This window comes from Glandiceps talaboti, chromosome 18, assembly GCF_964340395.1.
Source record: "Glandiceps talaboti chromosome 18, keGlaTala1.1, whole genome shotgun sequence".
NCBI classification, from domain to species: domain Eukaryota; kingdom Metazoa; phylum Hemichordata; class Enteropneusta; family Spengelidae; genus Glandiceps; species Glandiceps talaboti.
Window position 1 is genome coordinate 20,209,509 of NC_135566.1, and position 72,089 is coordinate 20,281,597.

Here is a 72,089-nt window from a genome sequence, read left to right on the forward strand (position 1 = left end):
CTTTATAATCCAAAGGGCTACAATTTTATCAATTTTTAATAAAAAGACAGTCCTTGTCAACTTTACAATGACTACTGATACCTGACTACATCTGTTGCTTTGCAAATATTCACACAAGTCAAGTACTGGATAAGCAGAACAACCTAAGACTTGAACAGTATGTATTCAGAATATACTCACTTAACACAAATTGGGTAAAATGTTTGAAACGGTAAAAGTGGATGTACACACACGTCACCATAGAAAATATGTACAGTCACGTGGTATCTAAATGTATTTCACATGGGATTCACGGATAAATATTGCCTAGCGATTGTGACGAAAGGCGCTCAGTAATAAGCAACAGTTTTTGCAAAAATAATCACTGATGCTCGAAAGGCATCATGTACTGGTATCAAGTGGTCTAGTGATCTGAGCTAGTACAGTTGTTAGTGCTGAAATATGATATAAATACGAACACAGCGAATACACCCACCCCAAGTTCAGACTCCATCCATGTTGAATATGGCTTAGTTACATTCATTTGTGAAAACTTTATTCCCATGGCAACCAGAAATTGGCATGGTGTACATTGTGGTCGGAACTTGAGATGGGAAAGAGCGCCTACACAATGGCCGTGGCGCAACAGATCGTGTTTGTTCCAACAAGTAAAGCGCTCTACCCGCATATGCGTATCGGATGACGATTTAACTTTAAATACCCAGTTTGGATTAGGATTAAAATGTATATGTGAAAATATTAGTACGTTGTCTGGCAGAGCTATAGAAAATGAGTCCACAGCAAAAGAATAATTCGTATGAGGGGCACAGGTAATACTGGCAAAAACCTATTACCAAATACTTATCTTGCAAATGTGTTCCTGACACATAACGTTTATGATGCTTGGCAAGCAAAAAGTGAATACTGCAATGGTATGTTAATGCACTCAATCAGTGGCTCTTATTTTCTGTACATAAAGTTTAAATACATTATGAACCCTTGTCGAGTCTATTTAGAACTCAGGTTAACTTTAAGTATCCTTCCACTTTATAAGTTTACAAAACCAGAAGTATATGACCTTTTTCAATTGACGTTGTTCCTTAAAGGTCAGACATGTCATCATTTACATTATTCATCGATTGTTTTCTTTGCAACCATTTACTTTCTGACTGTATTGAAGAAACCCTTTCATCAGACCGTGTCATCAAGCAAGCCATTTTGACGTGAATATTACCCTTCAGAATGTTTACGTTAAGACCTTTCATTCAACCCTTGGTTATTTGAGAATGTGTATCGATTTTGGTCATCTTATAAATAACACTATTGTGTTAATATCTTACTTACTGTACACATTGGTCACATTTCTTATATATACCGACTCACTTATTGACATTGTGTATGTGGGAGTAATTGTTCACAGAAGACGTCTTTGTTTATGATTCCATTACTGATGTAAATACAGATGTATATATCTATAACTTTTATAGACAGGCTGTCACTTTACAATGTTACTAGTCTACTATGTCGTATTTAAAGCAAATTCGTAATGTTGCGCTTGAAGGAGAATATTTGACGCAGTTTTTAAAAAGATCGGATACTCCAAATTATGCCTGCAGGATGTAAACTTAGTCAAAAAATGCACAACAAAGAGAAAAATGTTGCAAGATCGGAGAATGCGAGTCTTCTCGTGGTTTAACATGTAAACTCACTTTTAAATGATTAAAAGCTAAGTTCAGAGCAAGAATAATGTTTTTCATTTTGTGTACTTCAACTCGGAAATCATTACAATGGCAGCGAACAATAGGGTAGTGAAGTTAGTTTAACGTAAATTCCTGGCAATTAGTGTATAAATGAAACTGTTCCAAGTTTGTTTTTCGTTTGTCTCATTTATTAATATATCAGTTTCAGAATGGAAGATAAACTTTTTGAAATACACCCACTCATCATGGAAGTTATAATATCTTCTCTATAATAAAGTTATGAATTATTTTTCCAAATACATGTATATTAAAAAACTACAACAAAACAAAACGAAACAAAGGAATCTACAGTCCAATAATGGACAATTGCATATTGTAGTGTCTCGAAATAAACAGCTCAAGAGGTTACGTGATTCACATGGAAACTAATTTCAATGTCTAAACGTACGGTTTGATAAATACTGGGATCCGTCATTTCTTTAGCAGATCTTTTGAATGTTAGCTATGTAATGCTAATTAGATTTCTATGCGACTAACTCAATCAATAAGTTAAAGGAGTGTCATATACTTTCTTCAGTAAAGGTCACCGAGATAAAATAGGCATCATTTAATCGAAATAAATCTAGACTAGTACTCTTTTTCGATAATTTAATACGAAACGCGAGAAAATATAACCAATTCGATATTTTGCAAAGTAGAGATGTGTCATGATGTGATTACGCTTCGATTTGATTTTAATCGACTTGAAAACAAGGTGTGACACAAGACATGGCCACTTAAATGTCGTCAGTTTATATATAGATGAAGTGGGTCGTGTTAAAATTATCAGAACAAATCCAAAGATCTGTTACTTACACAAATCTAATTTGACAAACTAAGTTTAGATCTAATTTCCATTACATAGTTTGTACTCTCGTGTAAGATAGTCTCGTGTAATTCATTCTTACACAAATACGAGCCTTCAAAATAAACTTTGATTGATATACCAAATCGTCAACTTACTCTGTATATGCATAATCACTTTTTTCTATTGATTATCTCCCAAATGTATATTGGATTTAAATTTCTCCTTGCGTATTGTCGATCTCCGATAAACATTGACTGCCAGTTATGGAGCAAACAGAATAACAAGAAATCAGACACATATATACATGCACATATTTCATATGCTGTATATATGGAAAATAAGATGATAATAATAATAATACGTATTGATATAAAGAGAACTTTGATACAATCAGAGTTTACGCCATAGGGGTATGGATCTTCGTCAGAAAGTTACTAAACTAATCAAAACTTAAGATAAATTTTTGAAAAAAAACCCTGGAAGTAAACAAAACTTGTAGAACCAACCCCTGTAGTACTCCACATTCAATACCTTGGCTAGATGATTTAATACCATCTGCACATACGTATTGTGATCTGTCGTTTATGTAGTCAGTAAGCCATTGTAAGGGAATTCCTCTGATTTCATAATGTGCCATTTTAGCAAGAAGAATTTCACGGTTGATGGTATCAAAGGCTTTGGATAGGTCAAAGAATATGTCAAGTGTAATTCTACCTTCATCTAATTGAATTAATTATATGCAATCATTGAGAAGGAAGATCTCCTAGAAGATGTCTTTCCAATGGTGGAGGTTGTTGTCTACTTGATCCGAATTCGGTTAATAGTATGGATTGTGTTGGACATGTCTGATCAGAGTGTGACGGCAATTGGTCAATTCTGGCACCGTCGTACATATATTGAGATGATGAGTTATGGACTCCCCGTTGAAATCAGTGTCTGCTGTTGATGCGGCTGCATGCGATATTCCGAAGATTGTGAATTTGGTGGCATTTCTGGCAACTGTATAGTTGCCGACGGACGCACTAATAACAATTGTGTTGTGGAGGTGGTGGTGGTTGCACCAATCTAGATGACGGTTGTGGTGGTTGCACCAATCTAGACGATGGTGGTGGTGGTGCTATTTTCACCAATCTAGAAGATGATGATGATGTTGTTGTTGTTGTTGTTGTTGTTGTTGTTGTTGGTGGTGGTGGTGGTTGTTGCACCAATTTAGAAGATGATGGTGGTTGTGGTGGTTGCACCAATGTAGAATATGATGGTGGTGGTTGTGGTGGTGGTTGCACCAATGTAGAAGATGATGATGGTGGTGGTGGTGGTTTCACAAATTTATACGATGATGGTGGTGGTGGTGGTGGTTGCACCAATTTAGAAGATGACGATGGTGGTGGTTGCACCAATGCAGAAGATGATGATGGTGGTGGTGGTGGTGGAGGTGGTTGCACCAATGTAGAAGAAGATGATGGTGGTGGTGATGGTTGCACCAATTTAGACGATGATAGCAGTGGTGGTGGTGGTTGCACCAATTTAGACGATGATGATGGTGGTGGTGGTTGCATCAATCTAGAAGGCGGTGGTGGTGGTGATTGCACAATGTAGAAGATGATGATGGTGGTGGTTGCACCAATGTGGAAGATGGTGATGGTGGTGGTGGTGATTGCACCAATCTAGAAGATGATGATGGTGGTGGTGGTGGTGGTGGTGGTGGTGGTGATGGTGATTGCACCAATCTACAAGATGGTGATGGTGGTGGTGGTTGCACCAATCTGGAAGATGGTGATGATGGTGTTGGTGGTAGTGGCTGCATCAATCTAGACGATGGTGTTGGTTGCACCAATCTAGAAGAAGATGGTGGTGGTGGTGGTGATTTCACCAATCTAGAAAATGGTGGTGGTGGTGGTGGTGGTGATGGTTGCACCAGTCTAAAAGATGATGGTGATGGTGGTGGTGATTGCACCAATCTAGAAGATGGTGATGGTGGTGATTGTACCAATCTAGAAGATGATGATGATGGCGGTGGTGGTTGCACCAATTTAAAGATGACGGTGGTGCTGGTTGCCCCAATTTATTTGATTGTTGTGGAGGTGGTGGTGATGGTGGTGGCGGCACGAGTAGTCGTGATGGTAAGGATATAGTTAATATATTATTGATTGATTGATTGATTGATTGATTTTTATTACCTGTACAAGAAATAATTACAGATCACTTGGGAAGAAAATATTTATACACAATTTATACAGGCAATAGGAGTCAGAAAATAGCTTTGCTAATCAAGTCTGACCCCTTACATTAATGGTTAATGGTTAAACATTCACGGGTGTTACTAAACGCACTTGCCCCTCCCCCCAACCCCCATCCCAATCCAAGTCATTTTAAAAGTGATGAGAAGAAAATTCGGTAAAGAATGCCAACTATGCTATATATTCTTTTAGTAAATCTATTTTAAGTGACCGCTTGAAACTATGTCGTGTTGGTTCCTTCCTGATATTGTATTTGATGTCGTTCCATGTAGTTGCACCTGTATATGATATTGATTGTTGTCCAACTGATGTCTTCACTGGAGGAATACATAAATTGCCCTTAGCCTTCTGTCGTGTATTGTATTCATAAGTCAACAGTGTGCAATAATCGGTTATAGAGTGTGGTAAATTATTGTGTATTAAGTCGTAAACAAAAACCCCTACTAAATACTTGTGTAACTTAAAAACGTCGAGAATTTCTAACTGGTTGAAAAGAGGAGAAGAATGTTCCCGAAAATGGCTATGCGAAATAGCACGCATAGCCATTTTCTGGGATAATAAAATACAATCTAAATATGAATGAAAAGTATTTCCCCAGGCTTCTAACCCATAGGATATATGAGGTTGGATGAAAGTGGTGTAGAGAAAAGTAAGTACATGTTTCGGTACGAATTCCCTCAGTTTGAAAATGGCGCCTATTTTTCTTCTTATAATATTATTTACATGACAAATGTGTTCCTTCCAAAGCAGATGTTCATCAATGACAATACCAACAAACGACGCATAATTAACTTGCTCAATAGCATTCCTATTTACTTAAAGAGTTCCACTGACACTGGGTGAAAACCTACGACTTCTCATAAGAATGTACTTTGTTTTAGACTCATTTATTGTGAGCTTGTTTGCAGTACACCAAGCCGTCACATTATGAAACTCGTGGTTTACTATGGACAGGTCAATATTGTTGAACTTTATGGGAAAAGTGTGAAAAAGGTTCGAATCGTCTGCAAACAATCTGAAATCAAAATATGACGATGAAAGTGGCAGGTCATTGATATATAATAAAAATAGTGTTGGTCCCAAGACAGAACCCTGTGGGACTCCGCATGTTATTGGAGAATAGGTAGAGTTAACACCATTAGAACAAACATATTGCTGTCGATTTCGGAGGTAATCCCGAAACCACAAAAGGGGTAAACCTCGAATTCCATAATGTGCAAGTTTAGATAATAAAATATTGTGATTGATGGTATCAAAGGCCTTTGAGAAGTCAATGAAAATGCCAAGGGTAACCCTCCCTTCGTCTATCTGTTTAACAAGATGATTCACTAAGTTTATAACAGACAATTTTGTACTATATTTTTCTCGGAAACCATATTGATGCTCATATAGTATTGTGTTATGTGTGATGAATGATCGTAAACGGTTGTCGACTAGTCTTTCTAAAACTTTGCTTAAAATTGGAAGGATTGAAATTGGCCGATAATTGCCAGGAATTTGTTCTGATCCCTGTTTAAATAATGGTTTCACTTTTGCAATTTTGAGGGCATTGGGGACGTCACCACAGGAAAAAGAAAGGTTGAAGATGTACTGTAAGGGTTTAGCTATTACATTAGCAGCGTCGATTAGCAATCGAGCTGGGAGTTTGTCATAGCCACAGGACTTTTTAACATCTAGAGTATGTATGATATTTTTAACCTCATCTTGAGTAGTTGGACAAAGGTAGAAAGAGTTAACGTTTGGTGCATCGAGATATTCTCCAAAGTTTTTGTTGCAGCCTTCCATTTTTTCAGCTAACTTTGGGCCGATATGAACAAAAAAGTCATTGAAAGCTGACACAATATCCTGTGGTGAGGTATATTGGCTGTCATAGTTGTCAGAGGAAATTATAAGTTTATCAGGTAGGCCACCCTTGGCATTATCATTGCCCCTGTTAAGAATATCATTGATTATTCCCCACATTTTCTTAACATTACCCCTGTTCTCCAAAAACAGATTACTATAATACGTCTTTTTGGCATTTCTGAGGATAGATGTTAAAATATTCCTATAACGTTTATACTTGTTGACAACGTTTATATTAAAACCTGAATTGATGACATTAGAATACAATCTGTGCTTCTTATTGATGGATTTCTTAATTGCTCTTGTGATCCATGGCTTCTTACGTCCGGTTTTCTTTACATTGTGTTTTACAATTGGTGCATGCAAGTCACAAATGTCTGTGAACACCGAACAAAACCTATCATAGGCTAAATTTACATCAGTACATTCATATATATTATTCCAAGATACATTACCAAGGGTTCTCAAGAATAATTCTTTGTCGTAATTTCTATAACTTCTATATACTATCTGTTTATACTTTGGCTGAAAATTACATACATCAAATATTGCAAATACAGGGAGGTGATCCGTGACATCTGTTAAAATTGTACCGGTTTGGATTGTGTTGGAACATATATTGGTGTAAATATGATCAATCAACGTGCTTGATGTGTTGGTTATTCTAGTTGGAGATGAAATAAGCTGGTGTAAACTCAAACAATTCATACTAGAAAGGAACATTTCAGAATTGATATTGGAATTGTTGAGGTCGACATTAAAGTCTCCCATTAAAATACAGCCCGATCTGTTGAGTTTGAACGTGTCTAACACTTCAGTTAAATTAGTTTGAAATTCTTTAAGGTTTGTATTTGGACGCCTATAGATAACACCAATGATTACCTTGTGATTTTTAATATTCATTTCTAGCCAAAGTGACTCGGCATGAATTACTTTAGCTTGCAACAATTTGTACTTTATAGAGGTAGAAATATATGCACCAACACCTCCGCCCCTGGAATCGTCACGACAATTAATTTCCAGTGAATACCCATTTAAAGAAAAAAGATTTTGATCCGGAATACTCCACACCTCCGAAACCCCAATTATAGTGAAATCAAAATGTATAACATCTTCAAAAAGAAGCCGTAAGTTATCAAAGTTCTTATTCAGAGACCTTGCATTAATATGAACCATAGATAATGAATTGTTGAAATGGCCTGAAAAAGTGCCATTGAACATTTGCGGTGATAAAACAAAATTATTTACATCAAATAAACTTTCAGAAGTGTCATCATTCATTTAAGATTTAAACATGATTTAGTTTATCTTATAATATGTAGTTAGGTAGTCAATGGACTTTTTGAATATCACTTTCATTACTTATGAGAAGAGATCGAGCAGCTTTGTTTTTTCTTACATAAATGTTCCCGTTGTAAGTCCACAAGTAGTCGTACATTGCTTGTTTTCGAACATCGTTGACTTGACGCAGTAGGACTCGTTGTGATGGGCAGAGATTTTCATTTATAAATATGCTTCTTTCTTGATGGTATCCGATATTTCTCGTCGTCACTCCTTGGAGTTTTCTTCGTTTGTCGTATACCATGTTTCTAATCCTGCGCGTTGTAAATCTCACTATTATCGATCTTGTACGGCGACTTCCTTGGTGTGGATTGTGTGCGTTGTTTTCACCTGGTTGTACAGGGTTCTGTTTTGCGCCAATTCTATGGGAAATGTCTATGTCATCTGAAATTATAGTGGAATCGATTTTCTGTAGAACGGCAAGAGAGATGGCATCTGTGTTTTCCTGACCGTTGTCAGACTCAGGAATACCGGCTATTTCAAGATTGATTCTGCGGTTGTATTGGTCTAAAGAATGCAGTTCTGTTTCAAGTGTCGCGACTCTCTTGCATAACAATATGTTGTCTTTCTTCAAGGTGTTATTGCATTCCTGCATACTTTCAATCTGTTTCCTCATATTTTCGAATTGGTGGTTTATAAAATCCATTGATTTTACCATATTATTCTGGGTTTCTGTGAGAGATTTGATGTCTTCTTTCATCTCCATGATGGCTTGAAGGACTTTTGCGAGATCACTTGTTTCTGCTGTTGTCTCGGTAGTTGGTTTAGTATGGGTTGTGATTTCAAGGTCAAGTTCAGGTGTAATGCCTTCCATGTTGTTGCCTGTTGCCGACTTGGCTTTGAGCGGTTCTTTTCCAAATCTTCTGTTTTCACATTTTGAACATAAATGTAGGTCTCCCTGACAGAGTTTTACCTTCTTTCTGGTATCACAATCTTCACATTTCATGATTTAACGAAAACAGTACAAGTAAAACTGGAAAATCCGAACTGTTTTCAGGAGCGATATGAAGTGCGTGCGTATGTGTAACACCTCTATTATTCTCTATGGACGTTGATGGATTATTACACATTCGATTTAATTGCTGGCATGTCGTCTCTTCGCCAAGTTGAACGATGGTGCCAAGTCCTTCTTGGTTTTTCTCCACCTGAGTAATGTTACTGTAAAGGAGGGAATAAAAATATTCACATTGGACATGTCTTCAGGTTTGTGAACTTCAAATAGTACCAATATAATCATACACTCGTGTAATCGCAAATCATGTTCCAGCGTGAATATTGCAAAAAATGATTATCAATATGCATAAATTATGGAAATAAGATCGCGACATGCGAAATGCGAGCTGCGACTTGCACAACTGCGACATGCGAGCTGCGACTTGCACAACTGCGATCTACGACTAGCATTATTATAAACTGTGACCTGTCAGCCTCGATTTCTCAGACTAAACGCTGGTTGTAGCGTGATCAAGTCGCGGGTTGCAGTTGTGCAAGTCGCAACTCGCATGTCGCATGTCGCGATCGGATTTCCATAATAAATGTATCACATACATCCCTGCCACTCGATAAATATAGCAGCGTAGAGGGCGCTCTGCAATGCTGTTGTTTACAATGCACACATACCATGGATTTAACCCTCCTTCTTTGACTCACATACACTTTTAACTCTTAAGCTTTAAGCATTATGGAGAGGAGTGACACCCTCTTTGAATACACGTACGACTTGTAACCCCATAATTTGGACAACACCCTCTCCCCCACCTATGGGATTTTATTACACGAATCAACGGATCATGTAGTGACTTTTAATTCATACGTACCTTAAACCCACCTACCATAGCTGGGATTAAAACAAAACTTAAACCCAGTCTTGTAGATCTTGAAATGTGATTGCAGAAGATATACATGACATGACATGATATAGGAGGTGATGTGAGATGAGATGTGATATGATATGATATGATATGATATATAATATATAATATATATGATATGATATGATATGATATGACACTTTCTCTGTGGAGGAGAGCTATTACACCTGTGTTGGGGATACATGCATTGAGTATGTGTAGCCCCTTAAGTAGTGATTGGTTCATGTTCGTATTTTATTGTTTTATTACTAGGTAAGGCTAGATATTTTCTCGGTTGTCGTCGTTATCACTGTTTATAACGTTGCTGCTTTCTTTTTGGCGTCGTCGTCGTCGTCGTCGTCGTCGTCGTCGTCGTCGTTGTTGTTCCCACCTTCTTTTGAGATTTTTTCTTGCATCCTCTTCATTTCATCAATAATATTATTGATAGTGAAGCTGCTTGTCAGAGCTGGAACACCACCATCCGAAAGTGTGACATTCTTGCGACATACGGGGCATTCCAATCGTCCGTCATTTCTCTTAACCATGTCTATTAGACAATCTTGACAAAAACTGTGGTAACATGGCAATATCTTAGCGTTGTTGAATTCATAGAAACAGATAGGACACGACAACGAATCCTCAACTAGTTCATCTAGAATGTTTGACTCTGCCATAATGGCTGCTGTTCTCGTTAAATGTCCTCAAAGTTCACGTTCCTTTTATACATGTTGTTGCTTGGGGAGGGGGGGGGGGGTTTCGAGAAAAAAACATTTGTCACCGGCAAGAAAGCAGGGAAATAAATTGCTGACTAATTCATTCAATTTTATAATGGGTGGGGTATTTTGTATATATGTGTGTGTGATTGTCTAGTTCAGGTAGTTATGTTGTCTGTTGTTTTCCATATGGTCTCTCTGTGTCATTGTTTTCTTCCCATTAGATATAAAACCATCACAGATTTGAAGAGCAGTTTTTACCTCCCATAAGGAGGTTATGTTATGCTGTTGTCTGTCTGTCTGTCTGTCTGTCTGTCTGTCTGTCTGTCTGTCTGTCTGTGTGTGTGTGTGTGTATGTATGTATGTATGTATGTATGTATGTATGTATGTATGTATGTATGTATTTGTGTATGTATGTATGTATGTATGTGTGTGTACTGTGTATGTATGTATGTATGTATGTATGTATGTATGTATGTATGTATGTATGTATGTGTCTGTGTCTGTGTCTGTTTGTATGTCTGTCTGTGGACACAATATCTCAAAAACTACTGCATCGATTCTAATGAAACATCTTCCACGTGGTGATTGCAAGAACTGATTAGATTCTGGTAAACATCCAATGAACAATAATCATTTCCATATATATAATTAAAAGATTTTTTAGAAATTAGACTATATATTTGAAATGCACCCTTCAAATTCAATATTATTAAATGCATATGTTAACCATAACAGAGCACATATGTCCTATAAAGTTTGTTGATATAGCTTATATTTTTAATGAATAATTTGTATAATTAATGGGTTTCGGTAATTCAGCTACAAATTAAGAATGCATATTTAGATTTCAATATAATTTAGTACATACAATAACCATAGCAAAATGCATATGCCCTATAAAGTTTGTTGGTGTAGCTTACAGTTTTAATGAATAATTTGCATAATTAATGATTTTCGGTAATTAGGCTTTATCTTAAGAATGCACGCTTCAAATTTAATTCAATTTCATATAATTACTTTTCCAATTAAGTGGTACATCATGTATAATAGCCATAGTTCAGAATTTTGCATTCCTACAATGTGTGTAGGCCAAAAGGTATGTGATTCTACCCTTGTGAGAGGCACCATTCAGTTTAACTCTGGTGAGTTGTACCATGTGTTACGAGTCACATATCTAAAATATATCCATTCAGGACATTTTGGTAAATTTTCATTATGAACTCTAAGTTGAAGTCAAAAAGCATTTAAACTTTGTACATACAGTGACATTCCGTTGCGTAACAACATAGGTCCTTGACATCTCAGCATCGCTATTTCGTACCAGGTACGATTGAACTGTCAACAAGTTTTATTATGACATGACTATTTTATGGTCTTTGAGATATGAACTTGTATTACTAATCTAGGGAAGGTGATTGGATATTAGATCTCAGATGGTGTCTTTCATAAGACTTAAGAATACGTCATACTCTAAGAATAGAGAATTTGAGTAAACTTGGAAATGTATTTAAGTTGGGTTTTTAGCCCATCTCAGGAGGAGAGGCGGAGACGGAGATTGGTCATGTAATAAAATCAACCAAGTGGTTAGCTTGGCGTTCGTTGAACCAGATACGTATGTTTCGTTGTGAGTTCTACTCAACACAATCCAAGTCGGTACGGTACCTCGTAGAAGAGATGGTTTGAGAAGAAACTAGTTGGTCGGCAAATTCAACGTTATAGTCTTAAATGGAACAGACTGACGATTGGAACAGCAGTGCGAGTGAGTACTTCCCCGTTTGAACATTTCAATATCGATAAACTGCAAAGTAAGCCGATCAACAGCGTTTCACATGTATCACATAAACCGTAACATCACAGTACAGAAACCACTATCATTCGTGTTTATAATGATATACTTCATGCTATTGATGGACACCAAGATGTTATAGCATTTGACATGATTGACCATCACATTTTAATAGACAGAATGCATAAGCGGTTTGGAATAGGCGGCACAGCACTCTCCTGGTTTAAGTCATACCTCCAGCATCGAACACAACTTGTTACAGTAAACAATGCAAAGTCTGCCTACAATAGCTTAAACTTCGGAGTTCCACAGGGATCAGTTCTAGGCCCAATACTCATTTCTAGTATGATGTATGCTGACGACTCTCAACTTTACCAGATAATGAAACAATCACAACACATGAACACAGTCTCAAGCATTGAAGCATGCATTGCTGATATACGAACAAATTAAAGCTCATTGACAGTAAGACAGATATAGTCCACTTCTCATCTCGTTTTAGTAAAACCAATCCTGTACCATGTATCACAATTTGGGATAGTACTGTCAACACATCATCCACAACATGTGACCTTTGGGTTATACTTGACTCGGAACTTAGAATGACTTGTCATGTAAATAACATCTGCAGAGCAGCATCCCTAGCCATTCGAAAGATCGGCCAAATTCGGAAGTACCTCAGTAACATCAGTACCGAGAGACTAATCCATGCATTTGTTACCTCTAGGATGGATTATTGCAATTCCATCCTCTACGGATTACCAGACAAAGAGATCCACAAACTTTAACGGGTACAGAACACAGCTGCTAGACTTGTTGTCAAACTACGCAAATATGATCATGTCTCACCAGTATTACGTAACCTTCATTGGTTACCTGTACGTCAACGTATTGCATACAAAATCTTGCTCATCACCTACAAGGCTGTCAACAAACTATCACCATCCTACATCACCGAACTGTACATGTTACCCGTTCACAACCCAACGCATGCTTTACCTTCCGGCACTCAGTTTACACTTACCATCCCGCGTGTTGCAACTACTACGTACGGAGATCGCGCCTTCTCTGTTGTCGGTCTTAAGTTATGGAACTCTCTCCTAGTTCACATCAGGAGAGCTATTTTAATTGAAACATTCAAGTCACAACTAAAGATATACTTGTTCACAAATATTTAGGACATGTAATTGTTGTACTGTTAACAGTAATCACTTAGATTTTTAGTGAATTTCAAGGTGTTTTTTTTGCAAATTAATTCTTGTGCCAAACATTTTATTTGGCATTGTGATAGTTTTTATAAGTTGTTAAGGTCCTTCTTTGTTTATATTTCATCTTGGATATAAGGTTTTAACAGTTTTTAAGGTCTTGTGTATTATTTCAGACATATTTACACTTTAACCCTTCGTGATGCTTTATCTTTTTTAGTGCTGTAAAGCGCATTGAGGCTGTTGCTTAATACTCTGATAAGAATGTATTATTATTATTATTACTTGAGGCAAATCGTGATTTGTAATTCAATAATTTGCACAATTTGTATGTTTTCTGTGCATAAACAACCAACTTTAGTGTAAACTTAAGGTGATTAAAATATCACAATATCCATGTTGTTGCCTTGTAATCAAATCAAAAGGAGTGGTGAAAAAATAGTTATGAGACAAATACGTAAATCACACGTTCAAGACTGATTACAAAAACTGTCGTCCGATTACTAAGTCATCGATGTAGGGTTATAAATTCGGGGACTACGTCATCAACAAAGTTACTTCTGTATATGTATCATAATTTCCTGTATGAGGATGGAGGTGGAGGTGGTGGTAATCTTCTGTGCCTATTTGTATGTGAATAGTCAATTTGCATCTGTCTTGTTGGGGGAGGAGTGGGAGATTGTGAGAGCCTCTGAGACAGTGGTGGTGGTGGTGGTGGCGGCATACATCTATGCAATCTTTGAGAATGAAGATCTCCAACAAGATGTCTTTCCATTGGCGGTGGCAGATGTCTACTTCGTCCAAGTTCGGTTAATGTCGTAGATTGTGTTGGGTCTGACTGATCGGAATGAGACAGTACTTGATCAAGTCTAGCGGAGGGAGGTGGTGGTGGTGGTGGTGGCGGTGGACGGCGCCGTCGCACATATTGAAATGATGTGTCCTGGACTCCCCCCATTGAAGTCTGTGTCTGCTGCTGATGCGGCTGAATGTGACACTCCGAAGATTGTGAATTTGGTGGTATTTCTGGCGACTGTACTTGTATAGGTGCTGACGGAAGTGGCGGCGGTGGCTGTGATGGCATGAACGGTCGCGATGGTAAAGATGAACTTGATAGATTATTGGACTTCGATGGATTATTACACACTCGATTTGACTTCTCGTTAAGTTGAGAGATGGTGCCAAGTCCTAACTGGTCCTTCTCCGTAATGTTACTGTAAAGGAGGGAATAAAAATATTCACATTGGACATCTCTTCTGGTCTGTGTACTTCAAATAGTATCAACAGAATCATACAGTGTGAATGACATTGCAAAAAGTAATTAAAGATGCAGTATCCATAAATGTATCACGTCGATTCCCTCCAATATACAATGTATTAGCCTAGAGGGCGCTCTGCAATGCCGTTTTTACGATGCACATACACATACTATTTTATCGGCGGGGGGGGGGGGGGGGGGGGCTTACTCACGTAGTAAGTGTATATAGATGTGTACCACAGTTTTAACCCTCCATTTGAATGCGACTGAAGTATGTTGACTCTTAATTTTTAAGTGGTATATTATGTAGAGATTTGACTCCATCTTTGAATTGATCAACGTATGTTCCAAGTTACCGTTGTTCACATTTAATTTCCCCGAGACTTTTTATTTCAATCTATTTTCTGGCTGGATGTAGCTGAAAAGTTGACTTTTGACCTCTTTTTTGGAACTTTGTGGCGTTTTTGTTTATAATTTAGTCCGTCAGGGTACACCATTACCCAGACAAGTACACCCCCTTCACCTCTGCGATTTTAACACACGACTCGACAGATTATGTACGTAATGACGTCTGTAATTTATACCTAACATAGCTGAGAATAAAATATAAATTAAACCTTCTTGTAGGTCTTGAAATATGTTTGCAGAGGAGATATACATCATGGCACAGTACACAAGCTGATTAAAATCTGATGTGGTGAAAGCGGCTAGATTTATTTACGTACCTCTATTTCCATCGTTTTGTGTCATTAGTTTTGTTCCGGGTGATCGCCGTGTGAAGGTGACGATCACCCCGGAACAAAACTAAGGGGTGGACCGTTTTATATCCTGGGGTGGGGACTTGGAAGATGTCTAATGGAGTTGCTTGAAAAAAATCCTGATATAAGTGGGCTATGGACAAAAAGACGGACCATATTGCCACGAGGAAAAAAATTCTTGACAGGGTCATGACACACAAGTTCGAGTGTACTGTTCAACCTGCTAGTACCTCTCCAACCAGGACACTTGTCAAATCATGACAAACATTTCAAACACATGTCAGGCACCGGCCAGCTTCTTCTCTTCGGCCTGTGGTGCATATATATATATATATATATATATATATATATATATATATATATATATGTTCTTGTCTCTGTTTCGTTATTTTTTTAACACTACTTCATGTAAGAGTTCAAACATAACTACATACAATTGTTTGTACATAAAACATGTATTCCCTGTATACAACACATACAGAACGCCGAACATGCCATGTAAATGTTTGGCTGTTTCACAATCAGTGCTTCACTTATCTTGCACTTTGGGCCAAGAGTGAACTTGAAGGTTTTGTAACGGTAATCTTCATAGATAGTTTATAAAAGAATTAAATTGTTCTAGTCTCTTATTAACTTGTCAGAAGGGATTAATATAATCAATATTTCAGACACTACATGTTCTCGATGATTACAAATCAGATTCCAGTTTCTATTATACACTAGGTATGACCACCTAAATTTCTCTAACATACCAGTGACTTTACTATGCAAGCAAAAGCTCGGAAATTATTGTCTGAAAGTGTCTGTGAATAGCCTAAAAATGGCTTAAAGAGTAAAAATCCTCTGGATCCAGGGCTTCTAGGGGGTGACCCCCCCCCACAAACACACAAGAGGTGGACATGTCCCAGCCTCCCTGTTACTGTCAAGATGACGTTATTTTCAAAAACATTTCAAACCGACATAGTTACTTTTTATATGTTGGTCCAGTCTTGTAAATCTTGGAAATTACTGTCTGAAAGTGTCTGTGAATAGCCAATATGGGTTTTATGAGTAAAAATCTTCTAAGGCTTCTAGGGGGAGACTCCCTAGAGCCCCCTCCCCCAAAGAGGTGAACATGTCCCTGCCTCAAGATCTTCCCTCCACCATACTGTCAAGATGTCATGCAACTTTATTTCAAAAAATGTTGCAACCATATGTGGTTGCTTTTTTTTTACATATTGGTGCTGTCTTGTAAAGCTTGGAAATTATAGAGGTGTTCACATTCTCTTCTCAAACTTTCCCACTATCTTTCATTGTCAATATGCTGTTAACCTCAATTTCAAATATTCTTACCCTGTGCAGTCAATGGGTAGGACATGGTGCCATCCCTGGATCTCAGTGGGTAGTACATATAGTGCCATCCCTTGATCTCAGTGGGTAGTACATAGTGCCATCCCTGGATCTCAGTGGGTAGTATATAGTGTCATCCCTGGATCTTAGTGAGTAGTACATAGTACCATCCCTGGATCTCAGTGGGTAGTACATAGTGCCATCCCTGGATCTCAGTGGGTAGTACATAGTACCATCCCTGGATCTCAGTGGGTAGTACATAGTACCATCCCTGGATCTCAGTGGATAGGACATAGTGCCATCCCTGGCTCTCAGTGGGTAGTACATAGTACCATCCCTGGATCTCAGTGGGTAGTACATAGTACCATCCCTGGATCTCAGTGGGTAGTACATAGTACCATCCCTGGATCTCAGTGGATAGGACATAGTGCCATCCCTGCATGTCAGTGGGTAGTACATACTGATCATAAGCAATGATAAAAATATCTGTCATGTGAATATGATATATCGGGGAGGGGGTCATCATGCTTTAGAATTAAGTGATGGGGGGGGGGGGGGGTTCAGCCTGTTTTTGGACTTTTCATCGGCCCAGTGGAAAAATCCCCCCTCCCACTCGGCTGGTGTTGGATATCTAACAGAAGGAAAGGAAAAAAAGCTTCCGACATACGCAAAGGAGAAAAAACGATTCACAGGCAAGCAGATGGGGGAAAATAATGACTCGCCACCAATCTTCCAAGCCCCCCCCCCCCCCCAGGATATGTCCACCCCTAACGACACAAAACGGTGGAAACAGACGTGAATAAAGACATCTAGCCGCTTTCACCACAACATATTTTAGTCAGATTGGGGTACATGACATGACATATGATACATGAGGTGATTTATGACATATGATATATGATATGATATCATATATGACTCGTATGAGGTGTGAGTTTTTGTGTGTGTGTGTGTGTGTGTCCCGTTAGTATTTTAGTTGTAATAGTTTTATTACTAAGTAAGGCTACATATTTTCTCGGTTGTCGTTATCACTATTTCTAACGTCGTTGTTTTCCTTGTCGTCGGCGTCGTCGTCGTCGTCGTCATCGTCGTTGTTGTTGTTGTTGTAACGTTCTTATCGTTGTTGTTGTTGTTGTTGTTGTTGTTGTTGTTGTCGTCGTCGTCGTCTCGCCTCGTCAACTCTGATAGCTTTGTCATTAAACGCTGTATAATGTTAATTTAAAGCCTTACATTTCATTCCCGCCTTCTTTTGAGATTTTTTCTTGCATCTTCTTCATTTTATCAATAATACTATTGATAGTGAAGCTGCTTGTCAGAGCTGGAACACCACCATCCGGAAGTGCGACATTCTTGCGACACACGGGGCATTCCAATCGTCCGTCATTTCTCTTAACCATGTCTATTAGACAATCTTGACAAAAACTGTGATAACATGGCAATATCTTAGCGTTGTTGAATTCATAGAAACAGATAGGACACGACAACGAATCCTCAACTAGTTCATCTAGAATGTCTGACTCTGCCATAATGGCTGCTGTTCTCGTTAAATGACCTCACCGTAAAAGAGCAAAGTTCATCGTCCTTTTCATATTGATAGAGAGACTGTAGTTTATAAACTATAAATATAGTTAAATTGAAAATATAGCAAGTAACAATGTACATTATTGAATAGCAATATTTTTCTAGATTATAACCTCAGAATTCTGGATGATTGTATATACGTATCCATGCCTGTACTGTACGTACGAGTATAGTCCTGCCATTTTACCATACACACGTATATGTTAAGGGAACAGGCTTATGGTGTTCGGCGAAACGAAACAAAACAAGGCAAGGCAAATGTGATTTACAGTAGTAGGGTATTTATACTTACTTTAATAGGCTTCCAATTCCGATCTCCCCAATGTTTGTCTTTGGTAAATTGTGATAATTAGTTTGTAACATATGATGTATTGTTTGGAAAGGCTATTATAGTGAGATGTATGACAAACTAAAAAGCTCAAATTGATTAAGACAATATAGCCAAACAGTATAACAGTGTATTGAGGGTACAGTATAACAGTGTATTAAAGACAATTTTCAAATACTCCATGACTTTCATTTATTTGCATGGTTTCCCAACCATATGCCTACATGATATATCTGTGATCATTTGACTCAGTTCATTAATACATCATCTTGTATGACCCCATACATTAATATGTCATATATTAAATTGTCTTGATTTGGTCGTCCATCGCGAGTCTATCAGTTTGACCGCGTGGTGTACAATCTGACCATGAACTTCAAAGTTATTGCTGACGACACTGTGACGAAACTGCTCCACTACGAGGGTAGTGTCAACGATTGGAAACACTACAAAACAAAGGTAAAGGTCTCAACGTCGGTACATCAGTGCGGATATAGGTGTGTCTGTCAAGAATGCTAGCAAATTTATAACAATGTTGTTGTAACCTATAACGTCGCTTAGTATTACATTTCCCGACCACATATGTAAGCTAGTAATTTACACACAGATCCCTGTATGTATGACTAGTATTTCGTCTGTTGTGTATTGTTCTATTTGTTTTTGTCTACATGCTTGATCAGTACAGTGTGATCATGGTAACCTTTATACTAGGGGAAATATTAGGTTTGTTGTGTACCATTGTCGATGCATTGTTTGTTTTACAGTAGTGTCCGAATAACACTCATATTAAGTACGAATCAAACATCTTTACTGATACGGTTATCCGTCATTATGTTACCCTAATTTGCCCCAATTCCAGATAGCTTCTCGTCACGTATGTTATCAAACTTTTAACTGGTTGCGATTAATTGTACAATTAATGTATAACCAGTTAGGAATAAAAAATTATATTATAAGTAAATACTTGTTTTAAAATTATAATTAGTTTTCATGACTATTTAATTTACTATCAGTTCACGAGTTCAATCATAATGTCAATCAAAAATGGCCAAAATGGTTGACCAGCTGACTTCGATCGCTGATGACGTTTTACGTATATTTACGTGTTGTGTGTAGGATGGTGAGTCAATTAACTGATAATAATGTCTTCCGATAAATGCATTGTGTAAGTGTTTGTCGGGGGGGGGGGGGTGTATGTGTATGTGAGTATGTGAGTGTGTGTGTGTGTGAGTGTACATATTGTGGGTGGGGGTGGTGCATGTAGAGGATTGGGAGTCAATTAGCTGATAATGTCTTCCGATAAATGCATTGTGTAATCTGTACATTACAATGAAAATCACAAAACCTGAAGCAAAACATCATCTGGCCAATAGAGATATTTGTCGAGCAAGAGGATACAATGTAGCAATGTTGATAAGATTACGATGTTTTGTTTCAGTTTTCGTAATTGTTATTGCATAAGATTTCCTTATACTTATTAAAATAAACTTTTAATGTTCATGTATGTTTTTATTTCTAGAATGGGGTGAAGATGTCATACAGGAAGTCCCTTGAAATGTATGATGGCTACATGTGAGTTGTTTTAAACCTGCATTAGCTGTAACTGGGACGTACATTTTATTCATCAAATAACCAATGACATATTCACTAAAAAATGGAAATTACTAAAAAGAAAATATATTGTGTCTGGTTTTCAATGTCACCATGTTAAAACTGTAGTTGTATCATTTTCGATCAGACAACCACAATATATTCATTGAAAATTGTTTTAAAAAACAGAAACAAGTTGAAATCGTGATCATAATTGTGGGGTGCTGAATTTAAGGTGCGGACCAAAATATCAATTTTATTTGATTTATCGTGTATACATCTACAACAAATATGTATACCACAGTTGATACAATAAGTAAATTTTACACCTAACAAACATTATCCAACCCACTAACCCCCCCCCCCCCCCCATCGTGCCAGTTGCAGCTAGTGCAGGAAACACAGCCCAATGAAGGTGAAACAGAGTTTTAATTTGGTGTTCTTTATGATCGCGCAAAATTTACGTGATATGGAATCATGCAATGGTCGACAAAAATCAAAGGTTTATGGACATACCTTTATTTCCTAGAGTGGTGTCCCCTTTAAGTATTTATCTGAGGTATTTGTGAAAACATCAACATATTACTTTCGGTAAATTTCATGCACGCTAGTTTGTGTTTGTTGTTACGCTTTGATTATTTATCTGCATACATGCATACTTAGCCGTCTGTCTGTCTGTCTGCCTGCCTGTTTGTCTGTCTGCCTTCTTCGGTGCGTGTCTGTCTGTCTGCCTTCAGTGTCTGTCTGTCTGTCTGTAGGTACGTACGTACGTACGTACGTGTGTGTGTGTGTGTGGGTAGGTAGGTAGGAAGGGTGACAGGTGGGTAGACCGGCAGGCAGGCAGGCCGCTAGGTAGGTAGGTATCTATGTATATATGTAGAGTGGTTCACATTGCCACTTCTAAAGTTTGTGAAGTTTATGATTTACAGATACGACGAATAGTACTTTTTGACAGATCTTGCTACTTATTGCAGATACAAATGTGAGTACATCTTAGATGCATCATTGGAACGAGTTTCAGATTTTAGTTTGGATAGAACTAAACAGCTACAATGGAATACTGGTGTCAATCAATTAGATTTAATCGAAACAGTCGATGAGGTAAGATAATAATGTACCAATTGATTGGTTGGTTGATTGATTGATTGATTGATTGATGGATGGGTGGACTGATTGATTAATTGATTTAGTATATTAAATGACCGAAAGTGATATATATATATATATATATATATATATATATATATATATATATATATATATATATATATATATATATATATATATATATATATATATATATATATATATATATATATATATATATATAATGATAAAATATTTCTGGAACTTAAATTTTATTTTAGTGGAGGCAGAGATTATAAACTTTTTTTCGGCCCTCAAGGGAAGATAATTACATAAATTCTCGACTAAAATATACATTCTCATGCAATGTTAATGCCAATGCATGCCTTGTATATGATTATTACAATTATGACTGACGTTACTAGGAGAGGTGATTGTATCTTAGGAGTCTCAACAAGTTATTATACGTATGATAACATGACGTCATCGGATCGTTTATGTTTGGTCTTAATATCATGTTTGAATTCAGTCAATTGCAAGTGATTGTTAAGTATGCCTCAGTAAGTACTGAGAAAACTAACAGTGACTTCTAGATAATTTTATGTAGCAAAAATGATGCCCCAACAATATATAAACATAACTTGAGCCTATTTAAAGAGGGAAATGTACGTTCTAGTATAGAAAACTGCATTTAGGAAACATGATGGTGTCATCATGTGATTTGAAGGTGTTGTACATACACCGAATATACGTTATCTTTCAGCATACTGACATTGTACGGTCGGTGAGTCCTACTTATATGATGGGGATGATATCACCACGTGAGTTTATCGATCTTATCGGAGTTAGAGAACTACCTGACAGCGACAGAGTCATACTATTTTGTAAGTTCTACTATACATCGATTTACAAAGCGGACGATATTTAGGATTAGTTATGTAGTTTCATTGCTTGGTGCATGTTTGACGTCAGTACTGCGTACATGATATCTCTATTCATTTTATTTTGCAATGTGTATCAATTCTGCTTGCCTTGCAATAGTCACGGACACTGTTGTGAAGAAGAAAGAAACAGATAAAAGAATAAGGTAATCTTAAATGATCAGGACATTATGACTACCATGTTATATATATAGAAAAAAATGCATATGGAACTTGTAAGTCAGTCCGTATAAATAGATTTTTAAAAGGTGCTTCGACACACCTCATTGTTAATTGACCATATGAGGGCGATCTAAGGTGAGTTTCAGTGACTTTCATTTCCTTCAGTTAACGAAGAGATAGATATCATAGTCACAATGCCTTCATTATTTGAAATGAAGAACGCTCTACAAATGTGCAGACATCAGATCTGGTCAAGTTTGCTTTGAAATCGACAGAGTTATAATTACCTTCCGATTTTGCTATCTATGAAAAAATAATTCTGATCCGCAAAATACTTATGTTTTCCTTTAAAATCTAGTTGTAAGTGTTGAGCATCCGAAGTGTTCTGCTGTTCCGAAAGGGATGGTTCGAGGGATAGATCATCCATCGGGAAGCTTCCTATCTTCAGTAGAAGGGTGTGTATCTTAATCTGACACGAGTGTAATAGGTATTATTGAAAGTGATAGAGTAACTGACACTGCTGAAAGTACTGTTGATAATAGTGATAGTGATATTGAAGCAACAATTCCATAATATTCTGTAGGACAGGTTTAATACTTGGAGAAGTGGAAGGATTGCAAGTAGTTTTTTGCTTTCAAAAGAAGGCGTTTTTTCCATAGCCCCCTGAAATACTGTGGAAATTTTTAGTCGTCCCCCCCCCCCCTAATTTTTCTTGGGAAAAATTGATGGTACCCTGAAAATCCTCTTCATCCCCGGCAGTAGAATCTGTACACTCCCTTAGGACGAATATCTAGCAACCTCGAATCAAACTGTACATTGTATGTCTGGGAGTATTGTAGACCATGGATTTCAAAATACAGATAGATAGACAGACAGACAGACAGACGGACAAGCAGCGCCGGCAGGGCTCGGGAGGCAGGCACGCACACACACACACTCAATGCTAACAAGGTCTTACCATAGACTCCAGTAATACTGGTCCCATAAAAGACATGCTGCTGGGGTCTTCACCTGTTACAAAACGTGAACGAATAATTGCCATCATATATTTATGATCATTTTTTAAAATTAAAAATCTTTATAATGATGTCCGGAGAGCACATGTTGATATCATCTCGTTTAACATACGGTAATGTGTATTTATTTACGTTAATATCAATATTAATAATACTTATATATTAAATGTGTATATGTGGATTTGTCAAAAATAATAATTATTTGAAAAAAGACAAGTAAATGTGAGATTTGTCTGTTTATTTCCCTAGTGATCATATGAAGACAAAAGTGATATCTTTCATCCAGTTTGATTATAAATTATCATCAAAGACACTGTCCGATCAAACCTCACCCATGGGAATATTTGACTACATCAGAGACTTGAAGCGAGGACTCAAAACGATGAAATGATAAAACATGCATATTAAATGAATTCAATAACTTTGTTTGTAGTTTGTGCATACTGTACGTACAGTGTATGTATGTATGTATGTATGTATGTATGTATGTATGTATGTATGTATGTATGTGTGTATGTATGTATGTATGTATGTATGTATGTGCATTTGTTTGGGAGGGTATTTGTTAAGATTTTTGTGCTTGTATGTATGTATGTATGTATGTATGTATGTATGTATGTATGTATGTATGCATGTATGTATGTGCATTTGTTTGGGAGGGTATTTAAGATTTTTGTGCTTTTATTACTTTTATTACTATTTTTTTCACTTTTGTCCTTTTTTCCTTGCCATACACATAAGTATATCAAATGTCATTACATATGTTTAACATTAATCACCAACTCAGCGTTGATGGTGCGTAGTTTTCATCATGGTTTACATCATATATAAAGGTGTGATGTCACACTTGTGAATGTTCGTTTAGGGAGAGGGGGAGGGGTTTTTGTCCCAAGGGAAAGATGTTCGTTTATTGAGCTTGTGCGACCGTCCCTTATACATTGTCAGTGTACGTACGTACATACACATACATGCATACATACATATATACATACATACACACATACACATACATACATATATACATACATTCATCCATACATACATACATACATAGATACATACATACATATATACATACATACATACATGCATACATACATACATACATACATACATACATACATACACTACCGACAGAAAGTATTGTCGCACCGTGTCGACATCGTAATATACATGGGTAAACATGTTCACTGATGTATAAACACGGAATGAATGCATTATGAATAAAGTTTGACATCTTTAACCCGATTTGTATCATTTTTCTTTTGACAAAATTGTATCATTGATACTATTTGAGCGTCATTTCGAATGCAGGTAACGTTCCATTGTTAAGATATATGAGGTTCCTCTCATTTGCATATCATTTGCATACATTATCGCCTGATATTGTTCATTTAAATACTTGATTGACAGGCTTATTTCAGCGTTTCGGCGCACTTTTCAAAAGACCGGCGCCTAAAATGTACATGTAAAGTATTTATTTTTTTACAGTAAAATTTTATTAACTTATACATACATACATACATACATACATACATACATACATACATACATACATACAAATATATATTCCCAGTGCTTTTACTAGTAGTGAATTATATTATCATACAGCGTTTAAAAACAAAGTGGAATTCTCAGTTATATAGTCTTTTCTATATTGTCTTTGTTCATTTAAAACCCATAACACATATATATCTATTAAGAATACAGTTGTCAGACGAAAGCTTTTTATTTTGAAATTGAATTTCCTCATAACCCGATGGATGTAGCTCATTTCAAAGGGAAGAGGGAACAATAAGTGCAGCTTATTCCCAAAGTAGCTAGTAAAATTGTAAATCAGGCGGTATAAGTTGAATCAAAGTTTATGTGAGGCAAGTGGGGTGGGTATGGGAGTGGTTTTAAAGGACCAAAATAATGCTTTCTGATGTTATTTTAACATGTCAAGGTAGTAATAATACTACATAAAATTTGAATCAAAGGGAGCAGTGTGAGGGTAGATACAGGAGGGTATTCCCCTTTAGCCCCAGAAAATTTGAAATTCAAGGACTAAAACTAAAAGAGTGCGATCTGGTATTATTTTAACATGTCAAGTTGATAACAATACCCTCGCCTGATCACGATTGAAATTTTAATTCAGAATACGAACACTAAAACAATTCTCAAAGTAAAGTTGCATGCCATACCATTTAAAATTAGGAAAAATTATAGCATACTTATATATTCATTTCATGTAACAGAACACCATGTACTAGTATATGTGCAATGAAAAGTTAGCTATATATTACCATCAACATGTATCTAATATTTATAATCAGTATTTACCAGTTATAAATATCTGAAATATCTGTGCAATGAAACCTGTCAGAGATTTTTTCAACTCACCAAGTTCCAATATCATCCCAGTATCTGGTATGCTTTCATTGACTGACATACATGTATAATGTACACCGTGATATTCTAGATCAGTTTATCCTATTTGGTCAGACTTTGCCCTCCCCTGTGGCTTCAGCTGTTTATTTCTGTAACCAGGTTATTCCTTACTACTTTATCAATTAATGATTTAATTGTTTCATGTAACAGAACTCAAAGTACTAGTAACGATTTGATCAACTTGTGTTACAGATTGTTATGGTCTACTGTACTGGCTTCAGAAACTACATGTGTATGCAATATGCACTGAAAAATTGTAACAGAAAAAACAATGTGTTAATAAATAACTTGCATAATCGTGTATATATATGTGTGTTCTGTACTTAAGTGTTAGCAAATATTTTGAGTAGTCCCCCCTTTCACTCCCCAGTTTTTGAGTAACCTCCCCCTTCACTCCCCAGTTTTTGAGTGACCCCCGGTCATAAATAATGACAGCTACCTTACGTCAAAGCGCAGCATCAAGATTTTGTGTATTTTTGAAGAGTAACTGATGGGTTCTCATGCTGTTTAACCCTAAAGGCAAAATTGTAAACAATCAGGCTCCTTCAAGATTTGCTGCCAAAGTAACACGTGATAATTAATTGTGTTTTGGCCCATCGGTACTCTGGTCGTCTTACCACATTTATTGATAATTAATGCCAACAAATGATGACTCAGAGACAAGATGTGCTGTTAAAGAAGGGGGAACGAGCTCCACGTGCAGATGTCGTAGCGAGCAGCCATGTCGTGAAGCCACTCGCCTGTTTGAGTGACATCACTCGGTACCCGAGTGTTGCCAGCCACCAGCGTGTACTGTGAACAGGGCAGAGTGTTGGGCAGTGCAGGGTCTGCGAGTCTCGCACCGCCACGGTCTGTGCCTGCATGCCTGGTCACAGCCAGTGAGCCCCGTGGCGGCAGCCCCCCCAAATTAATTTGGTAAGGTTAGCATGGTGTTGTCTGGCATGCCATTTGCTTTGGTCAGTATGGTATGACAATTGGGATATACATAGTTATTCTATAGTTGTAATCACATAAATAAATAGTGGAAAGATATGACAGTCTGCACAGTTGGGCCTAGTGTCCCAGTCTTAGCCCTTGTTTACTTAGGTCAGGGTTGCATGGCACACCCCAGACAGTCTTAGGCAATGAGGTTGATGACAGTGATCAAGTACCAATGATGCAACGTTAGATAATGTTAATTAACTTGGTGTCAATGGCAGTGATTGTCTAAGTCACGCGGCTAAGCGAAGTCCCGTATGTCACACATTTGATTCCTTGGGTTGCATCAGATGTCCTCTTGCCTCGCGGGTAGTGCGTTGGAAGTCCTGCTATGGGTGTGTTGCGCGGCTAGTAGGCGTGGAACACTTTGTAGGATGGTCGTGGGCGTGTTCACATATATCTGATAGGCGTCGCTTCTCCATCGGCCCAGAGTTTTGATGAGCCAGTCTGATAGTTTAGTGGCAGCGGCAGTGGTGGCTGCCCCACTCCTGAAGCTGTGCGTGGTGTACTTGTGGGCGTGTAATATTCCAGCCCGTGTGAGTAGATCGCATAATAACGTGGACAACGATTGTCGCGTGAGATATCGTCCGTCTCTGAACACGAAAACTGGGCTCTCCCCAGACCCCTTCCCGATGCTAGCGTATTTCTCGTAAGCACAGACAGCACATATGGATGAGTCGGAGGGCGCTATTTGGATGGTGTTACCGCGTCTGAAGGGGTCGGTCTTGGACACCTTTACTACGACGAACAGAATAGTATCAAGCGAGATGTCCGACCACAGTAATGTGTGTCTTTCATCGAAGCGAGTAGGCGTGGGTGAGGTAAATTCCCCTACCCGCAAAAAACCAAAGAATGCGAGCGTGCATGCTGACCACAGCATGATCTTATCATGGAGGTGATAGCCTGGGTGCTCTCGTAGCGTGTTCTTTAACATTCGCATGATTTTGATAGTTATGGGGAGACGTTGTCGTGTCGTGTCGCGTCCCCATGCTGACGTTTAATGCCTTGTAATGTTCGCCGTAGTATCAGGTCGTCTGATATCGCATCCCCGTACCCTTTTTCCAAATATTAACAACTGCTTCATTGTTGCAGTGGAACATTATTCTTAGACGGTGCCATAAATGCCCCCAAATTAAACATGCTATATAGATCAGGAGTAGTTCTTTCCATTGTATAGAGTAGTTAGTGTCATTGACAATGTGTCCGGGCCATGGGGAGGAGAACCAGTGGCTTGCATAGTATCCCCCACACCCTAGGGTGGAAGACGCGTCGGTGGTGAGGTCTATGTCGGGGGCAGAAGTCCAGGAAGACTGAAGCATGGAGGCAGACCCATTCCAGGTTGGGAGGAACTTGCACCACCACGGAACGTCGCTACGAAAGTCAGCTGTGAGTGTTTTGGTGGTCGTGCTGAGGTCGATCATGCGGCGTAGGAATATGCGGCCGACAGGTATGCACTTACAGGCGAAACTGAGGGTACCAATCAGGGAGAGAAGGTCACGCTTCGTTGCTTATGTACGTGTTAGCCAGAGTGGGAGGGTTTGGAGAAGGTCGTGTAGTTTGTCCTGTGGTAGCCTGATGGCCATGCAAACCGAGTCTAGCTCGATGCCCAGGAATGTTATGACAGGTGTCGGCCCTTCGATTTTTTCCTTGGCTTTGGGTACCCCGAGGTCCTTGCATGTTTGGAGCAATGTTGTCATGTTGTATTTGCAAGTTGAGTCATCTGGCGGGCCCACGGTGAGGAAGTCATCGAGATAGTGAAGTAGGTCAGTGGAGGTAGCCCAATGGCGCACGATCCATTCGATGGCGTCTGTGAAGCGATTGAAGAGGTAAGGTGCTGAGCAGAGACCAAAAGGTAGGACCCGATCGAAGTCAGTAGAAGCCTAGGAGGTGCCAATCTTGGTGTCGAACCGGACAGAGGCGAAACGCGTGTTTGATATTGGCTGACTTTCGTAGTGACGTTCAGTGGTGGTGCGAGTTCCTCCCAACCTGGAATGGGTCTGCCTCCATGCTTCAGTCTTCCTGGACTTCTGCCCCCGACATAGACCTCACCACCGACGCATACTCGGGGTACCCACAGTTTGGGTCAAAGGTGATGTGAGTTTTTGCCAAAGTGTTATTATTGGGCTTCATTGAGTCTGGATGAAGGTCGGAAAATTCGATAAACTTACCCGGATTTGCGAGCGAATTAAGCATGGACTGGTCCAGGAATGGCAGGTGGAGGTTAGCTGGTGGAACAGAGGCCGGGAGCGGCGTGGTCGTGGCGAGTATGGTGTCGGTGGACAGTTGGATTGGTGGCTGCCGAGCTATATGAATGTTTGGTATGGGCGCCGCCATGTTGTATCGGATGTTGACATCGGAAGTTTAATGTGCGTCCCCATCAGGTTGCAGTCCCCTGCAGGCTGGCGAACTTCCGGGGTGATCTTTGTTGTTGTCGACGTCCAGATAGGGTCTACTGGGTAGCAAATTCGACTGGAATGTGTGCGGTAGCATGGCAGGATTTGTTCGGATGTGGTCCGGACCCGCCTCAGAGGCGGGAGACAGAGAGAGCGGATCCTGTGGACGGATGGATTGGCTGTTAGCGGTAGACGATGGTGTCATGCCTGGGATGGTATGAAGGCATCCAGTCGGGTCTGGGTGATGCTGTCGCCTGTGGCATTACTCGTTGCCGTGGATGGGTTATCAGCCGATGTCCGACGGTCGGAGGGTTGACTAGTTGAGCTACTAGAGTTGTAGCGTGCAGGAGTCTTGCGGGCTATTTTGGGTCGGCTGCCGGTGTTGTTAGGCATCATGATGTAAAGTAGTAGGATGAGTTAACTGTAGGCTAAAATCAAGTTGTAAAGTGTTTGCCTAGGGTGATGGTGCTTGTGTTCACTGTGCGAACGTTAGCAGGGAAAGGCTGAGTGGAGATGGGAATTAATATATATATTAATGTAATAGGAGAACAGTGTTTCGGATTGCAGCCCGTGTATTTGATTGGAATCATCCCCCTGGCATTAATCGCAATTATATGACTATGCTATAATCCCAACATGATAGACAGCGATCAAACTGCAGACATACTGAAATGAGCCCAAAGGTTAATGACAATAGCCTAATTAATGTTAGATTTTTGGTAGGGATTGTTTGCTTGTGAATGTGCAGACAGTGAAATGTGTAAATTTGGATTGCATACCCTGTCGAAATATAGTGAGCTGGAGAAGGTGACACTGAATCAGCATGTCCGTGCCTTTAGCAACCCAATTGAAACAATGTATCACCCGACATTCTCGCGCTACAGAAGTGAGCCACCAACGTTCATGTTGACATATATATTTATTGAACTTGCACATCATATACATTACACATAATTCTACCACTACAATAAGGAAAGACTGGTTTTTGAAAAATGTTATTGACATTTTTGTTATTTTAGATATTCACAATCGTGACTTTATTGTGCAATGATGCGCATGGGCTAAGTGGTGATAACACTGATAGTGGCCAATCACAGACCTCTAACAGAACACAACTTCACAAGCCAGTGTTGTCGCGAAATTCAAGTACCAGGCATGAGCAGACCAAGTGAGGTAAATATTCTCAAAGATTTTACTGGAAGTGTGCATGATGGAAGTAACATATTACCCACCTCCTAAATTGTTTTCTATTGTCCAACTGTGATTTGCAGTGTTTTATATGGCCCTTTTGATGGGCGGGACTCAATTCTGACATTCTTTACTTTGTACGCTGCTGATGGAGAAGAAGACGTATAAGTTCACAAGATGACAGCGATGCTGGTGGGAGGTAGGGGGCGAGACTGACTCCCTCGGCAGCCTGCACATCATGTAGTAATATAGAATGCCACATACAAATTTAATTTCTACTAGGTAATTAATTTACACACATAATGACCTGTTTAATCTAGAATTAGATTATAAATAATTTCCTAATATCGGAATTAATCAATGGTAATAGTTCACTCAATCAGAAAGATATCCTAGAACTTTTGGTTACTAAACCATTAATATTTTGTATGTCCATGAACAGACAATCATACTTCTAAAGAGCTTTATACATGTAAAGCAATGGATTTTGGTTAGCAATTTACCAGATACACTTTAACTAAAAATGTAACATTTAAAATTAACTATGCAGTGTGCAATATTATACTTCAAGAATAGTGTCTTTTGCAAGAACAAAGAGAATGTTTCAGTCAACAGACGGGGGGGGGGGGGGGGGGGGGGGGGAGAGAGAGCTTGTTTTGTGCGTGAATTGCAGGGGGGGGGGGTCCACTATTAGTACATGGACAAAAAGTCACTGTAAAAACTGATCGCTCCCTAACATGAATCTCACACACTACTTTTGTGCCAGATTTATTTAAATCAGTTGGTGCATGTCAGAGTTATGAGGTTGAACACATTTACGGCTACAACCCAATATAACAGCCCCCACCAGATGATGCCCATTGGGAGCTGAAAAGAGGTTACAGTGACCAGATTACAAGTGTAACACCCATAAATTTGACAAGATTAATGTAGACACAAACAACAACCATTTTTGTTGTAGTTTGTTAGCACATAGTGATAGTCTTAGCTTTCACTTTGTAATGAAGACAGTGGCAACATTTTACCATGTATACTTGAAGTCCGCATTGAATAAAAAATAGTGTGATTTATCCATACACTGTATTGTGTGTGTAATCATATCAATGTCCAATTCATAGATTGACTAGATCAAGTACATGTATATGGACACTGGTATGATACGTCACAACATATACAATATTAGTTTTAGTTGGTTTCTTTCTAAACTTGTCAAAACTAGATCTTGCCAGAGACTAATATCAATTCTGTTTACATTCATGGGCTTCACACACAAACATACACCACCTGACAAGTTATTTACATTTACCTAGATAGTCATATTGCAACCATGTTTTAATACCAAACAGACTCTTAAAATACTCAACTTGTAAATACAATACAATAAAATACAATACAATGATTACATTACCATTTCCATCAGAACTGGCATTGCTAGCACAACCTTGGCTCCCGCACTAAAAACCAGAGATAAAAATAATAATAAAAAACACTGGAAAAGCATTGGCACATAGTAGTGGCTTAACCATTTAATTATGTACATGTAGTGTATGTTGTACACTTTACCAACCTATTGGATATGAAGCTCTACAAAAAATCAACCTACTGAAAATCAACACCTCTGTCTTCCTTATGTCTCAACTAACTACAAAAATGTGAAATACTATAAACCTAGATATTTTTCATCATTAAGATGTTTTGCAATTTTACATTTTTCAACAGGTTCTCAAAGTTTAATTTCCACTAATTGCCAGACTGGTGGTATGTTGTGTCCAAGTACAATATACACTGCAAGTTTAATTTCCACTAATTGCCAGACTGGTGGTATGTTGTGTCCAAGTACAAGTTACACTGCAAGTTAAAATAAATGGTATGTATAGAAAAGATCTAAGAATCCCACAATTTTTAGTACTACAAAATGAAAAGTATTTCTCTATCCTGAATGAAAAGTACAGTCATCCCATAAATGAAAAGTATTTCTCTATCCTAAATGAAAAGTACACCCATCCTCTGATTGTAAATTGCACTCATCCCTAAATGAAAATTACATCCATCCCCTAAATATAAATTACATCCATCCCCTAAATGAAAAGTACACCCATCCCCTAAATATAAATTACATCCATCCCCAAAATGAAAAGTACAGCCATCCCCTAAATGTAAATTACACTCATCCCCTAAATGAAAAGGACATCCATCTCCTAAATGAAAAGTACACCCATCCCCTTAATGAAAAGTGCACCCATCTCCTAAATTAAAAGTACATCCATCTCCTAAATGAAAAGTTCACCCATCCCCTTAATGAAAAGTACACCCATCCCCTTAATGAAAAGTACACCCGTCCCCTCAATGAAAATTGCATCAATCCCCTTAATGTAAAGTACACCCATCCCCTTAATATAAATTCTATCCATCCCATAAAACTATTTCTCTCCCCTAAATGAAAAGTATTTCTCTCCCATAAATGAAAAGAATTTCTCTCTAATAAATTGAAAAGTATTTCTCTCCCCTAAATGAAAAGTATTTCTCTCTCCTAAATGAAAAGTATTTTTCTCCCATAAATGAAAAGTATTTCTCTCCCCTAAATGAAAAGTAATTCTCTCCCCTAAATGAAATGTATACCTCTCCAACAAATGTTAAGTATTTTTCTCCCATAAATGAACAGTATATCTGTCCAATACATGAAAAGAGTTTCTCTCCCATAAATAAAAAGTATTTATCTCCCATGAATGAAAAGTATTTCTCTCTAATAAATTGAAAAGTATTATTTTTCTCCCATAAATGAACAGTATATCTGTCCAATACATGAAAAGAGTTTCTCTCCCATAAATAAAAAGTATTTATCTCCCATGAATGAAAAGTATTTCTCTCCCATAAATGAAAAGTATTTCTCTCTAATAAATTGAAAAGTATTTCTCTCCCGTAAATGAAAAATATTACTCTCCCATAAATGAAAAGTATTTCTCTCCCATAATGAAAAGTACTTATCTCTCATAAATGAAAAGTATTTCTCTCTCATAAATTGAAAAGTATTTCTCTCCCATCAATTGAAAAGTATTTCTCTCTCATAAATGAAAAGTATTTCTCTCCCATAAATGAAAAGTATTTTCTCCAATAAATTGAGAACTATTTCTCTCCCCTAAATGAAAAGTACTTCTCTCCCATAAATGAAAAGTAAGTGTCTCCCATAAATGAAAAGTATTTCTCTCCCATAAATGAAAAGTATTTCTCTCCCATAAATGAAAAGTATTTCTCTCCCATAAATGAAAAGTATTTCTCTCCCATAAATGAAAAGTATTTCTCTCTCGTAAATGAAAAGTATATCTCTCAAATACATGTTAAGTATTTTTCTCCCATAAATGAACAGTATTTCTCTCCAATAAATGAAAAGTATTTCTCTCTAATAAATTAAAAAGTATTTCTCTCTCGTAAAGGAAATGTATTTCTCTCCCCTAAATGAAAAGTATTTCTCTCTCCTAAATGAAAAGTATTTTTCTCCCATAAATGAAAAGTATTTCTCTCCCCTAAATGAAAAGTAATTCTCTCCCCTAAATGAAATGTATACCTCTCCAACAAATGTTAAGTATTTTTCTCCCATAAATGAACAGTATATCTGTCCAATACATGAAAAGAGTTTCTCTCCCATAAATAAAAAGTATTTATCTCCCATGAATGAAAAGTATTTTTCTCCCATAAATGAAAAGTATTTCTCTCTAATAAATTGAAAAGTATTATTTTTCTCCCATAAATGAACAGTATATCTGTCCAATACATGAAAAGAGTTTCTCTCCCATAAATAAAAAGTATTTATCTCCCATGAATGAAAAGTATTTCTCTCCCATAAATGAAAAGTATTTCTCTCTAATAAATTGAAAAGTATTTCTCTCCCGTAAATGAAAAATATTACTCTCCCATAAACGAAAAGTATATCTCTCCCATAAAGGAAATGTATTTCTCTCCCCTAAATGAAAAGTATTTCTCTCCCCTAAATGAAAAGTATTTCTCTCCAATAAATGAGAAGTATTTCTCTCCCCTAAATGAAAAGTATATCTCTCAAATACATGTTAAGTATTTTTCTCCCATAAATGAACAGTATTTCTCTCCCATAAATGAAAAGTATTTCTCTCTAATAAATTAAAAAGTATTTCTCTCTCGTAAAGGAAATGTATTTCTCTCCCCCCTAAATGAAAAGTATTTCTCTCCCATAAATGAAAAGTATTTCTCTCTCCTAAATGAAAAGTATTTTTCTCCCATAAATGAAAAGTATTTCTCTCCCCTAAATGAAACGTAATTCTCTCCCCTAAATGAAATGTATACCTCTCCAACAAATGTTAAGTATTTTTCTCCCATAAATGAACAGTATATCTGTCCAATACATGAAAAGAGTTTCTCTCCCATAAATAAAAAGTATTTATCTCCCATGAATGAAAAGTATTTTTCTCCCATAAATGAAAAGTATTTCTCTCTAATAAATTGAAAAGTATTATTTTTCTCCCATAAATGAACAGTATATCTGTCCAATACATGAAAAGAGTTTCTCTCCCATAAATAAAAAGTATTTATCTCCCATGAATGAAAAGTATTTCTCTGCCATAAATGAAAAGTATTTCTCTCTAATAAATTGAAAAGTATTTCTCTCCCGTAAATGAAAAATATTACTCTCCCATAAATGAAAAGTATTTCTCTCCCATAAAGGAAATGTATTTCTCTCCCCTAAATGAAAAGTATTTCTCTCCCCTAAATGAAAAGTATTTCTCTCCAATAAATGAGAAGTATTTCTCTGCAATAAATTCAGAAATATTTCTCTCCCATAAATGAAAAGTATGTGTCTCCCATAAATGAAACGTATTTCTCTCCCATAATGAAAAGTACTTATCTCTCATAAATGAAAAGTATTTCTCTCTCATAAATTGAAAAGTATTTCTCTCCCATCAATTGAAAAGTATTTCTCTCTCATAAATGAAAAGTATTTCTCTCCCATAAATGAAAAGTATTTTCTCCAATAAATTGAGAACTATTTCTCTCCCCAAAATGAAAAGTACTTCTCTCCCATAAATGAAAAGTATGTGTCTCCCATAAATGAAAAGTATTTCTCTCCCATAAATGAAAAGTATTTTTCTCCCATAAATGAACAGTATTTCTCTCCCATAAATGAAAAGTATTTCTCTCCCCTAAATGAAAAGTATTTCTCTCCCCTAAATGAAAAGTATTTCTCTCCAATAAATGAGAAGTATTTCTCTGCAATAAATTCAGAAATATTTCTCTCCCATGAATGAAAAGTATTTCTCTCTCATAAATGAAAAGTATTTCTCTCTCATAAATTGAAAAGTATTTTCTCCCATAAACGAAAAGTATTTTTCTCCCATAAACGAAAAGTACTTCTCTCCAATAAATGAAAAGTATTTCTCTCCCATAAATGAAAAGTATCTCTATCAGATAAATGAAAAGTATTTGTCGAATAAATGAAAAGTAATTCTCTCCCACAAATGAAAAGTATTTTTCTCCCATAAATGAAAAGTAATTATCTCCCATAAATGAAAAGTATTTCTCTCGCACAAATGAAAAGTATTTCTCTCCCCTAAATGAAAAGTATTTCTCTGCCATCCATCCCCTGAATCAAAAGTACATCGATTACCTAAATGTAAATTACATCCATCCCCTAAATGTAAAGTACATCCATCCCCTAAATATAAATTACATGCATCCCATAAATGTAAAGTGCACCCATCCCCTAAATGAAAAGTACAACCATCCCCTAAATGTAAATTACATCCATCCCCTAAATGAAAAGTACATCCATCCCCTAAATGAAAAGTGCACCCATTCCCTAAATGAAAAGTACATCGATTCCATCCCTTAAATATAAATTACATCCATCCCCTAAATGAAAAGTACATCCATCCCCTAAATGTAAAGTACATCAATCCCCTTAATGAAAAGTGCACCCATCCCCTAAATGAAAAGTACATCGATTCCATCCCCTAAATATAAATTACATCCATCCCCTACATGAAAAGTACATCCATCCCCTAAATATAAATTACACCCATCCCCTAAATATAAATTACACCCATCCCCTAAATGAAAAGTAAATCAATCCCCTAAATGAAAAGTACATCCATCCCCTAAATGAAAAGTACATCCATCCCCTAAATGTAAAGTACATCGATTCCATCCCCTAAATATAAATTACATCCATCCCCTACATGAAAAGTACATCCATCCCCTAAATATAAATTATACCCATCCCCTAAATGAAAAGTACACCCACCCCCTAAATGTAAATTATAACCATCCCCTAAATGAAAAGTACATCCATCCCCTAAATATAAATTACACCCATCCCCTTATATAAATTCTATCCATCCCCTAAAAGTATTTCTCTGCCATATTAAAATGAAAAGTATTTTCTCCCATAAATTTAAAGTATTTCTCTCCCATAAATGAAAAGTATTTCTCTCCAATAAATGAAAAGTACGTCTCTCCCCAAAATGAAAAGTATAACTCTCCAATAAATGAAAAGTATTTCTCTCCCCAAAATGAAAAGTATTTCTCTCCAATAAATGAAAAGTATTTTCTCCAATAAATGAAAAGTATTTCTCTCCCATAAATGAAAAGTATGTGTCTCCCATAAATGAAAAGTATGTGTCTCCCATAAATGAAAAGTATTTCTCTCCGCTAAATGAAAAGTATTTCTCTCCCATAAATGAAAAGTATTTCTCTGCCATAAATGAAAAGTATTTCTCTCCAATAAATGAAAAGTATTTCTCTCTAATAAATTAAAAAGTATTTCTCTCTCGTAAAGGAAATGTATTTCTCTCCCCTAAATGAAAAGTATTTCTCTCCCCTAAATGAAAAGTATTTCTCTCCAATAAATGAGAAGTATTTCTCTGCAAAAAATTCAGAAATATTTCTCTCCCATGAATGAAAAGTATTTCTCTCTCATAAATGAAAAGTATTTCTCTCTCATAAATGAAAAGTATTTCTCTGCAAAAAATTCAGAAATATTTCTCTCCCATGAATGAAAAGTATTTCCCTCTCATAAATGAAAAGTATTTCTCTCTCATAAATTGAAAAGTATTTTTCTCCCATAAACGAAAAGTATTTTTCTCCCATAAACGAAAAGTACTTCTCTCCAATAAATGAAAAGTATTTCTCTCCCATAAATGAAAAGTATCTCTATCAGATAAATGAAAAGTATTTGTCGAATAAATGAAAAGTAATTCTCTCCCACAAATGAAAAGTATTTCTCTCGCACAAATGAAAAGTATTTCTCTCCCCTAAATGAAAAGTATTTCTCTGCCATCCATCCCCTGAATCAAAAGTACATCGATTACCTAAATGTAAATTACATCCATCCCCTAAATGTAAAGTACATCCATCCCCTAAATATAAATTACATGCATCCCATAAATGTAAAGTGCACCCATCCCCTAAATGAAAAGTACACCCATCCCCTAAATGTAAATTACATCCATCCCCTAAATATAAATTACACCCATCCCCTTATATAAATTCTATCCATCCCCTAAAAGTATTTCTCTGCCATATTAAAATGAAAAGTATTTTCTCCCATAAATTTAAAGTATTTCTCTCCCATAAATGAAAAGTATTTCTCTCCAATAAATGAAAAGTACGTCTCTCCCCAAAATGAAAAGTATAACTCTCCAATAAATGAAAAGTATTTCTCTCCCCAAAATGAAAAGTATTTCTCTCCAATAAATGAAAAGTACTTCTCTCCCATAAATTTAAAGTATTTCTCTCCCCATAATGAAAAGTATATCTCTCCCATAAATGAAAAGTATTTCTCTCCCCAAAATGATGTCGATGTCATACCGTTGTTGCGGAGGATGGGGTCAGCGTTGTTGTGTAGAATGATCTTGTGGTATGGGGTAACCGCTTGCTTGTAGCATGTCGCTTCGGGTGGAAGGTTGTCGAGACCTTTTCAGTCGCCGCAATTCCATATCAGCTTCCCGAATGCTGCTCTCAAGCTGATTCATCATTTTCTCTACAGGTTTCTTTGCTGTCTTCCTGCCTCGCGGCATTATAAGAGGAAATCAGCAAAATACTCGGAGGAGAAAATTAACATCACAACAATGTCACTCAAAAATGGAGGCAAATGCTGAAAACTTGCGTTGCTAGAGGGCGCCCTAACAAGAGTAACTTGAACTGTAATTAACAATTTTTACCAAAGTCAAAAATAGTAAAATGAAAAGTATTTCTCTCCAATAAATGAAAAGTATTTCTCTCTCCTAAATGAAAAGTATATCTCTCCAATAAATGAAAAGTACTTCTCTCCCATAAATGAAAAGTATTTCTCTCTCATAAATGAAAAGTATTTCTCTCCCATAAATTAAAAGTATTTCTCTCCAATAAATGAAAAGTATATTCCTCCCCTAAATGAAAAGTAATTCTCTCCCATAAATGAAAAGTATATCTCTCCCATAAATGAAAAGTATTTCTCTCCCATAAATTAAAAGTATTTCTCTCCAATAAATGAAAAGTATTTCTCTCCCCTAAATGAAAAGTATTTCTCTGCCATCCATCCCCTGAATCAAAAGTACATCGATTACCTAAATGTAAATTACATCCATCCCCTAAATGAAAAGTACATCCATCCCATAAACGTAAAGTACACACCCTAAATGTAAAGTACACCCATCCCCTAAAATTAATGAAAAGTACATCCATCCCCTAAATGAAAAGTACATCCATCCCATAAATGTAAAGTACACACCCTAAATGTAAAGTACACCCATCCCCTAAAATTAATAAAAAGTACATCCATCCCCTAAATGAAAAGTACACACCCTAAATGTAAAGTACACCCATCCCCTAAAATTAATAAAAAGTACATCCATCCCATAAATGTAAAGTACATCCATCCCCTAAATGAAAAGTACATCCATCCCCTAAATGAAAAGTACACCCATCCCCTAAATATAAAGTACATCCATCCCCTAAATGAAAAGTACACCCATCCCCTAAATATAAAGTACATCCATCCCCTAAATGTAAATTACATCCATCCCATAAATGTAAAGTACATCCATCCCCTAAATAAAAAGTACATCCATCCCATAAATGAAAAGTACATCCATCCCCTAAATGAAAAGTTCATCGATTCCATCCCCTAAATATAAATTACATCTATCCCCTACATGAAAAGTACATCCAACCCCTAAATATAAATTACACCCATCCCCTAAATGTAAATTACACCCATCCCCTAAATGAAAAGTACATCCATCCCCTAAATGTAAATTACATCCATCCCCTAAATGTAAAGTACACCTATCCACTTAATATAAATTATATCCATCCCCTAAAGTATTTCTCTCCCATAAATGAAAAGTATTTCTCTCCAATATAAAGTATTCCTCTCCTATAATCAAAAAGTACACCCACCCCCTAAATGTAAATTATAGCCATCCCCTAAATGAAAAGTACACCCACCCCCTAAATGAAAAGTACACCCACCCCCTAAATGTAAATTATAGCCATCCCCTAAATGAAAAGTACACCCACCCCCTAAATGAAAAGTACACCCACCCCCTAAATGTAAATTATAGCCATCCCCTAAATGAAAAGTACACCCACCCCCTAAATGAAAAGTACACCCACCCCCTAAATGTAAATTATAGCCATCCCCTAAATGAAAAGTACACCCACCCCCTAAATGAAAAGTACACCCACCCCCTAAATGTAAATTATAGCCATCCCCTAAATGAAAAGTACATCCATCCCCTAAATATAAATTACACCCATCCCCTTATATAAATTCTATCCTTCCCCTAAAGTATTTCTCTGCCATATTAAAATGAAAAGTATTTTCTCCCATAAATTTAAAGTATTTCTCTCCCATAAATGAAAAGTATTTCTCTCCAATAAATGAAAAGTACGTCTCTCCCCAAAATGAAAAGTATAACTCTCCAATAAATGAAAAGTATTTCTCTCCCCATAATGAAAAGTATATCTCTCCCATAAATGAAAAGTATATCTCTCCCCTAAATGAAAAGTATTTCTCTCCAATAAATAAAAAGTATTTCTCTGCCATAAATGAAAAGTATTTATCTCTCCTAAATGAAAAGTATATCTCTCCAATAAATGAAAAGTACTTCTCTCCCATAAATGAAAAGTATTTCTCTCCAATAAATGAAAAATATTTCTCTCCCCTAAATGAAAAGTATTTCTCTCCCTTAAATGAAAAGTATTTCTCTCCAATAAATGAAAAGTATTTCTCTCCCCTAAATGAAAAGTATTTCTGTCCAATAATTGAAAAGTATTTCTCTCCCGTAAATGAAAAAGTACATCCATCCCCTGAATGAAAAGTACACCCATCCCCTAAATAAAAACTACATCCATCCCCTTAATGAAAAGTATACCCATCCCCTAAATGTGAATTACACCCATCCCCTAAATGAAAAGTGCACCCATCCCCTAAATGTGAATTACACCCATCCCCTAAGTGAAAAGTGCATCCATCCCCTTAATATAAATTACATCTATCCCCTAAATGAAAAGTGCACCCATCCCCTAAATGTGAATTACACCCATCCCCTAAATGAAAAGTATACCCATCCCCTAAATATAAATTACATCCATCCCCTTAATGAAAGTGTACCCATCCCCTAAATATAAATTACATCCATCCCCTAAATGAAAAGTGCACCCATCCCCTAAATGTGAATTACACCCATCCCCTAAGTGAAAAGTGCATCCATCCCCTTAATATAAATTACACCCATCCCCTCAATGAAAATTGCATCCATCCCCTAAAATTAATGAAAAGTACACCAACCCCCTAAATGTATATTACACCCATCCCCTCAATGAAAATTGCATCCATCCCCTAAAATTAATGAAAAGTACACCAACCCCCTAAATGTATATTACATCCATCCCCTAAAAGAAAATTGCACCCATCCCCTAAATGAACAGTACACCCATCCCCTAAATGAAAAGTATACCCATCCCCTAAATATAAATTACATCCATCCCCTTAATGAAAGTGTACCCATCCCCTAAATATAAATTACACCCATCCCCTAAATGTGAATTACACTCATCCCCTAAATGAAAAGTGCACCCATCCCCTAAATGTAAATTACATCCATCCCCCAAGAGGGAAAGATTTGTTGAAAATTTACATTAAGGACTGATAAACGGGTACTGTACAGAGTATGGGTGAATGCAGTCATCTTGGTATTCTTAACTCATGTGCCCAAAGACACTGTGCTAACATGTCATACTTAATCAACATTCTGCCTAGGTTCAGTTCCTTGTAAAATCAGAGTATGGTAAACAACACTTCAATAACTACAGGTTGTGAATGGAATGTAAGTTTCTCTCGAGTGAACTCGCTTGAATCAGCCAATCTTGGCTTGTTGTAACCATGGTAACATTGAGATAATCCACGCTGTAACCTACTTCAGTACTTACTACAAACTCACGATTGTATCGGACTCCCAGTCTGACGGTACAACAAATCCACGCTCTCACAAACCCTGCTTGACACTTTGAGGCAAGATTTATAGATCATTATGTTATGTTCATACATATATCAATCCAGTCTTGCTTGTAGGATGGCAAAAAATAAAATTTCATCAACAAGAACACAACTTGGCCAAGTCAGTTTTCAGTGTACATACTAGGCTCTTGCCAAGGCATTATATATCACATGGTATGAAAGGGGCAATCTGATTGGTTGTGGTATTTACGTACAAAACAAATAAATTAGCTATGCCATAAATACCGATATAGTACATGAATGCATCCACAGCCTGTGTGAGGCTCCTTAAGAACGTTGCCGTAAAACAGGCCATGGTTTGCGATAACGACTTTACCATTTACTTGAACTTGTGGTTTATCGTTCTATTTCAGTACATATATTTCAGGTTGTGAACCTCCATCTATCTTGCCTTATCATTTGCAAAAGAACATTCATTCATTTATTACATGTTACATGTTACAGTAAATCCCAAAATCAACATTGTATTACAAATGGTAGACTAATGTTGCCTTGTTTCTTGTCATGATGATGTTGATCGAGTGTGACTTTACCGATGAAGAGTGTTATTGTGTTTGTAGTGGTCCAGAGTCTGGTTCAATGATCGCCTGCGATAATGTAACATATATGTACCATCGGGTGGTGGCATTATCAGTATGTCGACATCAGTGCATCAACAGTTCCGGAAAATGAATGGAAATGTCCTGTTTGCAAAGGTGACCCAAGTTCTACTACTCTTATTCAAAACATGGAAGTATAACGTTATACTTCCATGATATATACAAGTCTCCAAATGTGTCAAAAGACTAAAACTGCAATTACACATATACAAAGTATGTCCCAAAACTACAAGTACATCTATGTTGAGCATTCAATAACCAATACATCACAATTCAAATGTTACTGTTATCACAAATGTTCACTCTTCTCTGCACCACTGAATTGATTAGACCAACCTTGAACTATGTGGTAGACTTCGCCCTCGTCCTATACATCTAGTAACTCTGTGGTAAACAGTGACATGTCTCCTCTGTGGTAATTAAACAGTGATGTGTTTCCTTGGCAAATCATCAGCAGTCTATGAATAAGTGCACCTTCAAATTGAACACAATCTTTGGTACAGTTCTTTGTCTGCCATACATTCATAATGCTCATGTGGGTTTCTTCCTGCAAGTGAAAAAATCATTGACACAATTCAATATTCAGTAAACGACGTTTCATAGGTAAAGTGAGTCATAAGTAAACATTATACAAGGCATTTCCTAACATAACATTTGGGTTTTCAAAAACTCAAACTCTGTCGAGTCCCTAATCATCAGCATGGCAACAACTTTTTGCAACATTTGTAGCTGATGCACGCAATATCTATGAGTATACAAACCCCATTTCCTTTGTTTTAGGCTAAAATAAACATAAAAAACAATGAAATAGTATTTCATGTACACTTTAGATACTTGCCTTTTGCTTTCTTTTATTCAAATCTTTCTTCCTCTGTGCTTTTTTTTTTTTTTAATTTTGCCAATAGTAGTTCCTGGGTATGACCTGAACAGGGAAGTATATACTACATTGTATTAATGAACTGAACAGAAATCCAAAGTCCAATAAGTTACAACCACCAACATAGCTGATAAGGATGTTTTAAATATGCAAACACATGTATCGGAATAGGTGATATTGTGATACTCTGTGATATTGAGTTGTAAACTACAAGCTACCAACCAGACTTTCATATCACCCACAGCCAGTGGTGGTACTTTTGTGATATAACAAACAGTAGTTACTAAATAAAAACCAACAAATGTAGATATGCTGAATAAAAGTTTATTTACATCTATGCAGATGATCCAACAATGGTGTATTCAGATAAATATAGAAATATTTTGGCATTTTTAACTTTAAGATTTTCCCTCTACACACAAATCTAAGTAAAACATACATTGAGAAAAAACATAAATTTTGAAGAGACTGCTAGATGTGAACTTATCTTGTAATAACTTTCTACATCATCAATTCTGGTGATTCAATATCCTCATTTGTAATATCATGACCGACAAGAACATAAAATTTGATTTAAAAACCCGTACTTTTCTCTTCTTTCTTGATTAAATAATTTTCTTCTACAGAAGTCATAAATTGTGGTTATACATATTCCTGGCAGTATGGGCATGGTCTAAAGGCAAGGAAAACGGTCAAAGACACAACTGTCCACTATCATGTCAATTTATTTATATCAAATCATCATGTCTGTGCAGTAAGGTCGGATCTGATACACAATTGCATAGTAGAATGTCAAGAATAAGTATGGCTGGCATTCCTTTGATATTGCTAAGGGTATGAAACATAGTTACATTGCTCTTCAATTCTGGTCATATGATATCTTCATAGGTGTGATCTGTAAATATTAAAAAGGAAAAGGAAAACATTATCAATTGAATACCAAAAACAGAAATCCAATTTACAAATAAGTGACAATCACTGATACAATTTGACAAGGTCCAAATTTACTATCAATATGGACTTAAATACAACCATATTACATTACAACTAGTAGTCACCAGTTGTAAACTGTTCTGACTAAAACCAAACATGTCTTCATAGAATACACAGGCCCCCTCAAACACTTTCCTTCTATGTGACTGAAGATCACATGAGTTAAAAGAAATTAATGGCATCAAATCAAACAAATAATAAAATGTGCTTGTGATATCCAGGAAATGGCTGGATTTTCAATAACTGCCCTGTTTGGTTAACTGTACAGGTCACAAAATAAGGAAACTGTCCCATTTGACATTGTGTTAGATTTGAAAGAAATCAGATATTGCATGTCTAAGAAATGATGTATTACAGACAAACAGATGTACTGATGGCCGAACAGATGGATGGATCCAATTGGAACATTCACCATTCAAGGGACTAATTACAATTTTATATTGGGTACCTAATACAAGCATTTATTTTAATATTTATTTAAATGTGTGGTGATCACATTTCCTGGATATCACAAGCACATTTTATTATTTGTTTGATTTGATGCCATTAATTTCTTTTAACTCATGTGATCTTCAGTCACATAGAAGGAAAGTGTTTGAGGGGGCCTGTGTATTCTATGAAGACATGTTTGGTTTTAGTCAGAACAGTTTACAACTGGTGACTACTAGTTGTAATGTAATATGGTTGTATTTAAGTCCATATTGATAGTAAATTTGGACCTTGTCAAATTGTATCAGTGATTGTCACTTATTTGTAAATTGGATTTCTGTTTTTGGTATTCAATTGATAATGTTTTCCTTTTCCTTTTTAATATTGACATGCAATTTGTACATTTCCCGAAAGACAAACCTGTCAGTACAACAATCAGTGATAAAAACACATTTCCATGGCTGATAGGAACATAAAAGATTGCAAAATAAGAAACTTACACTTTCTATTCTTTTATTAACATTCTCCTTTAGCTGTCTTCATTAATTCCAGTAATAGACATTCCTATGTGTGATGTGAAAAAAAAGGAAATCAAACATGATCAAATAAAGTGAACAGTAAAGTAACAGATATACATACCTATGGTATACCTTTTCTTCAATAAACTTTCTTCAGCAGCATCCATCAACGTTGATTTAATTGTGTGACCTAAGTAGAGAAGAGAAATATAGTTTTACATGGATTATTTACATGTACAGTGATCCAACAACAGGAATTATATTTATAAACAAGTAAATTTAAGCCATTCCTGTACGCAAACCAGACTTATTTTCATCATGAGTCTGCAGATTACCAGATTTGCAGCACGCGCTTCTGCATGTTCATTGATGATGTCCACAGCAGTCATATCACTGATGGCAAATAGCTTAGATAGTTTGCAACCAACAAACACCAGATGTTTGATCAGTTTACAAACTGTAAGCTATTACATAGCCTGCAGAACAGCAGACATGTAAATGACAAGCATTTTATCACTGATCTCAAATAGCCGATGAAATCAGTTTGCAGTCAATGACGACAGTGTGTATTCACTGCTTAGCCAATGACCAACTAATTATCATGACTTGATGGATTTGCTATCTGCAGTCCAGTATTCATTATAAGTTGGCAGAATACTGGATATGCAGCGCGCACTTGCACATATTCATCACTGATAGCCAGAGCAGTCATATCATTGATGGCAAATAGCTTAGATAGTTTGCCACCAACAAACACCAGATGTTTGATCAGTTTACAAACTGTAAGCTATTACATAGCCTGCAGAACAGCAGACATGTAAATGACAAGCATTTTATCACTGATCTCAAATAGCCGATGAAATCAGTTTGCAGTCAATGACGACTGTGTATTCACTGCTTAGCCAATGACCAACTAATTAGTACGACTTGGTGGATTTGCTATCTGCAGTCCAGTATTCATTATAAGTCGGCAGAATACTGGATATGCAGCGCGCACTTGCGCATACTCATCGCTGATGGCCAGAGCAGTCATATCACTGATGGCAAATAGCTTAGATAGTTTGCAACCAACAAACACCAAATGTTTAATCAGTTTGCAAACTATAAGCTATTACATAGCCTGCAGAACAGCAGACATGTAAATCATTTTATCACTGATTTCAAATAGCCGATGAAATCAGTTTGCAGTCAATGACGACAGTGTGTATTCACTGCATAGCCAATGACCAACTGATTATCACGACTTGGTGGATTTGCTATCTGCAGTCCAGTATTCATTATAAGTCGGCAGAATACTGGATATGCAGCGCGCACTTGCGCATACTCATCGCTGATGGCCAGAGCAGTCATATCACTGATGGCAAATAGCTTAGATAGTTTGCACCCAACAAACACCAAATGTTTAATCAGTTTGCAAACTATAAGCTATTACATAGTCGTTCAACTCATATCTGAGTATTCGTGACCTCTGTGATGAAGCTTCTCCATTCATGGTGATTTTGAGCCTTGGTGTAGCAGCTATAAATTGATCTTCCTGTAAGAGTCACAATTCCATTTGTCTGCGAAGTTCCTGCCTACCTCTGCTTCTTTTTCACTCCACTTTACCAAACATAATTAGTTTCTCCAGATTGTCTCCAACACGCCTTGCAATGTGACCAAAATACTTCAATTTTTGTCTCGCAACTGCATCAATGAGCTCGAGGTTGTTTTTTTCTCCAATTTCAAATAGGACACTTGCATTGGTCCTTTTGGGTGTCCACGGGATGCAAAGAAGCTTCCTCCAACACCACATCTCAAACGCTTCAATTTTCTTCTGATAAGCAGCACTGATAGTCCATGTTTCACACCCATATGTTGCAATTGGAAAAATCAGACAGGAGACTAGTCTGATTCTGGTACTGATACTTCTGTTCTTCCAGATCTTGTTCATTGCATACATTGATGTTGTTGCTATTGCAATTCTTCATCTTATTTCCATGGAGCATCCACCTTGGTTTGATATCATGGACCCAAGGAAGTTGAACTGATCAATTACTTCAATTGGTTGGTTTCCTGCCTGAAAAGTTGGGTTTTCTTCCTGTTGGTTGACAATCATCACCTTTGTTTTAAACTCACATTTAAGAAGAGAACAAACTTCTCACTCTCTATTCTTACTCTTTCAGTCAGAGTCTCTAGTTCACTTGCGCTGCTAGCTAACAGGGTAGTATCATCAGCATAACGTAAGTTGTTGATCGTTCTGCCTCCAATTGATATCCCACTGTCATAGTTTTCAAGGGCAAGTCGCGTGATGTATTCTGCATATGTATTGAACAGATGAGGTGACAGTATACATCCTTGTCGTACCCCTTGCTCGATGTTAAACCAGTCAGTGTTACTGCATGCAGTTCTCACTGTCGATTCCTGATGTTCGTAGAGTGTCCTGATCATTTCTATGACATGTTTTGGGAAGCCCATTGATATCAAGGCTATCCAGAGTTTTTGGTGCTGGACAGTATCAAACGCTTTAGAATAGTTGATGAAGCACATGTACACCGGGAAGTTGAATTCCATAGCCTTCTCCATTATATTTCTGATGTTTGCTATCTGGTCTATTGTGCCTCTTCCTTTCACAAAACCTGCCTGCTCTGGGGAATCTCACGACACATGTACTGCTTCATCCTCTCTACAATGACATATTGCAGGATCTTGCTTGCATGCGAAATCAGAGAGATGGTTCTGTTGTTTTACATTCTCGAGTGTCGCCTTTCTTGGGAAGTGGTAGAAATACTGATCTTGTCCAATCTTTTGGCTATGTCTTATCTTTCCAGATCAGGTTGCATAATTTATGCATCACATTCACTCCCTCCTCTCCAGCTTCCTTAAACAGCTCTGCAGGAATATCATCACAGCCTGGAGCAGCCTTTCCTGTTTGCATTTTCTTTATTGCCTGGACCACTTCTGATCTTAGTAGGTAAGGTTCCTCTTCCTCAATCTCGATTGGTTCTGATGTACCTCCCAAACCATCTCTACTAGCATACAGTCCTTGGCAGTACTGCTTCCACCTTTACTTGATTTGGTCATCCTCAGTTAGAATTTCATCATCTTCATCCTTAACTACATTTAGCTTTGGTGTTTTCTTTACAGCTTTAAAAAGATCTCTGGAGTGATTGGTAGAAGAGTGTGACTCAACCTCCTCGCATTTCTTCTCAAGGAAAGCCTGTTTATCTTGTCTGGTCTTCCATTGAATTCTCCTACTCAGATCTTTGTATTGCCTTCTGTCCTTCTCTGATTGAATGCCTCTCGCCTTTATTATCACCCGTCTTTCATCTGCTAGTTTGCCAACTTCATCTGATAGCCATGGTGAATGCGATTTCCTAGGTTTTGGCAAGTTCTTATGTGCTGCTCCAGAGATACATTCCTTTGTCTGCTCCCATAGTTTATTAGGAGTCCATTCTTCTTCCTTTTCAAGCAGTACTTGGAAAGAATTCCTTACTTCTATTCTGTATTGATCATTTATCTGCTTCACATCATATCTACGTGGGAGTATCTCCTTTGATAGACTTCAGTTTGGTTCGAATTTCAGCTACAAGTAGTTGATGATCTGACCCACAATATGCTCCAGGGTATGTTCTTGTTACCTTTATGCTTGACCTCCATCTTCTTCTAATTAAGATGTAGTCTATTTGATTTCTGGTTTTCCCATCTGGTGAGACCCAGGTGTCTAGTCTCCTCGGGTGCTGCTGGAATATGGTGTTGGTTACAGTCAGTTCATTTTCATTGCAGAAATCAATTAGCCTTTCACCTCTCTCATTAGCTTTGCCCAATCCAAACTTTCCAAGAGCAATGTTGCTTTCAAAGTCATTCCCAACTTTGGCATTGAAATCCCCTTAGATGATGGTAATGTCTCTACTAGGAATTTTGTTGATAGTTTCCTGGAGCTCGTGGTAGGAGCCAATTTCTTCATCATCTGCTGTCGAGGTTGGTGCGTAGACTTGTACTAGGGAAATATTGAAATATTGGGTTGTATCTGAGGACGTATTTTGCTGCCTCCCTTGACAGGATGAAGCCTACTCCATTCCTCCGTAGTGTGTCTAAGCCAGAGAAGTAGATAGTATGACTGTCATCTAGAGAGAAATGCCCCTTTCCAGTCCATCTAACGTCTGCCAAGCCACAGATAGGAACATTACATCTCTCCATTTCCTTTTTCACTATGTGCACCTTGCTAGGATCTGTCATGTTTCTCACATTCCATGTGCCAATACGTTTGCAGCTCCTTAGATTCCTTTTTTTTCTTTAGTCGGGTCCCTTCCATCAGCCTCTACAGCGTCATCACAGGACCTTCCAGCAGGACATGGTTGTTGCCCCTTACTTTCCCCTCTGGGTCCAGAGGTATCACCTTGGTTTGCAAGGCTAGTGACTGTCCCACTACTTGAGCACTTCATCATTAAGGTTGTCTTGGGAAAATAGTGAAGTGGGTTCCTGTTTCCTTTTTCACCCGTAGTAGTCCTCTAACTGGACCAGTGATTGTCAGCCGTTGTCATCTGAAACAAGATCATCCGCCTGCCAAATTCCCTCAAATCTGCAGTTGGCTGAAGCTTTACCACAAAACGAGAGTACATCAGTGCTGCTTGCACGCTGACTGCCACCTTGCGACGCGAGTCCACCTTTAGATAGTATTTCCTCTACCTTGTTGATAGTATTTCCTCTACCCTGGTGACCGAACCCTCTCAGAAAAACTGAGTTGGTCAGGTTATTTATCGCCGCCCGATGCTCGGCAGTAGTGTTACTGGCTGTACTGATTCACCTGCGGAGTTTGCGCCGAGTGTCACACCTCAGTAACAGCAATAACCTTTAACCTCCAGGTCAAGGAACTCACTGGCCAGAGATGAGATCAGTTTGCAGTCAATGATGACAGCGTGTATTCACTGCTTAGCCAATGACCAACTAATTATCATGACTTGGTGGATTTCCTATCTGCAGTCCAGTATTCATTATAAGCTTGTAGATTACTGGATATGCAGCGCGCACTTGCACATATTCATCGCTGATGGCCAGAGCAGTCATATCACTTATGGCAAATAGCTTAGATAGTTTGTAACCAACAAACACCAAATGTTTGATCAGTTTACAAATTATAAGCTATTACATAGCCTGCAGAACAGCAGACATATAAATCATTTTATCACTGATTTCAAATAGCCGATGAAATCAGTTCACTGCATAGCCAATGACCAACTAATTATCACGACTTGGTGGATTTGCTATCTGCAGTCCAGTATTCATTATAAGTTGGCAGAATACTGGATATGCAGCGCGCACTTGCACATATTCATCGCTGATGGCCAGAGCAGTCATATCACTGGTGGCAAACAGCTTAGATAGTTTGCAACCAACAAACACCAGATGTTTGATCAGTTTACAAACTGTAAGCTATTACATAGCCTGCAGAACAGCAGACATGTAAATGACAAGCATTTTATCACTGATCTCAAATAGCCGATGAAATCAGTTTGCAGTCAATGACGACAGTGTGTATTCACTGCTTAGCCAATGACCAACTAATTAGTACGACTTGGTGGATTTGCTATCTGCAGTCCAGTATTCATTATAAGTTGGCAGAATACTGGATATGCAGCGCGCACTTGCACATATTCATCGCTGATGGCTAGAGCAGTCATTTCACTGATGGCAAATAGCTTAGATAGTTTGCAACCAACAAACACCAGATGTTTGATCAGTTTACAAACTATAAGCTATTACATAGCCTGCAGAACAGCAGACATGTAAATGACAAGCATTTTATCACTGATCTCAAATAGCCGATGAAATCAGTTTGCAGTCAATTACGACAGTGTGTATTCACTGCTTAGCCAATGACCAACTAATTAGTACGACTTGGTGGATTTGCTATCTGCAGTCCAGTATTCATTATAAGTTGGCAGAATACTGGATATGCAGCGCGCACTTGCACATACTCATCGCTGATGGCTAGAGCAGTCATTTCACTGATGGCAAATAGCTTAGATAGTTTGCAACTAACAAACACCAGATGTTTGATCAGTTTACAAACTACAAGCTATTACATAGCCTGCAGAACTGTTTGTTTTAGTTTGTTCGTTTATTCCATGTCTTTTATCAGAACTGTTTGTTTCACATTTGTTTACTTCATGTCTTTTATCACAACGTATGTTTCAGTTTGTTTATTTACTTCATGTCTTTTATCACAACTGTTTGTTTCAGTTTGTTTACTTCATGTCTTTAATCAGATCTGTTTGTTTCAGTTTGTTTACTTCATGTCTTTTATCACAACTGTTTGTTTCAGTTTCTTTGTTTGTTTACTCCATGTCTTTTATCAGAACTGTTTGTTTCAGTTTATTTACTCCACGTCTTTTATTACAACTGTTTGTTTGTTGTTTGTTTGTTTACGCCATGTCTTTTATCACAACTGTTTGTTTCAGTTTCTTTGTTTGTTTACTCCATGTCTTTTATCAGAACTGTTTGTTGTTTGTTTACTCCATGTCTTTTATCAGAACTGTTTGTTTCACATTTGTTTCTTTACTTCATGTCTTTTATCACAAGTGTTTGTTTCAGTTTGTTTACTTCATGTCTTTAATCAGATCTGTTTGTTTCAGTTTGTTTGTTTACTCCATGTCTTTTATCACAACTGTTTGTTTCATTGTTTGTTTATTTCATGTCTTTTATCAGAACTGTTTGTTTCAGTTTGTTTGTTTGTTTACGCCATGTCTTTTATCACAACTGTTTGTTTCATTGTTTGTTTATTTCATGTCTTTTATCAGAACTGTTTGTTTCAGTTTGTTTGTTTGTTTACGCCATGTCTTTTATCAGAACTGTTTGTTTCAGTTTGTTTGTTTGTTTACGCAATGTCTTTTATCACAACTGTTTGTTTCAGTTTGATTGTTTACTCCATGTCTTTTATCACAACTGTTTGTTTGTTTACTTCATGTCTTTTATCACAACTGTTTGTTTCACATATTGTTTGTTTATTTACTCCATGTCTTTTATCAGAACTGTTTATTTGTTTACTTCATGTCTTTTATCACAACTGATTGTTTCACTTTTGTTTGTTTACTTCATGTCCTTTATCAGAACTATTAGTTTGTTTGTTTCGTTACTCCACATGTTTTATCACAACTGTTTGTTTAAGTTTGTTTTATTTACTCCACTGTAGTTTATCACAACTGTTTGTTTGTTTACTTTGTCTTTTATCACAACTGTTTGTTTGTTTACTCCATGTCTTTTATCAGAACTGTTTTGTTTCAGTTTATTTACTCCATGTCTTTTATCAGAACTGTTTGTTTCAGTTTGTTTAGTTACTCCATGTCTTTCATCACAACTGTTTGTTTCAGTTTGATTGTTTGTTTACTCCATGTCTTTTATCAGAACTGTTTGTTTATGTACTTCATGTCTTTTATCACAACTGTTTGTTTCAGTTTGTTTGATTGTTTACTTCATGTCTTTTATCAGAACTGTTTGTTTCAGTTTGTTTAGTTACTCCATGTCTTTCATCACAACTGTTTGTTTCAGTTTGATTGTTTGTTTACTCCATGTCTTTTATCAGAACTGTTTGTTTCATTGTTTGTTTATCAGAACTGTTTGTTTTCAGTTTGATTGTTTACTTCATGTCTTTAATCAGATGTTTGTTTTCAGTTTGATTGTTTACTTCATGTCTTTTATCACAACTGTTTCTTTCAGTTTGATTGTTTGTTTACTCCATGTCTTTTATCAGAACTGTTTGTTTCAGTTTGTTTGTTTGTTTACGCAATGTCTTTTATCACAACTGTTTGTTTCAGTTTGATTGTTTACTCCATGTCTTTTATCACAACTGTTTGTTTCACATATTGTTTGTTTATTTACTCCATGTCTTTTATCACAACTGTTTATTTGTTTACTTCATGTCTTTTATCACAACTGATTGTTTCACTTTTGTTTGTTTACTTCATGTCCTTTATCAGAACTATTAGATTGTTTGTTTCGTTACTCCACATGTTTTATCACAACTGTTTGTTTAAGTTTGTTTTATTTACTCCACTGTAGTTTATCAGAACTGTTTGTTTGTTTACTACATACCTTTTATCACAACTGTTTGTTTCAGTTTTGTTTGTTTCAGTTTGTTTGTTTACTCCATGCCTTTTATCAGAACTGTTTGTTTTCAGTTTGATTGTTTACTTCATGTCTTTTATCACAACTGTTTCTTTCAGTTTGATTGTTTGTTTACTCCATGTCTTTTATCAGAACTGTTTGTTTCAGTTTCTTTACTCCATGTCTTTCATCAAAACTGTTTAAGTTTGTTTTATTTACTCCACTGTCGTTTATCAGAACTGTTTGTTTATTTACTCCATACCTTTTAACACAACTGTTCGTTTCAGTTTGTTTATTTACTCCATGTCTTTTATCAGAACTGTTTGTTTCAGTTTATTTGTTTACTTCATGTCTTTTATTACTGTTTGTTTCAGTTTATTTACTCCGTCTTTTATCAGAACTGTTTTGTTTCAGTTTATTTACTCCATGTCTTTTAGCAGAACTGTTTGTTTCAGTTTGTTTATTTACTCCATGTCTTTTATCACAACTGTTTGTTTCAGTTTGTTTATTTCATGTCTTTTATCACAACTGTTTGTTTCAGTTTGTTTGTTTACTCCATGTCTTTTATCACAACTGTTTGTTTCAGTTTGTTTGTTTACTCCATGTCTTTTATCAGAACTGTTTGTTTATTTACTCCATGTCTTTTATCACAACTGTTTGTTTATTTACTCCATGTCTTTTATCACAACTGTTTGTTTCAGTTTATTTGTTTACTCCATGTCTTTTATCAGAACTGTTTGTTTCAGTTTGTTTATTTCATGTCTTTTATCACAACTGTTTGTTTCAGTTTGTTTATTTACTCCATGTCTTTTATCACAACTGTTTGTTTCAGTTTATTTGTTTACTCCATGTCTTTTATCAGAACTGTTTGTTTATTTACTCCATGTCTTTTATCACAACTGTTTGTTTATTTACTCCATGTCTTTTATCACAACTGTTTGTTTCAGTTTGTTTATTTCATGTCTTTTATCACAACTGTTTGTTTCAGTTTGTTTGTTTACTCCATACCTTTTAACACAACTGTTTGTTTCAGTTTGTTTATTTACTCCATGTCTTTTATCAGAACTGTTTGTTTCAGTTTGTTTGTTTACTCCATGTCTTTTATCACAACTGTTTGTTTCAGTTTGTTTATTTCATGTCTTTTATCACAACTGTTTGTTTCAGTTTGTTTGTTTGTTTACTTCATGTCTTTTATTACAACTGTTTGTTTCAGTTTATTTACTCCATGTCTTTTATCAGAACTGTTTGTTTCTGTTTGTTTGTTTACTTCATGTCTTTTATTACAACTGTTTGTTTCAGTTTATTTACTCCATGTCTTTTATCAGAACTGTTTGTTTCAGTTTGTTTATTTACTCCATGTCTTTTATCACAACTGTTTGTTTCAGTTTATTTACTCCATGTCTTTTATCAGAACTGTTTGTTTCTGTTTGTTTGTTTACTTCATGTCTTTTATTACAACTGTTTGTTTCAGTTTGTTTAGTTACTCCATGTCTTTCATCACAACTGTTTGTTTGTTTACTTCATGTCTTTTATCACAACTGTTTTTTTGTTTACTCCGTCTTTTATCAGAACTGTTTTTTGTTTACTTCATTTTTTATCAGAACTGTTTGTTTCAGTTTGTTTGATTGTTTACTTCATGTCTTTTATCAGAACTGTTTGTTTCAGTTTGTTTATTTACTCCATGTCTTTTATCACAAGTGTTTGTTTCAGTTTGTTTATTTACTCCATGCCTTTTATCACAACTGTTTGTTTCAGTTTGTTTATTTACTCCATGCCTTTTATCACAACTGTTTGTTTCAGTTTGTTTGTTTACTCCATGTCTTTTATTACAACTGTTTGTTTCAGTTTATTTGTTTGTTTATTTACTCCATGTCTTTTATCAGAACTGTTTGTTTCAGTTTGTTTATTTACTCCATGTCTTTTATCACAACTGTTTGTTTCAGTTTGTTTATTTCATGTCTTTTATCACAACTGTTTGTTTCAGTTTGTTTGTTTGTTTACTTCATGTCTTTTATTACAACTGTTTGTTTCAGTTTATTTACTCCATGTCTTTTATCAGAACTGTTTGTTTCAGTTTGTTTGTTTGTTTACTTCGTCTTTTATTACAACTGTTTGTTTCAGTTTGTTTATTTACTCAATGTCTTTCATCACAACTGTTTTTTTGCTTACTCCGTCTTTTATCACAACTGTTTGTTTCAGTTTATTTACTCCGTCTTTTATCAGAACTGTTTGTTTCAGTTTGTTTACTCCATGTCTTTTATCAGAACTGTTTGTTTCAGTTTATTTACTCCGTCTTTTATCAGAACTGTTTGTTTCAGTTTATTTACTCCGTCTTTTATCACAACTGTTTGTTTCAGTTTGTTTATTTACTCCATGTCTTTTATCACAACTGTTTGTTTCAGTTTGTTTGTTTACTCCATGTCTTTTATCACAACTGTTTGTTTCAGTTTGTTTGTTTGTTTACTTCATGCCTTTTATTACAACTGTTTGTTTCAGTTTGTTTGTTTACTCCATGTCTTTTATCACAACTGTTTGTTTGTTTACTTTGTCTTTTATCACAACTGTTTTTTTGTTTACTCCATGTCTTTCATCACAACTGTTTGTTTGTTTACTCCATGTCTTTTATCACAACTGTTTGTTTGTTTACTTTGTCTTTTATCACAACTGTTTGTTTGTTTACTCCATGTCTTTTATCAGAACTGTTTGTTTCAGTTTATTTACTCCATGTCTTTTATCACAACTGTTTGTTTCAGTTTGTTTATTTACTCCATGTCTGTTATCACAACTGTTTGTTTCAGTTTATTTGTTTACTCCATGTCTTTTATCACAACTGTTTGTTTGTTTACTTTGTCTTTTATCACAACTGTTTTTTTGTTTACTCCATGTCTTTCATCACAACTGTTTGTTTGTTTACTCCATGTCTTTTATCACAACTGTTTGTTTGTTTACTTTGTCTTTAACACAACTGTTTGTTTGTTTACTCCATGTCTTTTATCAGAACTGTTTGTTTCAGTTTATTTACTCCATGCCTTTTATCACAACTGTTTGTTTATTTACTCCATGTCTTTTATCAGAACTGTTTGTTTCAGTTTGTTTATTTACTCCATGTCTTTTATCACAACTGTTTGTTTCAGTTTGTTTGTTTACTCCATGCCTTTTATCACAACTGTTTGTTTCAGTTTGTTTATTTCATGTCTTTTATCACAACTGTTTGTTTCAGTTTGTTTGTTTACTCCATGTCTTTTATCACAACTGTTTGTTTCACAGATTGTTTGTTTATTTACTCCATGTCTTTCATCACAACTGTTTGTTTATTTACTTCATCTCTTTTATTACAACTGTTTGTTTCAGTTTGTTTGTTTACTCCATGTCTTTTATCACAACTGTTTTTTTGTTTACTTCATTTTTTATCAGAACTGTTTGTTTCAGTTTGTTTGTTTGTTTACTTCATGTCTTTTATTGCAACTGTTTGTTTCAGTTTCTTTGTTTACTCCATGTCTTTTATCACAACTGTTTGTTTCACAGATTGTTTGTTTGTTTACTCCATGTCTTTCATCACAACTGTTTGTTTATGTACTTCATGTCTTTTATCACAACTGTTTGTTTCAGTTTCTTTGTTTACTCCATGTCTTTTATCACAACTGTTTGTTTATTTACTTCATGTCTTTTATCACAACTGTTTGTTTCAGTTTGTTTGTTTACTTCATGTCTTTTATCACAACTGTTTGTTTCAGTTTCTTTGTTTACTCCATGTCTTTTATCACAACTGTTTGTTTATTTACTTCATGTCTTTTATCACAACTGTTTGTTTCAGTTTCTTTGTTTACTCCATGTCTTTTATCACAACTGTTTGTTTATATACTTCATGTCTTTTATCACAACTGTTTGTTTGTTTACGCAATGTCTTTTATCACAACTGTTTGTTTCAGTTTGTTTGTTTACTCCATGTCTTTCATCACAACTGTTTGTTTCAGTTTATTTGTTTATTTACTTCATGTCTTTTATCAGAACTGTTTGTTTATTTACTTCATGTCTTTTATCACAACTGTTTGTTTCAGTTTGTTTGTTTTTACTCCAAGTAAAATCTGTTTGTTTGTTTACTCCAAGTCTTTTATCACAACTGTTTGTTTCAGTTTGTTTGCCTCGTCTTTTATCACAACTGTGTGTTTCAGTTTGTTTACTTCATGTATTTTATCAGAACTGTTAGTTTCACTTTTGTTTGTTTACGCCATGTCTTTTATCACAACTGTTTGTTTCAGTTTGTTTGTTTACTCCTTGCCTTTTATTACAATTGTTTGTTTGTTTGTTTACTCCATGTCTTTTATCACAACTGTTTGTTTGTTTACTTCATGTCTTTTATCACAACTGTTTGTTTCAGTTTGTTGTTTACTGTTTTTTATCACAACCATTTGTTTCAGTTTGTTTACTCCATGTCTTTTATTACAAGTGTTTGTTTCAGTTTGTTTGTTTATTTACTTCATGTCTTTTATCACAACTGTTTGTTTCAGTTTGTTTGCCTCGTCTTTTAACACAACTGTTTGTTTCAGTTTGTTTGCCTCGTCTTTTAACACAACTGTTTGTTTCAGTTTGTTTGTTTATTTCATGTTTTTTATCAGAAGTGTTTGGTTCACAGTTTGTTTGTTTACTCCGTCTTTTATCACTACTGTTTGTTTCAGTTTGTTTGTTTACTCCATGTCTTTTATCAGAACTGTTTGTTTCAGTTTGTTTATTTCATGTCTTTTATCAGAACTGTATGTTTCAGTTTGTTTGTTTACTGCATGTCTTTTATCACAACTGTTTGTTTCAGATTGTTTGGTTACTTCATGTCTTTTATTAGAACTGTTTGTTTCAGTTTTGTTTGTTTGTTTATTTCATGTCTTTTATCACTACTGTGTTTGTTTACTTATCACAACCATCTGAAAATTCCAGAAGCACATATTTCATCCATTTTAGTTGAGGTTTCCAAATCTTCAGTGTTATTTTATTCCAACCATCGCAATCGGGCTTGGTTATTTTAATTTCCAGTTGGCATCACAAGTACTGTATTCCATCAATCTCATGAGGATAAGGTTTCCAAATTTCCATAGGCATCACATAGAAGATCTTTCCTATTAGGATGTGTAGGATTCCAAACTTGTAGTATGCATTAAGGCTAACATCCCTCTGTCTATGCCATTGCAGTGACACTTCCATACCAAAAGACAAAAACAGTGCATCTTTTTCATGTACTTGCTGTCTTTTGGGATGCAATTTTGATAACCTGATGGTGTAACACTCTATAGAGTATACTTGACTGATCTAGACTTTGATTTGCTCTTCTCCCTCTGTTCAGTTTGTAAATTCCAAATCATTGTCCTCCTTCAGGGGCCATCATCTTTGGGATGAAATTGACCGTTTTATGTAGTGGTGCAAGTGTATCCATATTCTGAAAAAAGGAAACAAAAATCAATGTCAGTGTTCTGAGGATGGATACACAAGTATGGTACCCAATGTAGAAGTCCACCTTAGTTTCACCATTGGAGGATAAAAATGATTCACCACTAACAATATTGAAAATCATAAATACAAATGTCAATTATGTTTAATGAATACCAACATATTTTTGACAAATCTGAATGGACATTTACGCATATTATTACTATCGGTATTAATATTGATTTTTACAATAAAAATAATGATTTTACGAATACAAATATGTAAATTAACCAGTGAAATCATGACTTTTACAAATTCTTTGTAAACATGTGACATCATAAACTTTGGTCAAACATTTTTTTTGACCAAAATAATTTCTCCAAGTCCCCCTACCATAAATTCTGACCCTGGCTTTAGTTTGATTATGCATGGCGATGGGAATCGACTTAGTTTTTATCATTATTTACACTGGGTACACAGAATCATGTATTTCTAAGGTAGTTGCATATGTTAGGGTACTGATGAATTAGTTTTTCATAAAAAGTTAAAATATTTATTTGAGGATCAGATGCAGGTTCTTTGGCTCACTTTTCCTTCATAATATTTCATAATAAAGACGAGATAAATACACTATGTGTTTCATGTATTATGTTGAGTCTATATTTGAAGTTGTGGTTTCTGTGGTGATTTTGTACACTTTCAAGCATATTACTGATTTTTTTGTCGATTTTCACTTAAAATTATTTAACTTTAACAAAGAGTCAAATATAGTCATTTTTTTCAACTGTGAAACTTGAGTACTTAACTAAACAAGCGACCTATCGGTCAGAATAGCTCCGCTGTTTTTTTTTGTTTTTTTTTATTTATTTTGGTGACATGTAGAAGTGGTTCAGTTCTTCAGCTCTTTACTATGCAGTTTTGTTTTAGCGATGCAATAAAGTGGTTAGTGGTTTCATATGATGTCTCACTATAATCTCTGTTTTTAACAGAGATTTGTTCTCAAATGAAAACGACCAGACAGACTTTGTCTTCAATGGTCAAGGTATAAAGACAGTAACGAGATATACATATTTAGGTATAGTTTTTACAGAGAACGGGTCTTTTAAAGCTGCTTTTAAACAGCTGGCCGATAAAGCGTCAAAAACTATTTTCTCGGTCCGAGCGGCACTGGGAAATGAATTATCACCTAAACTGTACATGAAGATTTTTGACACCAAAATACTTCCAATATTAAATTACGCAGCTGCTGTACTTGGTAATTTACATGTTAATTTGCTCGAAAATATCCAAATCAAATGGGCAAAGTTTATTCTTGGAGTTCCACAACACACAACAAATGCAGCTATTCTAGCAGAACTTGGAAGATACCCAGTAGAGCTTGGTCGACAATTAGATATCATACGTTTTTGGTACAGAACATCGAAGTTACCATTTGATAGACTTTCTCATAAAGCACTAAACGACGTAATAACCCTCGGCGAAAGTGGAAAATCAAAATGGGCAAGGTCTATCAAGGGGGTGATTTTCAATGCCTGTGACCAGGGAACATTGTGGAGTAATCCCTTGAGCATTTGCATTGGAAAATGTATAAGTGAAAGGGTACAATCTCTGAAAGGTGAATATTTTTGTGAATGGAAAAAACAAGTTTTTGATGATAACCGTAGAAATCCAACGCAACGAAATAAACTTAGGACGTATAGAACATTTAAACCCAACATTTATTTTGAACCATATCTTGTTATTTTGAAAAGTTTTCAACTCCGACATTTTTATACAAAGTTTAGATGCTCCTGTCATAAGTTAATGATCGAAATGGGTAGATATATAAATATACCAGTAGAAGACAGAATATGCTGTGTGTGTGACTCCAATGAAGTGGAGTCTGAAATTCATTTTTTGATGAGTTGCTCTAGGTACAGTCAACAAAGGCAGAGTTTCTTTCAAACGATATCCACTATTTACTCTGATTTTATGGATAAGGATGACGAGACTAAGTTCATCGTAATAATGTCAAGTATAGATAAAACTATTGTAGTGACGACTGCAAAATTTATAATAGATTGTTTCAGGATCAGGGACAGTATTTGATCTCCTTTTTGTTTGCATTGTAGTCTTTTATATAAATTATATATATTTCTCAGCTGTTTTGTGATTTTGGCTCACGTGACCTCCTTTATTCGTTCTTATGTATTTATGTAACCCTCCTTCGGGGATAAACGGAGGTATGTTCCGTTATTGGAATAAAGAAAGACTATACTATACTATACTATACTATAAAACACATTTTACACAGAAGTTGGTAATGTATTGTACTTTTATACCATAGTCACCATTTTATAACAAAAATCTACTGTTATGAAAAATTGCACAAAATCTCAGGGAAAAAATGACTGGGAAATGCACACAAGAAAAAAAATTAAAAAAGAGGATTTTGAGGTTGGCTATAAATAATTCCAGTGTCTTACAGCTGTAACCCTGGAAAATTTTAATGATGAATGAAATAAACTAGGGATCTAAAATAATTTTGAGGCAATTTGAATTTCAATTTTCTAACAAATTTACCAAGTCAACAACATTCAACTTGTACTAGTTGTAGTAGATATATATATATATATATATAGGGAAGAAATGTATTAATCGCCATCTTAGTTTCCGTACGGCGACAATCCCCAAGTACCCGAAAGAGAGTCATTCTCAGCCAACAGGGTTCGACACTGGAGTAAAAGTCACTATCCCACAGGACTAGTAAAATTGATAACATAGTAGTCCTGCAAAAAATTTGGTGGTCCTATCTTTAAGTGCTTTCGCTTGTTCACTTAGGCTCTTCATCTCTCTTCGTTTTTGCTCTACTTCTAATTCACTTTTCCAAACCCCATATTTATTTCAAACACTGTTGTAATTGAAGTCTATTTCGTTGTAGTTGTTTGTGCATCATCAACTCCTTACTGTAATTTTATTCTCTTTTTTATGTTTTGGAGCTTCTTCTCTTTTTTTTGTTGCTTTCTGTGAGTAGTGAGGAGTAATAAGATGTTATGTGGTCTTATTTCTAGCTTAAATACTACATAACATTTCTGGTACACATTGATCTAACTATTGCATTTTTAAAAGACAAAAAATTACCTTCCCATAGAGCAAGTCTTTATAGTGTTGTCCTTAGTGCATATTAGAATGTATTTACAACATAAAAATAAATAAATTTGAAGGTTACCAGCAGTTACAGCAAAATTTTGTTACTAATTACATGTACAAGTCACTTCGTCTATTTTCGTGTCTATGTACTTCCGGGTTGACATAAACGTTAAACGTGATAGTACAGTCGGCCCTATAATTACTAAGAAATGACAAAACCGTTCGCAAAATAAAGTTCAGGATTTTAATTTTTCAAACTGAATACCAAAACATGAACACGGAACACGGAATCGTGTTACTAAGTAAGTTAGCAGTTTCATTGTAGGCTGTAAGTTGTACCGGTAAAAAAACCGATCATCACATCATGTAGGAAGTACAAAAACATAGAACACGTTGTTTTCTTGCTGAATAAACTCACTGAAATAACAACACGGTCAAATTGCGTCTTCGATTTTGACAGCCACCATTGTTATGATTGAGCTTCACTAGTTCCGTTGAACGTGGCCGGGCGAACGCCGACATCCAATTTGTACAGTGTTTTTACAAAGGGAGCTCGTCAATAACCTACCGAATAATTAACTCAGAAACGTAGTTTAAATACTAACTGATCTAAGAATTACTGTTCAGAAAGACTACGCATCCGTACATAAATACGAATTCATGCGACAAAGATTTCAACTTTACTATTTACTTGTTACAGTGTAGAGGACTTATTAGGGCGGCCCTTTTTATTTTTCTGTTTCTCATCTCCCGACCGACCCTAATTTGCAGCTCCGACATCAGAAAAAAAAAAGTGTTTTTATTTCCGACCGACCCCTGAGCACAGCAAAATAGTAAGGTTCCCCATGGCGTCTTAGGCCAGTTCTGCCGAGGCCACGACCTTGCGACATTGGCCCCCTAAAATTACAAATAAAGCAATAATTTTCCCACCTTTCATCGCTTTGCCGGGCGCATTCATTTTACGGCAGACATCAAAATTATCTAAGTCCACGGCCGGACCAGGCCAGGCGCTGACTCGACGTGAATCCCACAAGAAGTATACTGACTCAGTGACTGCGTAAGGGAAAGTTTTGTTGACATCATATAAGATACAGTGACAACGCGCAGTTCTATTGTTATCATAAAAAATGCCACAAAAAGATCAACTTTGATAAACTTAATCTACAAATTAAAACATTAGAGGGATTAGATGAGACGTCGAAATGGACGTCTCTCATCACATGTTTTGTCTACTGTCACTGTCGTGACCTCTGACCTAATCACTGACGTGAGAAACACTGAACTTGCTACCGGAACATCTATCTGCCATGCCACAGCTCAGAAGCCTTCGTGAACCAAATTTATGGGACAGGTTGTGATTTTCATTTGTTGATGGGTTAAATTAAATGAGTACATGTGTATTTTGATTCCGAAAAAGCTGTGTTAGGGGATCGTGTTGCATGATGTTGACAGTGCTAGTGACACATGTGAATGTTGGGCACTGAATGCGTAATCACTGGCATGGCCACTATAGACGGCCGATGCATGTGCGCCCGGTCAGACACGAAGAACGAACTTGTTGTGCAAATCAGAAAAACATTAATGTAATATTTACAGAGCATCCCAACTTTGACTTTGTTGATAGTTTTAGTTAAAGATTCAAGTTCTGAGTTTCAATGACACCTAATGTCAGCTTTCCGTATCATTGCAAGTTTACGGTACGTAACTATGCTGTCATTTGATATAGCAGGACCAAATCATGATACACAGCCAGTAAGGGTTAATTAATAAAAAAATAAATTATTTTAAAGTTTGTTTGACTATTATTTGTAAGTTTTTCGTTCACATTTGGTACTTTTTAAAGTCAGGGATTTTTTTTCTTCAGGAATGTCATGAATTTGAAGAGGGAATGATAAACACAGCAGTGTACTAAAAATTTTAAAAATGAAACAAGTGGTTACAAGTATAGGATTTCTCAAAGTTTTTATTCAATCATATGTTCACTGTGACTTATTTTGAAGTTGTTCATTGTCCTTGTCTGAAAAAATTATAAATTTTAGCACTGCTATTCATTGATATTCAGATTAAAAATTGTGACTACCTGGCTGTCCAATCTTTCTAAACAATATATCATTCATATATATAAATATATATATATATATATATATATATATATATATATATATATATATATATATATATATATATATATATATATATAGTAAATAGTATCAAACTCGTAGAATAGAGTGCTCGATGCTTGGGTAAGCAGGGCGGGAATAATCAAAGTGGGTTGGTTGGAACTTGAGGTTCTTGGTTGTAACTCCGAGTTTCACGCTCAATGCGTTCATCAGACATGTTGTCTGATGAACGCATTGAGCGTGAAACTCGGAGTTACAACCAAGCACCTCAAGTTCCAACCAACCCACTTTGATTATATATATATATATATATATATATATATATATATATATATATATATATATATATATATATATATATATATATATATATATATATATATATATATATATCTTAAAATTACATAATCTTAATTGACTTCTTTTTCTAAGGTGTAATGTGTAGTACACAATTTTCAAAAAATAGCTTACTGGGAACTGTTATTATGAATGGAATTTTTTTATGTAGTTAGGTAATGGTCTATACGTAATGGAATATCTCAGACCACAGTATCTCTATAGTGGTCTGAGATAATTTATATGAATATTTCATAGACAATAATAATTGACCCCACTCCCTGTCAAATGACACCACTTTTTGGAACCAAGGGGCCTGTGTCCCCACTTATTGGAAACCTTGGCAGAACACTGTCGTCTAACCCCCCCCCCCTCTCACCCACCCAACCCCTTTGTTACGTCAGAGCAGCATGTGTCTTTCATCATGGCTGAAGCCGTTGAGGTTTGATGAGAGACAGGGCTCAAAATTAATACTGTCACGCGGTACATTTTGCTGCAATGTAATAATAGCTCAGAATATTTCCATCATTTTCAAAATTATGCTTAAAATTGGTAAAAGTCATACTGCATTCCTAATTTCTTGACCAGTTTTTAGCTTTAAATTAGTTGTATTATCAGGGAAATGACCGACTCCATAGCGTTTCATGACCCGATTCCGATGTTTACATTATTACTTTTAATTACTTTTAAACAGTAAATCCCAAAGGGGTTCTGAGTTCTAGAAATGTTTACATGTTATCTGGTGGATTATTTTGACAAGTTCACACCCCACTCATAGTGGGGTGTGAACTTGTCAAAATAATATATATGTAGCCATATAGTTCATGGCTACATATATACACCCATCAGGATGATAAGTATTTAATCATCTTCTTACAAAGTTGTTCTACAGACTTGTCAACCTTGCTAAAATGAAGGAAAGAGACTTGTAACAAGGAAATCAATAAAGAGAAGAGAAATGAAGTTGTATAGAGACTAACAGGACAGAAAGGACAGAGAATAGAACTGAAAAAATACATTTTTTTTTTCTTGCCCCCCTTTTTTTTTTATTTCGCCCGCCCGACCCGCCTGACTATTCCATTGGAGATGAGAAACAAAAAAAAAAAAAACCTCACCCTTATACACATATCATCGTACAACTAATTTTATTGGCTATAATATTAGCTACATTTGAAAGGTCTCACTTGATTGGCTCATCGTTCGCTATTCCCGTTTTCAAGAGACACCCCGCCAGAATAAAGTGCCACGTAGTACAGCAATGGCGCGAGATTGTCTGTTGGGCGACTTTCCCACCGGGTGTTCTTTTCGAAAACTACACAACACATGCTTTTATGACACGGAATCATAAAAAATCTACCCCGTTTCCAAACTAATCGTAATTTTATCGCGAATAGACAACCGGAGTTGGTCAAAATAGCAAATTAAAAATCAAATGAATTTTACTATGACCGTGAATTCATCATATAGCCGGTGGTTTGAATTCTGAGCTCCCTGATATACCTATCGAAAAGTCACTATCCCGTCGGAGGGCATTTTAGTAACCTTTACTGGTACATGGTCCTTACAGAAAGTTACTAGATAGACTCGCGGGATAGCGGACCAGCGTGTATGTCGAACCCTTGCCATACGTTACAGCATAGACCCTCCTGGTTACAGTGGTAACACTCGTTCATGTTCGATTACCTTTCATAAAGAAAACACAACGAAATGGTTGAAGTGATCTTTTTTTTAATTTCTTTTCATCACAACAACAAAATCTGTGCGATCAAAAGTGTTGTAAACTAAACCAGAAAGAATTATCGGGCTGGCTAAACTTCCCGATGAACTGGAGTAAAGTCCTAGTCCAAGTAAGCCCCGATAGTACGTGAGAAAATCGTCTCAAACTAGCGATACAACTTTCAAAATATAACTTGACATGTCTTCATTTGTTAGAGTTATACAATTCAAGACGGGGTTTCACTCGAAAACAACAATTCTGTGAATAATGACACTGAACGCAGCGATTTCTCGGACGATGTTACCACTGCACTGTAACGTATGGCTGACAACGACTTGCTTCTGGGTTAGTCCCTCGTGCATCCGGGTACTTGGGATTGTCGTGCATTATTACCACATCGGCAATTTTGACGCTGTAATTTTGCCACCAATATTGATCGTACAAAAACAAAACTCCATAAATGAACCACAAAGTACTTTCCCTTTCAAAATGTGGTAATTTTAGAAAGAGTATTATCGTTTTTATTGACGACTGACTCTGTCAAAAACACTTCAGTTCAGGCATGGAAGACTTCTCACAATGATCATGAGCTATGAGGTGCATATACTGGAATGAACCATTCTGTAGGAGGGGTGGTGTGTGAATTGGATTTGAAGTTTACAAACCTTTTTCGAACAAATATTTGTCATTTGGGCGCACAATGCGTAGAATTAAGACTATAGCACATATTACATTGCTTGTTTGATGTCAATAGTGTCTTTTGAAAAGTTGCACTTTACCTAAAGTCTCGCGGACTGATTTCCAATATGGCGTCGGTCATTATGCTCATTAACATATTCATTTTTTTTTCAAATTTCAAAAAAAAAATCATAAAAAATAGAAGAGACTTGAAATTAACAAATCTAAGTAAGCTACCCCCTGTGCATCAACACACCAGATATCAAAGCAATCTGACTTAAACTTTATGAGGAGTTGATGAAAATGTCATTTTTGGAAAAAAAATCATAAAAAATTGAAAATGGCACAGATCAACTTGGTATGAACAAATCTGAATAGCCTCCCCCAGGGAACATGCACACCAAATATCGAAGAATTCCGACTGTCACTTTCGCAGTAGATAGTGAAAATATAAAAGTTTGACGGACACCTATGATTCACTCTACTCTCTATACCTCAATACCCACCTATACCTAAAGCTACGCTTTCAGCTTTCGCTGACAGCGGAGCTAAAAAAGTTCACTGGGTTTGCTTAGTTTTTCTCGCAATGTCTTGTAATAATCATTGAAAGTTGTATTTTTGCAATTTTTCTTACATAAATTAACATTTTTCACACTTGTCGATGCTAGATCTCTCCGTTCCCTCAAGATTTTTACTATCCGGAGGAACCTTTTTTCGGTATAGTGTCTCGACCGAGTACTGTCTACAAATTTGAGACACCTGGGATGGTCCGACGGCAAGCTAAATAGTTTTGGACTTCATAACATGTGCTAAATAAAGAGCTGAGAAAATGGCAAATTTGCATAATTAGACCCTTTCTGCTCTACAAAACCTGGTGGGAATGTTCAAAAAGACACTTCAACAGGTGTTTCCTGTGACTTGCAATTCTTTTATTTAACCTTGCCATTTGGTTGTGTATAACTCCTTTGCTACAGACACAGAGAGAAAATGTGGTATTTTGGGAGGGCTATGGAATGTGATGAAAGGAGATAGTCAACAGATATAAACGTGTTTGTTTCACCTATCCCACTATCGAGTAACTTATATGATTACATTTCCCGGGTATCCATGAAACTAATGATAAATATGCAATAGCTACTTATCATATATGACATTTTGCAATACTATTGGACATCACCATTGGTGATGCCGTAAGACTGAAAGTATATCATGAATAAATTATATTAAATACCATCGAATGCCATGCGGTTGTGTGTGTAATATTTACCGAGATTCCAAAGATCGCAAGTCTGTGTTTGACTTATTAGGACCACATGGGAAATGTTCTTTGATACTGAAAAGTTGAGATTCAGAATATGAGCGATGGTTTATTCAAGTTTGGCTTTAAACGTGTCTGTCCTGAGGCAAGTGATGGCTCAATCTCCGCGGGAAAAACCCGGAAATGCAAGCTCAAGTACATCTATATCTCGCGGTGAGTGGACTTGCGCTCCCAGCTTGCGCTATCACAGAAACAATTTTACCCCTCATATACAGTTGGCTAAATATGTCAATAATAACGATATTATCGACATTTTATTGTATTCTGATAGAAACTTTCTAATACATAATGATATCTCGGGAAACAAGTACTTTGTGCTCAAGTACCAGTATGAGCACCAGCACATACTATACTGTGTACAGTTGACCCTGACATAACAGGGAGGTCACAGTGAGGCGATTGAGAACCTGGCAATGTCCCAGCCATCAGAATGCAACCTTTGGTGTTCCACCACATTTGAAATTTAATTTTGAGCCCTGAGTACACCAAGAAAATGGAAAATCCTCCGGTCTTCAACCCAGTAAAATCTGGACACTCCCTAAGTATACTGTAATTTTTCAGTGATAAAATAATTTTAAATGGTATGGCAGGCAACTTTACTTTGAGAATTTTTCTTAGTGTTGTATTCTGAATTATATAATTTCAATTGTGATCAGGAGAGGATATTGTTATCACTTTGACATGTTAAAATAACACCAGATAGCACTCTTTTAGTTGAATTTCAAAAAATTCGAGGGGTGTGAGGGGGAAACCCCCTTGTCCAGTACCTACCCACACTGCTCCCTTTATTTTGATTCGTATCATACACATTTTCTGTTTCCTAAGAACAATTAAGATAGATAAGAAACTGGCTTCTCACAGACCACTCATTGCCCCCAATACAAATATAAACATCATCATCTCACCCCTACTGATACACAGACACACACATTGTCCTTGGAACAAACCACAGACCCTCCACCCACAGGATACGCAACTGCGTCATTTCCTTTGAAGCGATGTGCATTTGCATACATTATGTATGATTAATCCGATTACGTATAGCGGTAATGCAGACTTCCTGTCCGGGCTGTAAAAACCTCACAACGCTACAAAAGGTGAGAACAGATTATACGTGGTTATGTTAATTTATGTTAATGACCACAACACATCATGGTATGGCATGGCATCTTCCAGTGAGGATCATGAATTTTGTGGTGTCTTTGATGACGATTTTTGTCAGCTATTTATACACAAGGAAGGACTCGATAGTTGAACAAGCGGATAATGGCATTCATACTGTCGTACACCATGTTTATAGGCAACGCAAAGTACTTTCCTCCCCACTAAATGGGTTCCCGTTCGAAGATACCTTGTATCATGAAGCCATACAAAATCATGTAACACACAATTATGATGAAAATATGTAATTTTCCTATACGTAGATAGAAAGACTGGAAGTTTAGATAAAAATCTACAATACCAGCTGTTTTAAATCAATGCCTACCTCTAGAATTTGAAGAATGGATGTAAAGTTTTGTGAAACACATAATCGATCGAACTTCGTACATTTCTACAATGTCATGTATTTCTATGCCATTTTAATAGCCCATACATAACACACTGGCACATGTACTACACTCATGAACATAAAAGTTTTGTACTTTTCAACTCAAAGAAGTCAAAAATTCATTCAAATATTAAAGTTGAGTCACAACTTGAAAGGTAATCTGTGTAAATACAATCTCTCAAATCACATTTGGAGTACTTCTCATTTTCTCAGTTAGTTCGGTCATAGTTTGGCTGAGAACGATGTAAGGTTTCAAATTCTGCAAAGACAATCGACTAGAGAACTGCACATGCGCCAACTGTAGAAACATCGTTGGGACGGCTCCGTAAATGCTAGCTTTAAAAATCACGTTAAATTGAACCAACACTACCGGAAAATGGCACCAAACAAAGGGAGAAGTGGTAAAGGGAACACGAGGAGTGATCAAGGAGAGAGAACAGTGAAATCCATGTTGAAAACGGCGGGTGAAGGCAGCCAGGGCCAGCACACACCAGTCCAAGATGGCGACCTGCAGAAGGTGCTCCAATTGAATGGCGACAAGCGAATGGAAGTGATCATCAAACTCCTCTTCAAGATTAAAAATGAAGTGAGTAAAATTGACCCTAGTCATGAACAGTTAACACAGACGGTACAAAGGATTTCAGAAGTGGAAGTCTCTCTTGAAAATGTGTACTCTGAAATCGAAGAAATTCGAAACAAGTTCAAAGGCATGCATTACCAACAAGACATAGATGAGTTACGCAATCGAATCAGAGAACTTGACCAACGAGTAAAGACGACAGAGAAGAAGAACAATAGCTTAGAGAACAGATCTAGAAGGATAAATTTGAATCTCTTCAACATCCCGGAGAAAACAGAACTGAATGAAACCCTGTGTGTGGCCTTTATGAAAAAGTTCATAACAGACCATATGAAAGTACCACTCAACGAACATGTGGCCATTCAACGTGCGCACAGAGTATATATGTCTCAAAAGTAAAAAAAAGATGAGGCCAATAAAGGTAGCCTTCGTTGATGCGGGTGTCGCAAGGTCTACATGTATACTACTTTCAGCCCCTGGATGTTTAAAGAACAACCCGTTAAATGGAAACCACATTTTTGTGACAGATGACGTCTCACAACACGTGGTAATTGAACGGAAGTTGCTTATTCCATTCAAAAAGGACTTTCAAAAGGACAACCCTGGAAAGAGAGCGTTCATCGCATGGAAGGTCCCGCCCACGTGCATGATTGAAACCGAACAAGGGTTTTAAAAACCATTAACTGTGAAAGACTTACCAAGCAAACAATGAGTCAAGTCAATTTCTCCAACATCCCCACCAAAGGTTAAAGGACTACTTGGTTTGTATCCAATGCATGAAGTTGAACACTGTTCTAAGGTGCCATCATAAACAATACTGACATTACTGACATTCTTTGGGTCCATGTTTTTCCCTAAAGCCTACTGTTAATGTTATATACTCAGCAATATCAAACAAACTTAACCAACACATTTCCACATGGAAAGAAATATTTTTCTCCTTATATATATATATATATATATATTTTATATAGTCAGTAGTTCTGAAAGTGCAAAATAACTTAGCTTAGCAGAGTCCGTCCCACTCTATTCCATGTGCATGCCCAACTTTTGCCAAGTTCTCTTGGCCACGATCTCTGTTTTTCCTTTTGGAATGTGTCTCCCAACATTTTTGTCACGGTTGGACAACTGTTGGGATTCTTGCCACGCCTTCTTTAGGCATGTTGTTTGTCTTTTGTGCATGTTTGGCTTCGGCCTTTGTTTTATTGATCTGGTTTAAAAAATGGGTGCCGACATAACTAATCATTCCGAAAAAACAAAGAAACCATTTGTAATCAATTCATGGATGATAAGGTATCAATCCTTACTTTGAATTGTAGGGGACTGAGGGAATATTTAAAAGAGGAAAAAGGTTTGAGATCTGGCTTAGCAACAAAAATATTGATATGTTTTTTTTTACAAGAAACTCATAGCACCTTGACAGTTTTAGTCATCCCAATTTAAAGGGAAATGTTGGTTCTCACATGGCACTAGCAATAGTAGAGGGGTAATGATAAATATCCGTAACCCAAACCTAACCGTTAATAACACATTCCATGATAACCAAGGCAGGCTTATTGCGATTCACACCACAATTGATGACTCCCCTTGCCTCCTGCTTAACACTTATGCGCCAAATAAAAAGAGGGATCACCTTGCATTTCTGGATATGGTACATGATAAACTTAATACTCACACTGAGATC

General features: G+C 36.4%; 1 protein-coding gene across 1 annotated transcript; it reads left to right on the plus strand.

The window, feature by feature from the left end:
- Nucleotides 1-19,126: 19,126 nt before the first annotated feature.
- LOC144448850 (stAR-related lipid transfer protein 5-like) lies at nt 19,127-23,943 on the plus strand. Its single transcript, XM_078139158.1, has 6 exons — nt 19,127-19,216; nt 20,277-20,329; nt 21,322-21,448; nt 22,197-22,317; nt 22,895-22,991; nt 23,802-23,943. Exons 1-6 carry the CDS (start codon nt 19,127-19,129, stop codon nt 23,941-23,943), a joined length of 630 nt encoding a protein of 209 aa, XP_077995284.1.
- The last annotated feature ends 48,146 nt before the right edge of the window (nt 23,944-72,089 follow it).

Coding starts and splice junctions, on each gene's coding strand:
- LOC144448850 (XM_078139158.1), top strand. CDS start 19,127: ATGAACTTCAAAGTTATTGCTGACGACACTGTGACGAAACTGCTCCAC. Junction 19,217..20,276: donor GGAAACACTACAAAACAAAG/GTAAAGGTCTCA, acceptor TTTTATTTCTAG/AATGGGGTGAAGATGTCATA. Junction 22,992..23,801: donor TTCCTATCTTCAGTAGAAGG/GTGTGTATCTTA, acceptor TTATTTCCCTAG/TGATCATATGAAGACAAAAG.